This window comes from Homalodisca vitripennis, chromosome 7 (assembly GCF_021130785.1).
Source record: "Homalodisca vitripennis isolate AUS2020 chromosome 7, UT_GWSS_2.1, whole genome shotgun sequence".
Classification (NCBI taxonomy): Eukaryota; Metazoa; Arthropoda; class Insecta; order Hemiptera; family Cicadellidae; genus Homalodisca; species Homalodisca vitripennis.
In genome coordinates, this window is record NC_060213.1 from 100396383 (window position 1) to 100468471 (window position 72089).

General features: G+C 30.8%; 4 protein-coding genes across 4 annotated transcripts; 1 reads left to right on the forward strand and 3 right to left on the reverse strand.

Moving 5' to 3' along the window:
- The first annotated feature begins 8372 nt into the window (after nt 1-8372).
- LOC124366100 (hatching enzyme 1.2-like) lies at nt 8373-16982 on the forward strand. Its single transcript, XM_046822355.1, has 4 exons — nt 8373-8658; nt 10246-10530; nt 15606-15715; nt 16783-16982. Exons 1-4 carry the CDS (start codon nt 8499-8501, stop codon nt 16951-16953), a joined length of 726 nt encoding a protein of 241 aa, XP_046678311.1. The 5' UTR covers nt 8373-8498; the 3' UTR covers nt 16954-16982.
- Nucleotides 16983-37301: 20319 nt separating this feature from the next.
- On the reverse strand, nt 37302-48880 carry LOC124366577 (hatching enzyme 1.2-like). The gene is made up of 4 exons (XM_046823170.1): nt 48618-48880; nt 45590-45880; nt 41180-41292; nt 37302-37514 (listed from the first exon to the last, which is right to left on the reverse strand). The coding sequence occupies exons 1-4, from the start codon at nt 48805-48807 to the stop codon at nt 37347-37349; spliced, it is 762 nt and encodes a 253-aa protein (XP_046679126.1). The 5' UTR covers nt 48808-48880; the 3' UTR covers nt 37302-37346.
- A 3843-nt stretch (nt 48881-52723) lies between these two features.
- Nucleotides 52724-56890, reverse strand: LOC124366102 (hatching enzyme 1.2-like). Its single transcript, XM_046822357.1, has 4 exons — nt 56690-56890; nt 55501-55791; nt 53851-53963; nt 52724-52931 (listed from the first exon to the last, which is right to left on the reverse strand). The coding sequence occupies exons 1-4, from the start codon at nt 56874-56876 to the stop codon at nt 52764-52766; spliced, it is 759 nt and encodes a 252-aa protein (XP_046678313.1). The 5' UTR covers nt 56877-56890; the 3' UTR covers nt 52724-52763.
- Nucleotides 56891-63401: 6511 nt separating this feature from the next.
- Nucleotides 63402-68817, reverse strand: LOC124366101 (zinc metalloproteinase nas-4-like). The gene is made up of 4 exons (XM_046822356.1): nt 68555-68817; nt 66939-67229; nt 64884-64996; nt 63402-63615 (listed from the first exon to the last, which is right to left on the reverse strand). Exons 1-4 carry the CDS (start codon nt 68742-68744, stop codon nt 63448-63450), a joined length of 762 nt encoding a protein of 253 aa, XP_046678312.1. The 5' UTR covers nt 68745-68817; the 3' UTR covers nt 63402-63447.
- Nucleotides 68818-72089: the final 3272 nt, after the last annotated feature.

Sequence of the window (72089 nt, forward strand, 5' to 3'; positions counted from 1 at the left end):
GCAATATTTAGTACAAGTCTAATTATGATATAAGGTTTCTTTGGTTCCGTGAACGTAATAGATAATTCTATATTTATTTTCTTTATTTGCATTATAAGAATGACGTCCTGAGCCTATTACAGCAGCCATGTTGCATTATTTAACTCTCTTTACTTTACAGGATATGGATTCTAAAGTGTCAATGTCCTATAAATTGAAATCATAAGTGACTACACATCTACCTCCAAAATAGACAAAAATATTCAGGATATTTTAGTGGTACGCTTATTCTCTATATTATTCTGGCAATGCTAGTAAGTAAATAGTAAATAAATTTGTACTATAAGTAAATTCTAAATAGTTGCAATCTGAGAGAGGCAAAGAAGATTACAAATGAGAGGTTTCAAAAGCACTATTTTTTATTATTAATATATTTAATTGGCCGAGCAAAAGGTTTGTACCGTATAGATTACGAGACGATGCATAGTCGATTACCTCTCCCCCGCAATTTAGTGCGGTTTTAATTACTAGTAACAGATTTTGATGGATATTTTAAACAGCAATGGGTCTGTAATGAACGTTAGTCTGCATAATGCTGCCTGAAATTTCTAAAGTAATCGCAGTAAGAAGCATTAGTAATGAAACATTAAACAGTAAATTTCAATAATTTAAAAACATCATGTATACGAGTATTATGTTGTTTCTATGAAATGTATGATGCGTTGATGTGTAATATGAAAATATATACTAATAAAAACGTTATCTAACGAAATATAACAAATTATTTATATTTTAATTTTTTTTAGAGGGCAATTTCTTATTATCGCTTTTTCTGCCCATCTTAAAGAGTTAATGGATTTTACGAAATGGATAGGGAGGAGAATCGGTACAGAATCAGGTCGATGGTACTTCTAAAAAGTACAATGGTCACAGGCAGGATTTTAACCTACGCTATCCTTAACTTAGACTCAAAATCCGACACCATAGACCGCTCGAAAATCGGTTCTCTGAATTGAATTAGATCAACCGAAAACAATTACTGGGAATCAATTACTCGCCAAATCTGAAAAAAGTGAAGCATAAGTCTTTATAAACAAACTTCAATAATAATAACACATTACAATCTGGAAGGTAAACGGTTCGTAAAGAATCCCAAACAAGAATACAAATATTGCTATTCCACACCATCCAGTCCAATTACAAGAAAGTATACACGTTAAAACCTACTTACTACAAGATCCAATTTTGGAAAGACAACTGAAAGTATGTTGTTTTAAAATATTGTATGACAAGGCTATCTTCATCATGATCGGTACATGGTTGTTATATTAACCATAAGGTTTCACCAGTAGATATGTCTGTCTCGATATCTTGAGAAGGAATAGACCTATAATAGACATGATACTTTGTACAAAGCATCATTTCTCTACAGACAAAGGCCGAGTTTGGTGGTTGTACATGTAGCTCCATGGGATTTGGCTTAGTGTTATTAATCATTTAAAACTGATTTATGTGTCATCATGAGATTAAAGAAAAATTCGCAGAATAAATCAATGTCGACGGTTTTACATGTGACATAGTAAAATATGTAGCTAGAGATTTGAAATTTTGTGAGACATCACAAGGAAACTGGTTACGTTAAACGATGTGGCTGTTCATGCCTTGTAAAAATGAAAGTGTTTTGTAAAAACATTCTCGTACCAGAAGAAAAGGCTCATAGAAGTTATTAGATAGTCAGAGAAGTAAACACTTTTCAAACGATATTTTACTACTTACAATATCGGAAACACAATTATCTACACTGAAAACCTTATTATTTCCCCCTTTTTTATTTCTAAAAACATTTCTTTTTTAAATGTAATAAATTATAAATGCAATAAAAATTTAAAAATGAAAGTTAAATGAAATATATTGTATACATAGGTGACTTTTAATATTAATTATACTTAAAAGGTGAAACAAATATTGTTTAGGACATTTGACAAAACTTGTATAATAATTATAATCTATTTACTCTTATAGTATACTCGGATTTAAATACGGTAGTTCTACTTATATCCTGTGTAAGACGTGGATCTTGCAACTATTAGTAATTGGCAATTGTTTAAATATCACAAGTTACGTGTACAAAACATTACGTAATTTGGCTTGTGGCCTCGCAGGTTTTGCTGAGTTTGTATGAAAAATCAGTAATCACGTCTTCAGCTACATTACTTACTATATTGATGTTAATGTGTTATATGAATATATTCTGTTTGTTTACTTTGATTTTTTTTCGTGTTTCTCTTTACAGGCAGAGTGATAATCTCCGCTAACTATAATTCAATGAGTCAAATAAACTGTTGGAATTGGTACGTAAGTTTTAGGAAAATGTATTTATTAAACCATACACATTTCGTCTTTGGGTAAAGTAAGTTGTTATAGAATCTGCCATTTCTACATAACTTCTAATAATATTATATATTCGAAAGTGCCTTTGATTGTGTTCTTTTTTCACGTGTAAACTTCTCATCCGATTGCACTTAAAGTTTACATGGACATACTTACGGTTCCTGAGATGAATATAGGTCTTCTTATTTAGAACCTTCCTTCGGGCTACTTCCCACTAGACTTTAAAGCAAAGACTTAATTTAAAGCAATTAATTTAATTGGGCTTTAAAATGTAGTCAACTGTTCTGGGTAGACGTTGTTTATTAGTTTCAATTTTTTTATATCTGTAGCGTGTAGATTTTTAAAAGAGTTACCATAGTTCTCCAAGCCAATTTAGATTTCAGTGATTAAGTAGATACTAATCTATCTTAGAAAATATCCTAAACCATAAAAAGGTCAGAATTTGACTTCGAAAACTCCCTTTGAAGCAGTCCAGAAGTCCAGAACTATCTTGGATGAAAATTCATTGTAGTTTTCTTTTAAATTAATGTACCATTACCAGCTATAAATATTTCAAAATATTAAAAAAACTGTTATTATAAATTTAAAAACTGATATAAAACCAATCTCTGTTTCTTTTATCAGAAGTAGACTTCTTTGAACTGTGATATATATTTTCTTGATCTTGAAAGAAATTAAAATCAACTATGACAAAAAAAATACTAAGAACGAATTCTATTACAATTACAATAATTGTGAACCTTTTGACTTATTTTCTTGATCATGTTAAAAAGGCAAACTCAACATAGGCGTCGGAAATACAATTCACTGGAATCAGCAGTGGTTATACATGTGCATCGCCTACTCAATTGAGTGCAAGAGAGCAATTGTCTTAATTGTTATTCTAATTTGTTGTTAAGTAGTTACAGTCTCGTCATTCGGGCCAGATCTGTTTTATTTGAACTATTATTGATAATTGTTCGTAAAGGTTACAGCTAGCATAAATATTCCTCATTTCTATATCCTTCCTTTGATGGGTTTCAAAAGCTACTATGGCCTGTAAAGGTAAATTTTAATATTATTTACTTGGTATAATATTGTACTACTCGGGGAATCTTTTTCATTGATACTGTTCTAACCATCACACTTCCTATTTCCGCTGCTCTTCTTATCACAGCTATTGTTTATCTAATTAGACACTCCTTATTGAAAATTCTTTGAACGCCAAATAGTATCATTTCTATCCTTATTTTCCATACAATCTCTTGATAAACAGTCAGCAACAGCATTCTTTTTGGATCTCATGTGTTTAATAGTAAATGATAAACATGAAATAGTAGCTGTCCACCTCGATAGCTTTCGCAACTTACAGAAGTTACTCAGTATAGTGCGCTGTAATCAGTGCTTAATGTAAACGGTCTTCTCTCTATGTACGAGTGAAAAGGCTCTTTTAAGTATACAGACAAAGTCCCCTAATCTGCGGTATTGAATTTGTGGAACATAAGCTACAGAACTATTCATTACGTCCACCTCCTGCTTCCTGCAGCCTAAATACTATTACAATTATAAAATTTAGATTAAATTATATTTTTAACATACACCCATTGTAATTCATAGGCTTATTGTTTCTTGACTAGTAGAGCTTACCACAATAGTTCACCTTTTTATTCGTTCTGCTACTCAACATTTTAATCCAACAAAATTGAAACTCCAATTGATAAAGGTAATAGCAAACAAGTTTTTTTCTTACGTGTGTGAATATATGGAATGTATAAAGTAAAGGTAAAGGCTCTCTTATTGTACGAGACGAAGCTGGAGCTAATGAGACCTCTCTGACAGTTAACGTGGGAATCAACGGCTTGAAGGTGACTTCCAAACCAACTCCTTGGCCGGGCGAGTAACCCGCTTTGAAGCACAGGATCGCTCAGTGGTCATACATCCTGGCAGCAGCCACGCTCAGGTTGGTTGACTTGGCTGTGAGGGATGTAGTGGAAGTAAATTGAATATAGTCTCATAGTTTTTTAATTTCGCTCCAGTTCACTTTCCTTTGTATTGAAGCGTCTCGTGTAAAGAAATTCGGCAACGAAGAAGTTCAAATCGAACCTTTACATCGTTTCAAATCAAATCAATTTTTTATTCCAGCGCCGGTAATCAGTTTGCTAATTGTGCGGTCACCCAGTCGAATGCCATAAACTCGTCAGCACTATAAAATGCTTGCGACATTAAAAAGCGTCTTAAACGAGTTTTTAACACCTTAGGCGTTGGGGCATTTCTTAACTGATCTGGCAACTTGTTGATGAACCGAATACCTGCCTGGGAGGGCAAGTGTTCGTAAACCCCCGTCCTGTGTCTTCCAGTTCGGTAGGCATCTCTGCCTCTTGTCTCATACTCGTGTATGTCACGGCCCCGGGTTAATGCACATTTGGACAAACAAAATGAGCTTGTCTCAAGAATGTAGAGATAAGGCAGAGTCAACAGTTGCAACGTTTTGAAGACTTCTTTATCAATATCAGAGACATATATAAATAGGTGAAGTGGCAGTCTCACGATTGAAGCAACCCTCCCTGCCACAGCTACGTTATGTGTAGTCTCATAGTGTTTCTTAGTGGAGATAACAAAAAAATCAATTGAGTCGCCCATTTCCAAAATTTGTTATTTCCGCTGGAGTAAATTTTACAGGATACCTGAAAACTTGTATTTATCTTCCTAAGAGAGATAAAATTATGATGTTTTTGTGTAAACATGTGACTAACATTATGATTTCATTATTATAATACCTGGAAACCACAGATTAATTGTTGTTGTTTTAATAATCACATTAAGTTGGACATAGTGATTTTTGGAACTGCAGTTGGAATGTAACGAGTTTTGAAACTGTCCTCGTAGTACATTTAATAGAACAGTAGGGATTTTTTAATGATGAAAACAACATTTTTACATTTTTGTTTATTATATGATAACTTTACATTACCTTCAAAGAAAAAAAAATCTAAAATTTAACACGAAATATTTTGGTAAATTAATATTAAAAATTAAATTTACACGTGAAGGTCATCATTAACAAGGATTTCATTATTGTCATCTTCACCTTCGGATATGTCATTAATTGTTTTTTGAGTCTGGATCAGAGATTGATAGAACTGTAAGTTCTACATCATATTCCACTGTGAACCAAAATGGGAGGTCAGAAGAGATTTGATGTCCTTTAGTTTAGCTTCTATTAGTTTAACGTCTTTTCAATGACTTCAGGATTAGTTTCCCGCCACGATTTTCCTTTTTTACAAATAGTCCTGGGCAGTCCAATATTAAAATTGTAGTCTACTTCTCCCTGAACAGTGACAGTCGAAGGAGTTCTTTTGAGCATTAACCTTTTACTTGGATGGAATCCAAAGTGCCATGCTCCAGGTTTCTTTACTGTGTCTATTACAGCATTTTTCCAGCGAAGAACTGGCACGTCTTCTCCTAACCTAAACACTGTGGCCACCTCCGCAAACATGCCGATGTATTCTTCTGGATTTAGTATGGTTGCCTTGGATTGAGTTTTCTTTTCCATTCTTCCGAATACTCTGTCAGGTGGTATGTATGAATGCCCTACTATGGGAAATAAAAGAATAACTTGCGTAACAGCAGGTGGTGCATCTTTCTGAAGCCATTTACAAGCCATACCTACTAATGTGATATTCTTATTAATTTGGCCTCCACAACCATCAGTCACTAGTTTTATAGTGCTTACACCATTCAGGTCTGTGCAGCAAAGATGATGACACACTGCCGAAGCAATCTGAATGGAACGTTTGGAGTACTCATGTTTTAGCCAATTATAGCAAAATGTGGTGTTACTGTTCTGCGAGTCATGGGACAACCCCTCACAAATGGTAAAATTGAAGACATACATATGCCTTAAGTAGTAGGATGACTGGTCAGGAAGTTTTGGAGTTATTATATTCTTTGGGCATTCAAAGGTTAATATTGTAATGCATTCAATCTCATTGCGAATATGATCATACAAGGCAGTAGCCTTCATTTTATGCACCTATAATTCAGTTTCTAATTTGGTTTTTTCCTGTTCACTGATAGTTAACTTTACTTTGTGAACGAGACAGTATGAGCAAACATCTGTTGCCGGTAATCCAAAAGCTATATTATATTCTGAAGTAAAAATACTTAGGAAGTATTCGTAATTTATCTGAAGGTTTTCACCAGCCTTATCATTGTATAAGTTATGTAGCTTTGATTTCGAGAGGTCACTCGATAAATACTTTCTTTGGATGTTTTTCCCTCTCATGTATTGTTCTCAACTGATTTTATTGATTCAATAAAGGCTTTTACAGCTTCCTACCGATCTTGAAATCTTTGTAACCTAGTATCACCACCCCTTTTGTCAACAGGTGTAACACCTGTTTCTAGAAATTTCTTACAGAGAATTTGTAATCGATTCTGACTGACTCCCAATGTCACTGTAAAGGTTTTCTTGCAAACTGGAATCCTTGAAATAACCCTACTACGCTGTTACATTTCGCTATATAGGAAATACTTTATTGTTACCTGTTTTTCCTGTAGGCTGTTACGGGATCTCTTACGCTTTGGAGTTTCGACAGTCACAAAATTTAAAATGAATTCGTTCTGCACTTGGCGGTCAGGCTTTAAATAATACTTTTGGTTCATCTTTCTTATGTCCTGCATGCCAAGCTCACCACATCTGAATGAACCTCCATTGTGGTTGCAGGAAGGCATTGTTGGTAACTTCTGGCAGCTATATCTGAAAAAGAAGGAAATTATTAGTTTTAAACTTATTAACATTATTTTATACCTAAGTTTCTAAACAAAACTAGCAAGTTCAGGTTAAAACTTGAAATTTAAAGTTTTACCATTTTTAATTGTCTGAAATAGATAGGGATATATAGTGTAATAATATACTAACCTTATTCTTTTTGCAACTGAATTCTTCCATGATTCCTGGTTTCTTCTCTTTTTTCTTCCTTTGCCAGGTGGTGCTGGTATTATTAATTCCCCTTCAACAATTCCGTCTTCATTTTCCATTATTGTATGTACTACAAAATCCTTGAAAATCAATAATTAAATAAAAATATCTGATTGAAATAGCACGCATACAGTTTGCAACCACCCACAAAATCTCCAGCTAGAATTTTGTTCCCAGTTAGCTGTTCATTTTAACATGCCAGGTCTACCAAAACATGAAAACGTATCTTTACTGCTACTATCACACCATATGATTTATAATCATCTGATGTTTAATTTAATAACATTTATAAAATAACATTTAAATCTACTTATGGACATAACGGATTTTGGAACTGTGCCTTGCAGCAGTCATTTATAACAGTACTGGACATAACGGCCTTTGCTGCTGTACTCACTGATGGATATAACGTATTTTGGAACTGTAGCTGTTGTGGACTTGACGAGTTTTCGAACTGCTGCAGATCTTTACAGATTATTTTAAATGGGAAAAGACGAATTATGCATCTGCTTAAAGCAGCAAAATGGTGGCTAACCTAGTCCTCTATAAGTTGGCACCAAAATCTCCATTTTAATATTTGGTGGACATAACGAGTTTCGAAATGGGCGACTCAATTGTAATAGTCAAAATATTGCAATAATAATGGTCCACTGCATAATACAAGGAAAAATTCTAAAAATGTAATCCACGAAATTGTGAAATTTCGGGAATTTATGCTTTTTAGGAATCGCAATGATTCATTAGAGCGATAATTGGTTCTATTGCGTAAACAATTATGTAATAAATAAATAAAATAAAAAAAACAAATTAAAACATAATTGTAATGATTTGTAACGTTAAATATACTGTACTATTTATATTATTTCAGTTGGAAAACCAATGACTCACATCAGAATATAAAATGGTATTTAATTCCGTTTATTTTATTCATTCTGCTATAGTAAATTTGTCATCTATTAATATGGACAATTAAAAGTATTTAAATGGTGCTTTAAATAGGCAAATAAAATTGTTTACACGTAACAAATTTTTTAAGAAATATTTTGCTGCAACTGTTACGTTATTCATACAGGTAGCTTATACATTGCATGAAGTACGACATATTATCCATTAAACAATAACGATAGCAAGATAAACTTCAAGCATATTCCTGCTACTCTTAACGAGCATGTGTACGTATTATATGATTTTCGTTCTGGGAATTGTTTTGGGTTGTATAACTATGATTGAAAGTAATAATAAGCAGTCTCAGTTTAGGAATAAACGCTCGATGAGTTACGCCACCAAGAATAATGATACAGTGTATTACACGATTGATAGCAAATTCAGTAAGTATATGCTCCTGTAAGTAAGTATGTGCTCATATAAGCAAGTATATGCTTGTATAGATAATGGCGTAATTGTATACAATAGTACATGTTGTTAATGTTGTAATAAAAATGTATATATTAATTCGTATAGAGATTGTCTTCAAATTCCCCTGCACCTAGTAAGTTTATATGAATATATATGGAGTGATTTACTTAGGGGAATGTTTAGATGACCAAGTGAGGTGTTTTTTTATGAACAAATATTTTTTACTCTCTTGCCAAAATGGGATAGCCTATTTGAGGAAAGTTAAAATGTTTAAATAGGAACCCCTAGCAAGTTACACCTCATTTTAGAGGTATAAAAAGAAGAAGAATGCCATAAACTAGAGGTCTCTAATGGTACACTGCCAAATTTGGTGGCCAATTAAAATTTGAATTATTTTATAAAACCACGACAGTTTAAGTTACATTTTTAATTGTTATAAGACAGATAACACATTCAGATAGTGACATTAAGTCACTAGTTATTTTGAGAACTTATGACATCAAAACTAAAGCAAGTTATTACAAGAATCAAAAAACAGTTGACTATGATTGACATAGCATTTATTAGGTTTTGTATTGTTTGACAGAAGCCCATTAGGAAGTCGTGGAAATCCCAATTGCTGGTTTTTGCCATGTCTTCTCTTATTGGTTAGCAGGAAGTATGTAAGACACAATTCAGTCTAGTTGCTATGTCAAAGTAACTACACTAGTTACTATTATTATAAAACAGTTATAATAATAGCTTGGTAGTTTTGTTATTATATATTTTTGTATGCAATGTAGTCTTTCAAAATGTTATTAAGTTTACCTGTATTGTTAGTTGTCGTAAGTACTATTTAAATTATTTTACTGTAGGTGGTTGGTTTTATGACATCTATAGTATTTATTTTCTCTTTCGTTATTTGTTGTTGCATTTGCTAATTTGTTTTAACTGTTACTTTTTTAACATATTTATCAGCTGTGTATATGCCTGTATGCTACTGTTAACTATTTATTTTCATTGTTTTATTTGCCATCTAATTTTCACATTATTGTAAAATGGTCTGTACCTTTGGAATAAATAAAAAAATACATAAAGTACCAGCTATTGGTATTTCTTGGACTTCCTGTTGCTATAGATATCGTAATATATAATAATAAAATAGCGAATAAATATACTAAAACTTTAGGAGAGTAATTTACAATAACGGAAACCAACATTTAGCAGGAATGTGAATGGTATAGAAAGCTTAAGGTTGTATTACACTTTTGTATTATTTGACTTCTGATATTCTGTAGATAGCTGCACTCATCTTGAATTTTGAAAATTATAGAGCTATACCTGATTTGTATGGCCTTTCTTAAGGTTTAACACGTTAACTGCACTGACAATCACTGGCTCTATTCTAACTGTCCTAAAGTCAGTACATTATTCCTACAGGTATTGCAGTGAAGTTAACGACGTACACTGTAGATGGGTTGTATCATAGTTTATAATATGTTATACATAGGAAGAGCTTAAGATTAAATCTTTATGTTAATTTTATGTCGGATTAATTAATTAATTACAATTTTTTTTAGGTACTAGTCAGAAAAATTATATTTTGCAACAAATTGCAAAATTCAACAAGTACTGTGAGATATGGTTCCCAAGCGTGCCTGATAAAATGGTATCAGTTCATTTTACTCCCAATGAGACTTCTTGCTTCACCCATATGAAGGGTAGGACAGGAACGTCCATTGTCAACCTTGCTGACCGCTGCTTCGACCAGGGTTGGGTGATGCACGAGATGGGACATGCACTGGGTTTCCAACACGAACATCAAAGGAGTGATCGAGATTGCTATGTAGAAGTAGATCCATCAGGCAAGTATAAACGAGTTAAATTTAGTATATAAGATTAGCCTATTTCAAGTACTCTCATCGTAGCACTTAACGATAATGACCGCATCATTTTATAGAACATTAACCCCTAAGCCTTAAACAACTCCCCGTTCTAAATGTTTATAACATTTTTTACAAATATGATCTTATGAATGTCTCGGCTAAGTTTTGTGACCAGTTTGATACTTTATTTACCGTGAAATAATTCCCAGCTCCAATGCTTATAATGCCAACTAAAAAATCAAATAGTATTCTGGAGATTTACTTAACATCTTGTACTAAAAAGAGTTTGGTATGTTTAACGTTTTTATAATTTTGGATTATGTATAAATCCTGTAAGAAATCTCTACCACCAAGAACAGGCTATATGAATGGTGAAAGAATACACATGTGTAAAAATATTCGATTTTTTAAATACCTCGACTAAGTTCGTAGGTCCGCTTGGTAAGCCATTCTTTCCATGATGGCGTCCGTTTAAAATGTAAAAAAATTACTCCGTTATTTATTACAATAGATAATAAAACTAAAACTACAACGCTTATAACATTTCCTATACTCTTGCATAAACATATTTGTATAAAGGTTTTAGCTTGATTGAGCACATATAAATAAATAAATGATATTTATGTTTTTACAAAATCTATCTACTTGTGATTAAGGCAAAAGAACCGTTTATATATTAAACCACAAAGAAAAAGGTTTAAAATCGGTAACACCGAAATTTAAATAGTAAATAGAAATTTGAACAATCTGAGTACGTATAATGGTTTAATTCCATTTCTGTATTCATACTTAAACAAAGCTTAGAAGTCCATCTTTCAACAAATGCAAAAACATATTAATTATTATATCATTTTCAATAGATAAATTGAGTTTTACTAGTAAGTTCATAAGACAGCGACAAATGATGTCCTAGGCTTTGTCTATATACAATTGCTAAATTTTATTCAATGTGGAACTTTGAACTGGTTAACGTCTTTCAAGTGTCCTTCTGTGCATGGAGATAGAGGTAACGTCCCCAGACGTTATGACTCTTAAAATATCTATATTCTGGTATTTATTCAATTTATTTTCCATTGAAACTAATTAAGGGCATTCAACTATAATAAACTGTGTTCAACTGTTGTAACTAGAAAATAGCGAAAATGTATTCTTTTGTCGTATTTTAAGCGGGCCATGGGATCGTCAAATATTCGCATCCCCTTTAAGCCTTCTTCCCAATCTGCCTTTTCTTTCATGAGATCATCTAGTTATACTGGTCAACTTACTTTACATTATCCAATATAACAATCAATTTAGCATTGACATAAGGGAGCTTTCACTAAAAAAGCTTTCTAGATCAATGTTGTATGAAATACTTTTTAATCTCAGGTTCCTACTCTTTGGCACTTACGTATTCTGTACCAATGCCAAGAATATCCTTGCCGCATTTGTATACCAATCTGTCCAAAATAAGAATCCGGATCAGTCATTCAAAAGGGTCTATCTGACAATTGACTGAATCGGCACTGTATTTTTGGTCAATCCACAACGTTACCATATATGGTTGGGTAATGATCCCTTCAACAACCAGACTTCTAAGCTTTTTTGTATATCCAATGACATCATTGTATACACTTCATACAACGACTGAGAACAGAATAAAAATTTTTAGCAATAAAGGTTTACCGTTATTAACAAATTCAAATTCATTTCTAATTAGGTTTCTGAGTTCGTGAAGGTTTTGCGGTTTTGAAGCATACCCAGTCCCCTTTTATTTTTAGTATTGTTTTATTTATTTTTTTATCATTATAGATTACTGGTAGTGCTAAGTTATACAAACTTGTCAGCAGAGTCCAATACACAATGTAAAAGGTTATACAATCTAAATAAGTTTCTATGTATTTCAATTATTTTATTTATTGTCTCTGTTTAAAGTCTATGGCACTGGATGGGCTTAAAATAACAATTAAAATAGTGGCTATTAAAGGTATTTACAGCAACCAAAACAAATATAACGTATCGTCAACTATTTAACAAATAATAAATATATATATATATATATATATATATATATATATATATATATATATATATATATATATATATATATATGCAAAATAATAAGAATATCTCATCAAGAACAATAACAGTGAGGACATACCAGACATTAAATAAATGCTAGCTTAATTAGAGTACGAATATACCAATATCACTATAGTTTTCAACAATAGTAACAACAATATGTTAGTTCCTTTTTAGACAAGTCTGTATCATTGTCATCCGCTATCTTGGTTAACAGACCCAATACTTTGCCCCTGCAATAATTATTACTTGATTGTTTGTTAGATTGTGCATTAGTTGTTAGTGAAAGTGTGTTAACCCTTCTTATCAGCAGTTGTATCAAAAGGAATTTTTATAATACGTACTGTTATAAAAATGCCGTCCTGTTCCCGTCGCGTGCTCATCCTCCATGTCCACCAATATGTCAGTAGTACACAGTGTGTCTGTGTAAGTAAAGTGTTTATGCGGGAGTATATAAAGTGCAGTGTTTCGTGGATTAAGTGAAAAGTATTGCCAGTGATATTGTAGTGTATGGGGTGAGTTACCAGCTACATTATTCACTGTTATTACATTTTTTTTAGCTTTCAGCACTTTCTTGGTCCATTAAAATGTTACAAATTTTAAATTTAAATCGTAAACGGTTAATAGAGGTATCATCAATATAATTAGGAATCTTATTATAGAAGTACGGCACGATGTAATTCGGTAGACGCTCTCCAAGAAATGTATTCGATCTAGGCACTGGAAAGGTCTCCTTCACTCCTTGTATTTACTTTTTCGTAAATAATGCGTCTAAGATCGTTTCAGTGTACATTTGTTAATATTGTATCATATGTATATAAACCAATTGGAGAGAGTTTTTGCTTCTTTTTTAGGTCTATCAACTGTAAATTTTCGGTTTTATTTTTTCTTAGTAATATCTTTAAACACATATCTTGAATGTTTTTTTATTTTATTTAAATGTGCCTTATCAGCAGTCCCCCAAACATTTACTCCGTACCTAATAACTGACTCAACCAATGCCTTATATATTGTTATCTTTAATTTTCTATCTATTGAGTTGCCTATTCTATACATTGATATTAAACAAGGCATCAGTTTCTTTTTTAATTTATTAATGTGGTCTTTCCAAATTAACTTATTGTCTACCGAAAGTCCTAAATATTTACATTTTTTGTTAATTTTATAGTCTCACACAGGCACACTATTCCTTCCAAATTCAAATTCATATGTAAACAGTCACATTTTCACCAATTTTTGGAATTTCTATTACTTTTAAATTTTGTATATGAAAGTCCACCATTTTTTCCAATTAATAACGAGTCCTTTATCATGTGCCCACTTTGTTAGTTTATTAAAATCTTATTGGAGGGATTTCTGCGCTAAATTCTGTTTCTTGTGCCCTGACGCCAGGACTATATCATCGGCATATGCCCAAATCTTACATTCTTTTACAATCTCAAACATATAAACTATGAACATTTTCGGAACAAGGTGGCTACCTTGTGGCATTTCAGTAGTAATTCACTGTTACATACATCTACTTTTATTCTGAATTTTCAGTTTTTTTAATGTGACTCAAACCATCTTAGATATATACCACTTATTACTGTTTTATTTAATGCATAAATCAATTTTGAATTATCAATTGCATCAAAAGCCTCAGACAAATCGATAAAAAGTGCTAGAATATGACGACGTTCACCTAATGTATAGTTTGTAAAATTCGTAAATTATTGTAATGCGTGCTATGTGCTGTTTATAATATCCCACAGTGAATCACATAACGTCAGGTCTGGGGAGGCTAATCTATTGTACCACGGAGACCAATCCATTAATTAAATGTGTTGTTTAAAAATTCTCGAACTTGGATACCGAAATGTGCTTGGTGCCTGATGAGCGAATAAATATTGGAAACAGGATTGTTTCTAACCTTGAGAACTACCACTTCTTGCAGCAACCGTAATTAACTTTCTGAATTAACATTTCCTTGAAGAAAATAAGGACAAATCAGTGCAGTACATGAAATACCTCCCCATACCATAACACCAGGAAAATTGAGTTCTGCTTGGATTACGTTATGAGGATGTAAATCAAACCGGTACTAGTAGTTATGTCGATTAACGCGTCCATTTAGTTTCAAAAATGCCTCACCACACTACAAAATTGATAGGAAGAAATCTGGATCAGCCTCTGAGCGGATAGATATTGTCTTACAGAATTCCAATCAACTATCGGAATTGTCCTCGTGAAGTAAAGATGGACGGTATGGCTTAAACTTTAATTGTTTTAAAATTCTATGCACGTTTTTCTTGATATTTCTAGTTCAGCAGATGCCTTACGAGTCGATTTACAGGGACTAGCTACAAAAGCTTCAGTAACTTTCTGCAGGTTTTCCTCGTTGGAAATTGATCGTGGACGACCACATTTCAGGGCATTTACAACGTTTCCTGTGTTTTCAAATTTCTTATTTAACTTCCGCATATACTTTTCGAGTGGGTATCGTGACGCCTGAATATTTACCACTAAATTCTGCAATTATTATGGCAATATTTTTATTATGCTTCCACTACAACTGAAGGATGTAAACTCGTTGTTGGTCTGTAAACATTTTAAAAACACTCACATATGCAAACAGCGTCACTTTACGTTTAAACAGCCAACAATGAACTTACTCCGTGTTGCTGTTAACTGAATATTGTTACCAACCTATCGAAACAAAATATCCCAATTTATGGCAAAAATTGAAATATTCGCCACCCTATGAATAGTATTGCCTGGAAGCTTATGATTAAACTTGGTATATTGTAATAAATTATTTATAGAAGATTTCCATTCATCTGTATTATACCAAAAGGAGACGAAAGAAAAGAAGTAAAGATAATTATCTTACAAGCATTATTATTGAAGATATAACAAAAATATTTTCTATTGTTATTGTTATTGTTTGTTATTGTATTGAATAGGGTTTACTCAAATTTTTCAAGGTCTTATATTTCATATTTTGTTGTCAGTTTCATCAAATAGAAACTATGCTATATTAACTATTGAGACAACATACCCCTACGACTGGACAAGTTTTATGCATTATCGGAGAGGTACCACTTTGAGACTTCGTCCAGAGGTAATTTAACATATAAGATACTCATATTACTAACTGACAAAATATAATATGTTGCAATCAGTTTTCTACTGGATATGTATATTTATTTTAACATATAATCTTGATGAAAGTATTTATCAAATGATTTCACTAGGAATGTTTTGCGGTAAGTAGATGAAGTTTTATGATATTTCTTGATATATTATAAAAGGATGAAATAAATATAACTATTGAAACGATTATTATTTTAGAAAAAGTTTTACTTCATAAACATTTTACTTTCTTAAATAATGAATTCAAATTAAAAAATCTTAACTCCCAGAGCCTTAAAAAAGTAATTTCTTGTCATTAATCTTTCTTCGTAAACAGTAAATTTTAATTTTCAGCCCTTTTTATTTGGGCTTGGTTAGAGAAAATGCTACATTTCCTAGTCTAAACTACTGAAATTCCCCTTGCAGCAACTCAATTAAAATTCCCCTTTCAGTGACAAAATTATTGTTTCAAAGGCAATTATATCCAAGGTTTATAATTTTAGCATAAAAACTAATCCCAAACAAAATCTGTTGAAATAATTTAATAAGGTCGCCAAAAATATTCTTTGTATACGTATTTTACAATTCGGTAACAAATTTGATTTCAGCGCACTGTTGGGTTGATGCACCCTCCCTACCCCACATGAACTTTTGTTATCTAAACAGTGCTCAAAAGGAAACTTCATTTCTACTCCATAGATAAGAATGAGTTCTGTGAGGATGCATGTCCACATGGTGTATAGCTGGGCGTTATTGAAGGCTATCGCTTAGTAGGATGACACAATTTCTCTTTTGTCTGTCAAGGGGATATAACAAATCTTTCTTAATTGATGTCTGTATATCTGATCGCAGGACATCTTGAAAATGAAATGAGATATAAATTTGAAATTTTGCGTGTAACCTCAATGAAGCCTGTCATGCGACACTTTGTGTTGCGTACTGCTACATTGCATTTTACGTTTAGCAAGTGACAGTGCAGTTTAAGTCTCCAGTAACAATTAGGATACGCTATTTGTTTAAAATAATACGTTCTTATTTAATCAGAAAATGTTTCAGTTCTATCAATATCAATTTGATCAACTTGGCACCTACGATGCTCTGAGTCCAATGGACGTTAACAAACTGAACTTCTACTTCTGCCGTCGTGGAAGACACTATTGCCTTATAAATATGGATGTATGTAAGAAGGCGCAAGAGTTTGTTAAATCAAAAAAATGTTCCAAATGAGTGAATAAATTTCAAAATAAAGGAAACAATTGTGACTTATTATTTACCATGACAAATGAAAATGTCGCTAAAACTGTATAATCCTACGCGTAATGATGTATTGGTTATAATTACTTGGAAAGAACGAAAAAATTAAATGCTGGTTTGTTGAAAGATAAGTTTTAGAAGTGAGGGATTTGTTCTGAGTGGAAATTAGACATGCACTTAATAACAACATTTCCTGTAATTACAGTAATTTAGCCAATTTTTCATAAAATAACACTGAAGTTTCAATTTAGTTTTTCAAATATATCGAAGAAATTCTTCCTCATAAAGTTTATTATGTGTAACTGAAAATAATTGCTATATAATCAGATGTGTTTAGTACTTTTTAACCCTTATAATTGCCAACGACTCATTTTTAGTTCCTCTAGGTTTACTCGGTTTAGTGCCAGAAACCTATTTTAAGTTGTTTTCCATCTCCGTTTCAATACGTATTTATCAAATGAGGCTTTGATAAACATTATATTCACGTGTTTCCAATGGTTAAACCTATCCCAAATAGGTATTAAAATTTCTGAGAAACTTCAACAGTTGACTTAAACTACTTACAAAAATTAGTTCCATGGATCCAACCAGAAAGTTCCAAGGAGGGTATACGAACCGTATAGCAGTATCGAAAGAAATATTCTTTTTGTATCATATATTTGAAGTTAAAATTATATAGAGTTACAATTATATATTTTAAAAAGAATGAATATGCTAAAAAATTTACAAAATAATACCATCACTAATTGGTTATATTTTTGTGTTTTATTAATTTAAAATTTTGTATTTGACTTTTTTACAATGCCTTACAAACCTGATTATACTCAATAGAACATAAATTTTGGATTATTATAGTATAAATAGTGCTGAGATTGTTCGTAAAGAAATATTTAAATCTGAACTATTAAATATATAAAATTTTATGAGGGCTATGTGGAAAGTATATTACGTTTTCCCCTGTATGTGTGAGAATATCACATCCATTTTTATGTCAGGGTGTTTCTCAGTTCAATGAATATCCAGCTGTGCTTTTGAGATATTAATGTAGTTAGTTTTTGTTTTGAAATAGCAATTTAAAACGTGTGACGTAATTGTGTATCTCACTTATAATAATATATCAGTAATATCTCACGGTCGGTGAGACAGTTTAGTTGGCTAAATAAATAAATTTAGATGTATCACCAACTCTGTGAGATTTATGGGAACAATGTGATTGCTGAAAATAGAGTGCGCCATTGGTGCATTAGGTTTAAAAATGGCCGAACTAATTTTCATGGTGACGAAAGAGGTACACGGCCGAGCATTGTGACAGATGTTTTCCTCAAAATTCAAGGATTTTGTTACACAAAATCCTTACACGACTCTATGAAATTTTTACTGTTTAGATTTGCTTTCAATATTCTTGAGATGTTTGTAAAAAAATTTTAATCTAGAATATTAACCGCACACTTTTTCTTTAATTTTCTTCGTTCCAACAAATGTTAAATGTAAGCTATCTTTTGTGTTGATTTCTTTGATCTTTTTTTTAACCAATATACTCAAAAAATCTGTTTGGTAAATGTACTTTGAAATCTTTTAGTTCTGAAATGATTTTTAATCCAAATTTATCTTTAGTTCTTTCCAAATTCAAAATTTCTTTTCTTCTTCTCTTCATTCTCATTCATTCAATTTCGTGTATCCTTTAAACTTTAACTTTTTTTTCATCCACATCGTTCAATTCTTTGAAGAACTCCATTTACAAAGAAAAATGTATAAACGGAACAATAACTCGAGAAGGAGCGAATGTTAGCAAACTTCATTATTTCACGAGGTTCATTATTTCTCTTTTCCAACTTTATTATAAAATCATCAGGAATTTCTACAAATTTAAAGACAAACTCAATTCTTATGCATGTAATATTACAGGTAATACTTCGTAATAAATGCGTATTTACACCAACAAATCTTATATATTTTTTAAAAAGTGCATAGACATTTTTTCAATATTATCATCAGGTAATTTAAATTTTGTAATTTTTTCTAAATTCTGTAGCAAATTGTGTTTATTTTTCCACTTCATATTGCAATTCTTTAAGCAGATTATTCAAATGTGTTAGTTTATTTCTTAAGTTTAGGTCTTTCATACAAAATTAAATTACAATCTCTACAGACTAGATATCTTTTATCAATAATTTCTCCTCTATTGTAGCAATTGTAACAGTGGGCATTATACACTTCTTTATTCATTTATACAGAAAAATATTTATAATAAATGTTCGAATTGCGTCTTCAGTATCATATTTTCCATATAAATGTTTATATTTAAACAACTGAGATAAATATAAATGATTTAAATTTATTAAACAACTATTTTGGCTATGATGTGCATGATTATAAAGATTATTGCGGAAGAAATCGGGATTTTTCATCAGCAAAAGAGTATATTTTTTAATTTTTAGGAGGAATGAAGTAGAATGATATGGATTTAGCAAATACTTTTTCTTTAATAAAAAGATATTTAAATAAATAGTGAAACGACACATACACATTTTCCCTTAATAAATGGAGCGGAAAACAATATCATGTGCGTTTTGTAAAAAAATTAAATTCTAGAAAAAAACTATGATCGACACTACAGCTCAAAGATTCATTTGAAGAACAAACTTTTCAAAAATGAAATGAATAATTGAAGGAAATTGGCTAAAGAAAATCAAATTGTCGTCCTCGAAAAGATGTGCAATATAGAAAAATTACGGGAATTAAAGAAATCTTTGTAGGAAAATAAGAAAAATCTAAAACTATTTAATTATGAAAAAATTCAATCAATTCCTGAAAAATTATCTTTTGAAACTAACAATAAAACTAGATCTGAAATGATCGAACAAACCGGCGAAACTATAAAAGAAAACCCTGTACAAATTATTATTGATGTCGAAGTTTTATCCTCTTTACATGGTCTATTTAAGCAATACATTTAAAAAAAATTCAAGTGACAATTTCATGTCAGTTTAAAAATATATATTAATTTTGCGGCCAGAAATTAAAAGTGTAATTGAAAAGTTTCAAGAAGATGTTACAAATATCAAAGGTCATTTATGTTTAGAATGTGAATACGAACGAACGAGTGAATGGTGAAATTCAAACTTGTCCTATGTATTGTACTATAAGATCAGATTTAATTTTTATCGTAAACAACTTTACTACAAAAATACGAGTATTACAAAAAAATAAATACGATTTCTGCTTTATTTACTCAATCAGGTGTGCAATTGAAAAACCTAAAAAGAATTCTGAAAGAACAAAGCAATACGAACAATTTTTGAATGTTGAAATATATTCGGGTTTTGAATATCCAATGTTTTTAAAAAAAATATACAAGTATTTGAGAAACGAAGCTGCAATTCTAAGTACTAGTTCTCAGTTATCTAAACACAGAGAAAGGAAATATTTGTGTGGATGTTTAAGTTATTTCTAGAAATCGGTAGATTTAACAGATCATTTAGAAATTTGTAAAAAAACATGAAGTTTGTAAACCTATCATGCCATCTCCAGGTCAAACAACATCATTTATTAACAACCAAAAGAAGTTTAATCACCCGTACGTTATTTATATGGATTTTAAAAGTATATCAGAAACAATTCCGACATGTAAGAATATTCCACAAAGATCGAATACAATTATGATTCTGAAGCATATTCCTTATGGTTTTGCTCTATATTTAGTGTGTAATGTAACCTATCGCATGTATAGACCTATATGTTATTGAGCAAAAAATGAAGATCTGTCCAATGTTCCGACAATATTCTTTGAAGAACTCAATAAATTATCGATATACACAGCTAAGAAATATAATTTAAAGAACAAAAAAACCCTTGAAATTGACAGAAAAAGAGGAGATTATGTATCAAAATTCAAATTTTGTGTCATATTTGTGATCAAATTTATTATCAAGATCCGGAAAAAAGTCGTAGGTTTTATGCCAGATGATCGGTACGATGATACATGCAACAAATGTAGAGATCAGTGTCATTTAACCAGAAATTTTAGAGGTGCAGTTCATAGAATTTGTTATTTTTATTTGAAATTTCCTTAAAATATTCCAGTGTCAAATTACGACACTCATTTGTACATAAAAGAATTGGCTAAACAATATGGAAATGTTTATTTGATTGCAAACACAGAAGAGAAATACATAAATTATTCAGTAAATTCTGGATATGGATATGAGTTTGATGATGATAAACTTAGGAAATTTATCAAGTTTTCATTTGTAGATACATTTAGATTCATGGCTTCTTCTATTGAAAAGTTAGCTAAAAAAACTCAAGAAAGAAGACTTCAACATACAAATCATTTTATGCAGGATGGAACAATATTGAATGAAATTCTAGAAAGACAGTCAAATGATGAAGAAAGAATCTTTCAAATTCTATCAGCGAAAGGCACATTTCCTTATGAATTTATTGATAGTTTTCAAAAACTTTATTACACAGAAGAATTGAAAATTGAAGATTTTTATTCACTCTTGACAGATGAGAGCATATTAAAGAAAGGTTATCAACATAACTTAATGGTTTTGTACAAATTAAAAGAAAGATCTTTAGGAAATTACTTTGATTTATATAACATGCAAGATGTTCTATAGCTTGCTGATATATTTGAAAATTTCAGAAAGTTTGCATTAATTGTTTTAAACTTGATCCAGCACATTATTTAACAACTCCAAGTCTCGCTTGGGATGCAATGTTGAAATTAACCAAAAAAAACTACAATTAATTAGCGATTATGATATGTATTTAATGATTAAAAATGTATCAGACGTGACAGTTCTCAATGTATTAAACGATCTTTTAAAGCAAGTAATAAATATGTTGTTTCATAAAGCCAGAAATGTATTTATTCTATGTAGATGCTAATATCATTTATAGATGGACTCTGTCGCAAAATTTACCGTATAGTGATATAAAGTGGATGGATCCAAAAACATATACAAAAGAAGAATGGCAAGACGAGTCTTATGCTATATTCTTAAAGTTGATTTAGGATATCCAACGAATCTATATGAAATTCATAAAGATTTATCTCTTGCTGCAGAACATTTTACAAGTAACTAACTATGCACAAGTTTACTGGATAAAACTGAATATGTTGTTCATTTGAGAAAATTAAAATACTATCTAGAACTGGCAAAGGTGTTAAAAATGTGAATAAAGTTATTGCATTTGATCGGAGGCCTTTTATGAAAGAATATATTGATTTTAATACAAATATGAGAAGCAAAGCTGGAAGTTACATTGACAAGGATTTTCCCATGTTAATAAACAACTCTGTATTCGGAAAAAGTATGGAAAAAGTATGTGTGAAATAGATGTGATATTAAACTAGGAAATAAAGATTTTTCTATTAAGAAAGAAAGAAAACAAATTTGAAATACTTCAAAATAATTTATACAAATTATATTGTGAGTCATATGTACAGACGAAAATTTAAATTTAACCAACCAATCTACATAGGGTTTCATTTCTTGACCTTTCAAATTTTATTACGATAAACTTAAGGAATGTGATCCAGATTTGAGTCTATGTTACATGGATACAGACCGTTATTTTGTTGAAATTACCAAAAATCCTTATAAAATTAATAAATAAAATATAGATAAGTTTTATAAAAGTGATTATCCAAAAGACCATGACTGTTTCACTAATAAAAATTAAAAAGTAATTGGAAAATTTAAAACGAATTAAATTGAGAAATATTAGAAGTATTTTGTGGATTGAGATCATAGATGTACTCATACAAATATTTACACAAAAATCCGATTAGATATAAATTAATTAAGTGAAATTTTGTAAAAAAAACCATAAATATCGATAATTTAAAGAATTGCTTATTCTAATATCAGGTACAATTTAGAGGGTTGACATGCATTAGAATCTATAATCACAAATTGTACACATTTACCATAAATAAGTTAGCATTGAATACCAGAGATGATAAGAGAATTGTTTCAGAAAATAAGATCAAAACAGTACAGTATGGATATAAAAATGAAGTACAATGTGATATATTAAATGTGTTACTTACTGTCATAAATGTAAGAAAAACACTATAAAAATATAGATTCTAAGACTGTTCAAACTCAAAACGGATTGCACAGAATTGCAGCAAAATGTAAGACAAATAAGAGAAAATGTATAAAGAATCCTAATGAAAAACAAGTGATTGTTAAAAAAATTTTAGAGTAAAGAGAGGATAGTGATTGAAGCTAGAGAAATTAAAATTATGATTATAAAGAAGATTATAAAGTAAGAACAATTTTGAAAAGAGAAAAATTATATCTCTCGGAATTGATTATTTATGGGCAGCAGATTTGGTTATAATGTATTAATTATTAGGATCAAAATGAAGGATTTAAGTATATGTTAAATGTTATTGATACTTTCTCAAAATATGCTTGGTCAAAAGCGATTAAAAAGGAAAACGGCAAGGATGTTTCAAAATCTTTCGAAGATATAGTAAAAGATGCGATAAAAATCGATCACAAACCTCCAAATTTAATACACACAGATAAAGGATTATAGTTTAAAAACAAAGGATTTAACATAATTTTAAGAAAATATAATATTAAGATTTATATGATTAATGTTATAACATTGAAATCAACTATTGTTGAAAGATATAACAGAACTTAAAATGAGAGAATTCTTTTTGAGATTAATAAAAACTTTAGATGAATCGATATTTTTACAAAAATAATCAAACATTATAATAATACTGTTCAAAGTACTATGAATATGAAATCAAAAGATGTGGATAAGGATGCAGAAAAAGAGTTATTAGACACAATTTTCAAGTATATTCCACCTGAAATTCACAATAAAACTAAGTTTGAAATTAATGAATATGTTAGAATTGTTAGTAAAAACCAATCATTTTCTAGCAAATATAAGAACAATTGGTCAAGAGAAATATTCGTAATTATCAAATTAATAATACAAATCCACTTACTTCTACGAGTAGTATAAAAGATTTAAATAATGAGGAAATACCTCAGTTTTTATGAAAATAAATTCCAAAAGTCAAAACAGTAATTTTTTCTATATAAATAGAGACTCAAAACAATTGAACAGTGTCAATAATTCAAATATTCGGAAGGTTTTTAAAAAAATAAGAGTACCAAAGATGGATTATACCGTTATTGTAAGGATTTTCGTAATAAATATGAAAGAAAATTATACGATAAAATAGAAAAATTAACTTTAAAAGATAAAAAATTTTACATTTGTAACGAAATTATGAAAATTTCACAAATGGATTTCTAGTAAAGATAAAGACAGACTTTTTGTAAGGATTGTGCTAGAATAATTTACCGAGAAAGTAAAAAAAGAAACTTATTGTGAACGTGGAAGAATTCTTCAGTGGTTGCCTAGTTATGCAAAATATTTCCAAACAAAATATCATAATAAATTAAAGAGTTTAGTAAAATTTATTAACCTATTATCGTGTAATTTAGATATTGCAGAAATAAGACGAGATTCTGTCATATTTTTATAAAATGATTTCCGTTCTAGAGAATATTCAAAGATTCTTTCATTTGATTATAAAGATTTATACTATTTGCATCATTATGTCTTAATAACATTTCCATTTTTGACTAATCAATTTCAAGTTCTTTCAATCTTTTTTTATTTCTCTTTTTTGGTATCTGTTAACGTAATGTGACACGTTTTAATTAAGACTAATACATGGTGTTTTCGTTTATCAAAATCTTTACAAACAAGGTCTGGTTTCCGTAGTTCAATTTTTACAGTATGATTTGCAATTATTTCCGTTTTTATTTCATCTTTAATCTGTAGCTGTTTTAGCTCATCTTTCAATTGTTTATTTTCGTTGTTGAAATAATATTCACAAATATTTGCACAAACATCCAACGAAATTCCATTATTTTAGCTAGATCTAATTTGTAGTTAATATAAAAATGAAGCTTCATGAAAAATCTTATATCTGTACGTTAGTCATTAATTTAGATACTAAATAAACAGGCACACACGTAGAAAGGAATTGTTCTAGCCCCTGATAGGCTTCGATGAAGCTCAGCCAACGAATGATTTCCTCAACATCTTCAAAACTGTTAAGAATATTTTTTTTTTTATTTCATGCGATGGTAATTAAATTTTTACAAACTTTTTTGGGTCATAAAAACTAACAACTCTGACTTCAACAGATAGTGAAGTTATAACTAGTAGAAAACAGCAAAAGTTAAACTTTAGATGTTGGAGACCAATAAGACCAAGCTTTTTAAACATAATGACATACAAAGGTTAGTATTATTAGACGAATTGGAATTAACACGTATCTAGAAGATGATGTATTCACTAATTACTGAGAATTACTAATTTAGCACATTAGAACCCTTTAGATCGTCTGTTAGCTATGGGAGATCGGTTCGATAGCGTTGACTTTTAAACTTTCATGTTCCGGTTTATACAGGGTGTAAATAAAGTCCTGCACAGGTATAATATTTTCTGAACGATAACAGATAAATCAACAAGATTTGGTACATCAACACTACACCTAAAAATCTACTTTATGAAGGAACTATCAGTTTTCTGTAATATCACGGGGACGTCCCGCAAGGAGTCAGAAGAAAATCTTAAATAGGAGCATAGGACAATATGCACATTATTTTAAAGGGCTTATCTAGCAGAGTTTAATGCCGCAAACCGCACTCAAAAAGATTGATCCAGTACAAAATAGCGGCTGTTCAAAGGTTTTATTTTAAAAAGATGTTTTTTTACCAAATGTTTTCAGAGTAAATGTTCGAATTGTTCACCTCCGGTTATTTGACAGTTGGAAAGACGCTCATAAAAACAGAATTTAGCAGGGCAACTTGAGGAATCGTCTGACATTCTAGAAGTATTCTTTGTCTCAGTTAATTTAAATATTGAGGCTTTGTTTTGTAGACGTTGTCCTTAAGGTAACCCCAAACAAAATAGTCTAATGGAGACAGATCTGGTGAACGCGCTGGCCATTTTACATTCCCCCACCTTCTGATCCACCGTTGCCAAAAAACAGTGTTTAAATAGGCTCTTACGTCGATGCCGTAGTGTGGGGGTGCTCCGTCCTGTTGAAACCAGATATTCTGGAAATGTTCTCCAGAAACACTTCCTGTTTCCATAAAGCGTTGAACAGTTCTCCCTACAGTTGTTCTAGAAATTGGCTGCGTCTCTTGAAAGTAGTCATTGAATAAATTACATGCTTCCTCGTGTGATCGTCTGTTGTTTCCCCAACCAACCATCATAAGAAGTGTTATACGTTCACGTTCGTCATGCGACATAGTGTAGTTGAAGAACTACAAGCAATACGAAAAACTCTTTTTTACTATAGGATGCTTCCTATATTATTTAATCATTTATAGGAATCTTTATATTTTTTATTAAGAAAATTGTGAATTAATATAGTAATTGAATTGTAAGATTGTGAGCCTTCCAGCAGTGCTGAATTTCTTGTCAATTCGGGTTCGAGGAATGCTAGAAGCTTCCTTTTGTATGTAGGTATTGAGCACAGGTTACATGTCTGGGTTGGATAGGTACCATTCAAACTCAGACATTGTGTTGCTCAATTTTGATTGGCCAATGTTAGCTTGATTAGATGGTGGGAGGGGACTTCTAGATCCTTTCGGTGGCTTCAACCACGTTTTCAGGAGATTTCTTTGCTGTGTGCTCAGAGAGTGTAGACGTATTAAGGTTTTAGCCTACTCTTGCCGTTTTGATTTTTCGGGGAAGAAGGTTTGAGTTTGTTGAGTTGTAAGATTAAAATTTATTTTCAAAATTTAAAGTCTCAAGTTTGAAATTAATTAATCTATAATAGTCATTTTAGTTACTTGGAGAAGTCTTCAGCAGATGTGCGAGGGGTACTGTGAAAGTTAGAATTTAATATTGAAATAGAAAATTACTTGATGATCTTTTCCTGTTCAATTTGGTTTAATCAGGAATAATCTACTGCAACAAGAAAATTTATTTAATCTTCTGAGATTATATATATATTTTAACAAGTTCCTAAATTTAACATTCAAAGCCAAGCGGATAATTCTAGATAATTTCAATAATTTGTAAAATAGGAAATTTACAGAAAATAAGTAGTTTGAAATTGATACAATTTTGACTTTAACTGGTTGGACATTGTCTTTGTTCATAAATTAAATATTAATATTATCTTAATTTGTTTGATTTTTATTTTGAGAAGAAGTCTTATTTTATTATTTGTTTTATTTTATATTAGAAGAAGATTATTTTATTTTGAAGTTTAATGAAGATTTTTATTTTGAGTTTGTGTTGAAACATTAGCACTGAGAACTTGAAGGACACAATTATTGAATGATTGATTGATTGTTAGTTTTAAGACTGGACTTGTGAACCTTTGATGGGTTAAAAACATGAAATAATTGAGAATAATTCTAAGTAAAAAAGATAGCTTGGCGTTGCTGGTATTATTGATTTTAAATTTTATTAAAATTACTATTATTTTATACTGAGTTTAATTATTGAATTCCATTGGAACTTGTGCATTCTTAAAATAAAGGGTTATTAGTTTCAGAACACAATTAATCGCTCTTATACTAAAACAAAAATAGTTGTGATTTGTTTATAGAAGATAACCTTACTATAGACACGTTACATAATTGGCAACTCTGCTAGGTATAATTTGAGCGATTGATGTAAAGAAGTTTAGAACAGTGATTGGTGTTTGTGTGAACTTTTAAGGAAGATTAAATTAATTGATAATTTATTTTTAATAAAAAATAATTCTGTTAGGAATAAACTGTAATATTAAAGTGACTTTTGTGAATCAGTACTGAACTTTAATTAGTGAACGATGTCGCTGAAGGTGGGACCTACTTAGTAAAGACGAACTGTTGTTTGAAATTAAATTTAGGGGTGTTTATCCTAAACCAGTCTGTGGCAGTAAAGTCAAAAAAAAAAGATTATGACAACTTATTAAATTAGAGCTAGTATTCAATGTGGAACATCTTAGAGGGATATCAATATATAATGATTGTTATGGAAGATATGAAAATATTCGCTTTGTTCCTTCCACTGCGGGAAATGACATCAGGTAATGTTTTAAGAGCCTTAGAAAATGGTATTTTAATAATTTCTCATTACCTGAATGTATAGTGAGTGACAACGCTACTTGTTTCACTAGTGAAGAATACAAGGGTTATTTTTATAAAAGGGGAGTGTCGCTCAAGACTATAATTCCGTATTCACCTCAAGGGAATAAGAGTGAAAGATACTTGAGAAATTTAAATCAAGTATTAATTGGTTATTATTCTGAAAATAAAAGAGGATGGGCTAAAGATTTGGGAAAAATTCAGTTATCACTAAATTGTACATTTAATGAAAGTGTGAAATCGACCCCGTTTGAACTGATGTTTAATTATAAACCAAATAATAGTTTAAGTTTGAGGTGGAATCTGAAGGGACTTAATAGATAATGAATTAAGGGGAAAGAATAAAAATAAATTAATCAGTGCAGTCAAAAATTTGAAGCAACAATGTTTGAAAAATCAGAAACTAAGTAAATATGGTAACAATGTTAGATTTAAGAAGGGTGATATTGTGTATTGTAAAGTTAATTTTCAGAGAAAGAAGTTGGATGCCATTTACGAAGGACCCTACAAAGTTATTGCCATAATTTCAGATGTCAGTTTTGTGGTGCAAGATCTGAGAGATGCAAATATATATAAGCGAGTTCACAGCATGAACATGAAGCTGGTAAAACAATGATGGTAAAATGAATATAGGTGTAGAAAGTGTATGGTGTAAATTTCAGGGTAGGACATGGGACTGTGAGTCTTTAATACATGAAACTTGTACTATTAATGAATATGTGATAATGTGAGATTTTATAAACAAACCAATTAGTTATAGATATTACTAATGTTTTATGAAATCGACATACATGTTACCATATGAGTGATAGTACAATGAGACATGTGTGCGGTAGGGTTGGACATGGACTATGAGTGTTTAATACATGAAAAACTTGTACGATTAATGAGTATGTAATAATTGTGAGATTTTTATAAACAAACCAATTAGTTATAGATATTACTAATGTTTTATGAAATCTACCTACATGTTACTATATGAGTGAAAGTACAATGAGACATGTGTTTAGTTTCACGCATACAGACACACTATATATATTTTGGTGAATGTGAATCCTACCCTACCTATTGTAATAACAAATTTGGATGGAAAAATAATCTGTATTTGTTGTGAAAAATCCCAGGTTGTGGTCTATAACATGAAATTTTCCAACAACCCTGAGTAAATGTTTACACAGTGAGAGTGAGAAAGAACAACATGATATTACCTCATTATAAGCACTAAACTAAGATTAAAATAATTAGTGAAAAAGGATACAGCTTATATATAATTGTTACCTGGATTGGTTATCCATAATAAACTTAACAAGTAACTAGCACTGAGTAAAATTAAAATAAAAAGAATTTAACTTGTATTAATTTGCACCACAATGATTACCAAAATTTTTAAAGAAAGAACATTATTTTAACAGAACTGCACTGCACAGTTAAAGATGAGAAGAGATGATCTCGTAGAAAGCTCCTTATGGTAAAAAATTTGTGCTGTGGATTGATGAAGTTGTTCACTGATGAAATGAATTTTACTTTAAAATAACTTAAACGTTTTGGGGGTATACAAAGAATTCTACTGGGTGAATAAAAAGGGGACATTTGATTATTTAACCTTTACAGATATACTTTTAAAGGGTTCTAAATAATGTTACATATTGGCTGAGAACGAGACAAAACCAATACCAGGGAACGAAGTCATTGGTGGTGTGTACGAAGGTGCAGGAGAAGCGAGCTGGCCAGGAGCTGTATAACTGTCTCGGAAGCGACTGTCGATTATCAGTGGGCATCGCAAACAAAGGACCGAGATAAGATTGTTAATGCTCTCGATCAATAACCAGGACCGTTATCTACAGACTTTCCATTTCTAAATTCATCGAAATAGTTAGTTTTAGAATACTTACTTAACATTTAAATAAATGAATTATGTAAAAATAGGGGTCTTTGTATTTACATAAATTTATTTCAAAATTATCAATTGTTGTATGTACTGACTAATATTTTATTGATTGTTAAAACTAAACTTGTAATAATTAAATAATTACTTTCAAAGATCTTTTAAAATTTTGATTTAATGATAATAAATATAAAACATCATTGTATTTGCATCATTTGTATATTAGATCATTGTATTTGCTTAAATTAATTTCAAAATTAATGAATTGTTTATGTACTGATTAATGTTTATTGATTGTTAAAGTAAACTTGTTATAATTAAATAATTAGTTTTAAGGATCTTTAAAACTTTTGACTTAATGATAATAAATTAAAAATAGGTTATTATACTTTATGTACTTTTAAGGTACAAAACAAACTTAGAGAATTAAGGTTTTAAAATTCAAAAAACTTGTAACAACAAATAATAATTCAGTACTCTTATTGATGTTAAGAAGATTGTATAGATAGTTGAGATTCATTAATCACTCTTGTTTATTTACGTTTTAAACTTTGTTTGTAAACATATGTTCTTCAGTTTTGGACTTAATCAAAGATTAAAAGTAAATATTTGATTTATATAATACATAACTGAATCTGTTAGGTGTTAAGATTATAGTCATTCTAAAATATTGATTTTTTTATGTAGTGTAATTAAATTAACACAATGAATTATGGTTTTTCAATTGAAGAATGTTTAGAGAAGTAACTTAATGTTTTAAACTGTAACCTTAATTGATGATGTACTAATTTAAATATTCTGAGCTTAAATTGAATTTAACTTGTTTTGATTGTAGATAATTAGGTAAACAAATGTAGGTAATTGTAAAGTAAACATATTGTAGTGAGTAATTAGGTTTTAATCTGCCTTGTTTAATGGATATTTAAGGTTGAACTTTGTAAGGTGAATGTTGTATAAAATAATTTTTGATTTCTGGTAAAGGTAGGTGAGGTCTAAAGCCTCTTGCTAATTGATGTTAGTAGTTTGTCCTTATTATTTTTAAAGCCCTTGCTAATTGATGTTAGTAGTTTGTCCTCATTATTAATAAAGCCCCTTGCTATATTTGATGTTAGTAGTTTGTCCTTATTATTACTAGAAGCCTTGCTTCTAGCATTGAAGGTAGGGAGGATATAGGATGCTTCCTATATTATTTAATCATTTATAGGAATCTTTATATTTTTATTAAGAAAATTGTGAATTAATATAGTAATTGAATTGTAAGATTGTGAGCTTCCAGCAGTGCTGAATTTCTTGTCAATTCGGGTTCGAGGAATGCTAGAAGCTTCCTTTTGTATGTAGGTATTGAGCACAGGTTACATGTCTGGGTTGGATAGGTACCATTCAACTCAGACATTGTGTTGCTCAATTTTGATTGGCCAATGTTAGCTTGATTAGATGGTGGAGGGACTTCTAGATCCTTTCGGTGGCTTCAACCACGTTTTCAGGAGATTCTTTGCTGTGTGCTCAGAGAGTGTAGACGTATTAAGGTTTAGCTACTCTTGCCGTTTTGATTTTTCGGGAAGAAGGTTGAGTTTGTTGAGTTTGTAAGATTAAAAATTTATTTTCAAAATTTAAAGTCTCAAGTTTGAATTAATTAATCTATAATAGTCATTTTAGTTACTTGGAGAAGTCTTCAGCAGATGTGCGAGGTACTGTGAAAGTTAGAATTTAATATTGAAATAGAAAAATTACTTGATGATCTTTTTCCTGTTCAATTTGGTTTAATCAGGAATAATCTACTGCAAAAGAAAATTTATTTAATCTTCTGAGATTATATATATATTTTTAACAAGTTCCTAAATTTAACATTCAAAGCCAAGCGGATAATTCTAGATAATTCAATAATTTGTAAATAGGGAAAATTTACAGAAAAATAAGTAGTTTGAAATTGATACAATTTTGACTTTAAACTGGTTGGACATTGTCTTTGTTCATAAAATTAAATATTAATATTATCTTAATTTGTTTGATTTTTATTTTGAGAAGAAGTCTTATTTTATTATTTGTTTTATTTTATATTAGAAGAAGATTATTTTATTTTGAAGTTTAATGAAGATTTTTATTTTGAGTTTGTGTTGAAACATTAGCACTGAGAACTTGAAGGACACAATTATTGAATGATTGATTGATTGTTAGTTTTAAGACTGGACTTGTGAACCTTTGATGGGTTAAAAACATGAAATAATTGAGAATAAATTCTAAGTAAAAAAGATAGCTTGGCGTTGCTGTTATTATTGATTTTAAATTTTATTAAAATTACTATTATTTTATACTGAGTTTAATTATTGTGAATTCCATTGGAACTTGTGCATTCTTAAAATAAAGGGTTATTAGTTCAGAACACAATTAATCGCTCTTATACTAAAACAAAAATAGTTGTGATTTGTTTATAGAAGATAACCTTACTATAGACACGTTACATTTACTAAAGTGCACTGATAGAAAGGTTGGACAGCACTACTAAAACAAGAAAACTAGAATAGCCTACTATGAATAGACTGGCTAATAGGAAAGTCCAAACTGCGACCCAAAGATAAGAGCTTTCTAATTGTTACTGTTATCAGGTTTTCCCCGTTATCAATATATTTGGACCAAATTTGTAACCCTTGAGGATAACTAACGTCATAATTCACTTCTGTGCAACTGACAAGCATAATGTAGTATTTAGCTGCAATATTCGTTTGGTTGCAGTTTTGCTTTACTGGGGTTATGGCTACTAATAAAATGAAACCAAGTAAAACCTTTGAACAGCCGCCATTTTGTACTGGATCAATCCTTTTGAGTGCGGTTTGCGGCATTAAACATTGCTAGATAAGCCCTTTAAAATTATGTGCATATTGACCTATGCTCCTATTTAAGATTTTCTTCTGACTCCTTGCGGGACGTCCCCAAGATATTACAGAAAACTGATAGTTCCTTCAAAAAGTAGATTTTTAGGTGTAGTGGTGATGTACCAAATCTTGTTGATTTATCTGTTATCGTTCAGAAAATATTATACCTGTGCAGGACTTTATGTACACCCTGTATATTAAAAACGAAATTACTTTTTACTCCTCACTATAGTTGCAATACACGATGCAAGGAACATTTTAATTAGGATGTTTTAAGTGAGCTCTTTAATAATTAACTTTGAATCATAATTATATAATTAAAATATTGTTATTTCTAATTCACAGAATTGACCCCTAGTATCCGGAATACAAACCCGTCTGAAGAAATCCCAAACAAGTTGGTGGAAGAGAAGCTCAAGACAAAATGTTTTGCATCATTTCAAAATCAGAAACTCCTAGACTACAAAAACAAATGACAAGAACAAAAATAAACATTTTATTTATATATAAAAAACCACTAGCAGTTACCCGCACCTTCGCACGAAATTTCGTAGGTTTGCGCCTATATGAGCGCTTCTGATCCGAGTGGATTATATTTCCTACGCCAATGCTGAGTTTGCTTTGTTGCCACGATCAAGAAAATACATCAAAAAGTTTATATTTATGCCTTTTTGATTTACTTCGCTCTTTTTTTGTTCCATACTTGATTTGCCTTGTTTCCTGATCAATAAATTATATATAAAAGTAAACTAAGATGGGTTTTATATCAGTTTTTAAATTTATAATAAAAGTTAGATCTCTTTTTTGTTTTTTATTTGTAGTACTTTTATTTGTTGAAAATGTACAGTTAAAAGTACATTAATAATGACAATGACGCCTTTCTTTCTTTATAGGCTAAAAAATATTTTTAGTATCTAAAAATGTACTCTATGTAATCTAAGTAATGTACTAATGTAAGCACAGTCCAGTGAACTTACATCTAGCATAGTTCTTGTCAACTGCTTCAAAGGGTCGAAGTCAAATTCTGACCATTTTGCGTTTTAGGAAATTTTTAAAATAGATGGGTACTTACATAATCGGTGATATCTAAAACGGCTTGTAAACTCAATCTCTCTAAAACTCGTTATAAATTCAAACAAATTAAAAATACAAAACAATGTTCACACAGATTATTTGATTACATTTTAAAGGCTCAGTTAATATTTCCCAACTTAAGAGACTAATATGCCGTTTTTGGTTATTTTAATTGCCGCGGAGCCTAGCCCAGAGGAACTTTCGAAATAAGAATAGGAATTCATCCCTGGGACCGCAAGATTATCTATGTAAAATTTCAGTACAATGTGTTGAATAGTTTATATAAATAATATTATTAAAATTGCTGTGATGTCAATGTCAATATTGAATACATCAAATCTTTAACTAAAGTGATTACTACTAAAATATTACTACTAATATCAAAAAAATATGTTAAAAAATTTGATGAGTGTAACTTAGGATAATTCCAAATACTTTATGATAAAGTGTTTACGATTTATGAAATGTTAGTCTTAAATTTTGAGTTTAGTTATTTAGATAACTTTATGTTCCTTAAATTAATCCACTACGGAGAATGCCCCATAATAAACATTTGTTCAGGTTCCTTTTGGTTGATTTGTCATTGGTATCTAATTTATATGCTCGCTCCCGCTTGAGACTGCAGGTTTCTAAATCAATTTAGTCTGTGTTACTGAAGTTTGGGGATTTTATTATATCCTGAGTAGTGTTAATCCCATCCCTCATATGATGTAAATTAAAACTTTCAACTCAATATTGTTTCTAAAATATTTAAACAAGGCAAGCGGAAATTCTAATTATTTAAAGGCAGGCACACATGGCTCTCTCAACTGTATTTCTTAATGCATCGTATGGACTTTTTTGCAAGTCAAACAGTTTCTGGATCCCATTTTCAATACAGTATTTCCAAACATTAATACCATATGATAAGTGAAGACATATATTTTCAACCAGTTAGGCAAAATTCTAGATGAAGAGGTGTTTGTTTTATCAGATGAATATTTTAGTACACTAAGATATTTTGACCCGGTCCCAAGGCAAGGCGGGGTACTGAGTTTTCTATAAATAAAGTATTTATGTTTGGAAGGGTTAATTCAATGTGAAATCACGTATGAGGCACAAAGTAGCTGAATTAAATTGAATTAACCCTCCCTACTACACATGCATTACACTGATAATTGTATTGCGTGGTCTTGTACACAAGATATTTCTGTTGAATTTGACAAAAAGGATTAATTAGCAATTCTAGAGCACTGCATTATGATTTAAAACTAATTGCATATAAATCTATATAATACTTTTATCTAAATACTTAACATGAATTACATCAGGACTTTTTAGCTGAGATACCAAATAATATTTAAATATTAATATAGTCAACTCAACCGTTATAATCCCGATTTTTAATGTAAAAATGTATTGTTAAGTTGCTTGACTTTAGCCCTAATTGGAATAAGGACAGGAGATAAAGAGCAAAAACAATTTATGACATACATTATCACGTATTTAGAACCTTTGCAGTGTAAACAGGTAGTAACAATAAATTTGTTAATAATTTATTTCAACCTTAATGTGAAGCATATATATATATATATATCTAAATACTTATACAGCCGCATGTGAAACTATCTCACTCACTCACTGATATATATATATATAGATACAAATTCTAACATAGTTATAGAAGTGCCGAAATTTGGCACGAAAGTTTTTTCGCAATACGACCCACAGGAAAGTTCTTAAAATCGGATATTTTTAGGTTTAAACCCTTCAAAAAAATTCGCGCATTTTTTTCTCTTTACAGGGCCTTTTTTGTAAGCCAGATAGCGAGCAAACCGTTGGAGCTAATGGAGCAATAGTTGGTCAGAAATGGAGTGAACTACAAAAAAGGTCCAGTGACATTTTTTCATAACTGTAATGACTAAGTGAGAAAACGGTGGAATATTTGACATTCCAGAGACGTTTCGCTTAAAGTAATGTTTGGAGCCCGATAGCGGTGAACGGTTGGTCGTAGCTAAAATCTAATTGACCCATAAAATTAGCAAATTCCGTGATCTACAGAAAAGGTTCGGTGACTTTTCACCATACCTCTATCAGTTTCGCCGCAAAACGTAATTATGTGCAAATTTTGTTGTAATTTTCATGTGAGAATTTAGATTCCGATCCTGATAGTGGCGAAACCATTTGTCGTTGCTCAAAACATATTGCATACAGAATTTAGGAAATGAAGTGGTCTACAAAAAAAGGACTGGTACTTTTTGCCCTATCCACAATAGATCGGCCGCAAAACGTATGTATATAACAATATTTTGTGATTTTTACGTGAAAATTTTGTTTCTGGGATATGTAACGGCCGAAACAGTTAATCGTAGCCAAAATATTTAACTTTTATTAAATAGACGGTTATGAGATCTACAAAGTTCTGGCAGCGTTTTGTCGTAAATCCTTCCCTAAGTCACTCTCAATGGCTAAATCTTTTTCGTAATTAGCAATTGTTTGTTTTTAATTTATATTTAACTATACTTTGTATACATCGAGCTTGTAATACTACGTAAACTAGTGTCTTATACGTTTTGCTGTATTGATATATCATATATGGTCGATACATTTTCCCTACAAAAGAACCAGGTAATATTTAACCCCCGATAACATTAGGCCCCTCCCGGGAATTTTCTGGTATGACCAGATAAACTCCTGAATAAATAAAACTCTCTAATCAACTTAATAATATGATAAGGATTACTGATTGCAATTAAGTACTCTTCAGGTAATAAAATAGCTTGTCTCATAATGGCTTGTGGGGCAAATTTACTTAGTATACATAGTCAAATCCACTTCCTAGTATGGTAAAAATTAAAACTTTTGAACAGTTGTAGTTTAGACGATGAAATTTACAGAAAATATCTGAAATTTTGTCAGTTTTCGTTTTTAATCACTCTAAAAAATTCAAAAATGCTGCCCAGTGCAATCTTCCTCCAAAGCTCTGTACTGGCTAAACCAAAAGACGTAGTTCAAATCCAACAGCACAATCGTCTAAATTTCCGAAAAGAAATGTCCACTTCAGTACCTTTTTCTCGTAGCTCTAACGGCTTAGCCACAAAACAGCCTTAAAGTCAAAACTTGGATAAATGCGTTTAACGCAATACAATAGGTCTACTTTAAACTCCCAGATCCCTAATCTAATGCTTGCACTTAAACTGTACCCGAATTCCACTTATTCCCGAATTTAAAAATAACTCCCATTAGGGGCCATCGAGCCGAAGGCGAGTATATATATATATAGGAAGCACAATACTGAATAAATTATAATTTGCAATAGAGAAATTCTCTGATCTAATTGTGAATAATAAGACATTCAAATTTACTGGTAATATAGTTTCCTTTATTATCGGAACATTTTACTCGTTAATAAAAACAGTTACTGGTTTCTACAAAATCCTTTTGTTTCCTACACTCATCAGGATATGTAGTACAATAATGTGGGCCTCCACAGTAGTAGTGTTTCAGTTTTATAACGTCCATTTTGCTGAGTTGTTCGTATTGCCCAAGTTGATCTTGCTGGTGATCATAAAACTGAAACATTATCAAGTACTACTACTACAAAAATAAAGGGTGATTAAAATCTAACTTCCTCTTAATTATTTTATAAATAAATTATCTGGAGGTTTAGTAATCTTATTCTGAAACAAGACCTTCACCTTGGAAGCTGCTTTGGAAATGTTAAAGGCTAGCATTGAGGTAAAACTCCTACCGTAAGTTTGTTTTAAATGCCGTTTTCTGTCCATTTTTGGGAAATTATCTAAACGTCTAATAGATTTTCATCGTACACTTATATATAAGTTCCCACCGACTGTAACTACTGTACTTATATCATTACGGTAATTTGAGTTGTGTCAGTAAAAACAATTTCTATTTTTTGAATAGTGGACAAATTTGTTCTATGCCTAGGTAAAGTTTTTATTGCCAACTTTAAAACTTTCTTTATAGTGTTCTCAATTGTTTAGACCATAAATTATGTGTTATGTAGCTTTTCAATAATAGGAAATGTCCCTTACTAATATTCATTTCCATTTCTTGTAAATTATGAACAGTTTTAAATTTATTTTAATTCATTGAATAATTTTTGTTTATATTTCATCATTTAAAGTTTCATTTGAGTCGTAGGAAATTTAATGTTTAAAATGCATATTATAAGAAGACTATTTCAGTGCCCGTTGACTAATCTATAAGAAGGATAACGTTTATATTATAAATATTTTTTATTGATAGCTTCTTCAGAAAAATCCCGCTTTTTAGTAGTGAGAGGGTAAACTTAAATGTAGGCTTGCTTTTCACAAAGTAGACCCTTGATGTTAAAAGGTTCGTGTGTTTTTTTTTAGCTTTATAATAATATCCCATGCTGCGTGTTTAAGTGAGATATTAACACGTTTATGAGCCTGAAAATGGTGATTAAGATTGATTACATACATATATACTTGTGCGTGCGTGCGTGTGTGTGTGTGTGTGTGTGTGTGTGTGTGTGTGTGTGTGTGTGTGTGTGTGTGTGTGTGTGTGTGTGTGTGTGTGTGTGTGTGTGTGTGTGTGTGTGTGTGTGTGTGTGTGTGTGTGTGTGTGTGTGTGTGTGTGTGTGTGAATATATATATATATATATATATATATCTATATATATACTAATTACAATATAAGAACCAAAATTTACATCAAGCTTTTGCTCATATAAAACTATTATTTTATGTATTTCACCATGATATCCTGCATATGGGAGACGTCCCGCTAGGGGTTGGTGAAAATTCTTAAATAGAAGCATAGATCGAGTCATACACCAAATAAAAGCTCTTTTAATTAGAAACATTTTGGCGATCATCTGACGTAAAACAGTTGACGCATTACAAAATGGCGGACACTCACAGATTATAAAATACTGAATTTTTCAAATGCAAACATTCTGGTTGTTAGAGAAAACTGAGACACTTAATCTTTTATTTTACTTCTTTTACTTCAAATCACTTACCAAAACAGTTATAACAAATGTTCAAAGTGTTTGCCTTCAGTTTGGTGACAATGTCCCAATCGATTGTAGAACGCTGATATCGCATTGTTTATCTGGAAATTCCTTATCAGCAGGTAAGGTTATTACCTTCCTTATCTGGAAGGTAATCAGCTGGAGCAAACAAGACCAAAAAGACAATAATGAAATTGCCAGCTGACAGATACAGTTGTTTTATCAACTCAGTCACTTAGAAGTCTTCAAGCCCTAATTTTGCAAGTAGTTTCAGTAGTGCTAGTTTATTTTGCTATGGCGCTTTCCGAGGGAGAAAGAATAACTTTATTAATGATGCGCGGGTTTGGTGACCATATTAGATCATGTGATGAGGTAAGGCATCTGATTAATGATACTTTTCCCAATAGACCTCCAATTTCAAAATCTACTGTGGGAAGGACAATACAGCGGTTTGAACAGACAGGAAACATTGCAGATCTCCCTAGATCCGGAAGGCCCAAGACCGCGACCAATGAGGACAAAGCTTTAGACGTTTTACAGTGTTTTGTTGAGAACCCACATGAATCGATTGTCTCAATAGCACAACAACAAGGAATTAGTCGATATTCAGTCTCAGATATTTTAAAAACTAATAGTTACAAAGGATATAAAGCTAAATTGGTGCAGGAACTAAGCGAAGACGACTTTGATCGTAGAATCGAGTTTTGCTTGTTATGATGAATAAAATCAATGAAAACTTGGGATTTTTAGCAAACATTGTATTTACTGATGAGTCAACATTTTGCTTGAATGGAACAGTAAACCGCCACAACTGCCGCTATTGGAGCGATACAAACCCACATTGGATGATACAAACACATACTCAGCATCCAGAAAAGTTAAATGTTTGGGCCGGTATTGTGGGGCGGCATGTGGTAGGGCCATTCTTTGTAGAGGAAAATTTAAACTCTGCAGTGTATTTAGCATTACTCCAAAACCAGATACTTCCTGAAATTCAACGTATTTTCCGGTGATAATTCTGAAAATATCTGGTTTCAGCAAGATGGAGCCCCTCCACATTAGGGCGTACATGTAAGACATTTTTAGACAATGCATTTCCACATAAGTGGATTGGTAGAAGGGGAACAATAGAATGGCCTGCCCGTTCTCCAGATTTGTCCACTTTAGACTACTTCTTTTGGGGCTACCTCAAAGAAAAAGTGTTTTAAAAACAAAACCTCAAAATTTGGATGAGTTGAGAAACCGTATTGTAAGAGAAGCTCAGGGTGTTCCTGTCCAAGCTTTAAACAATGCGATATCAGCGTTCTACAATCGATTGGGATATTGTCAGCAAACTGAAGGCAAACACTTTGAACATTTGTTATAACTGTTTTGGTAAGTGATTTGAAGTAAAAGAAGTAAAATAAAAGATTAAGTGTCTCAGTTTTCTCTAACAACCAGAATGTTTGCATTTGAAAAATTCTGTATTTTATAATCTTTGAGTGTCCGCAATTTTGTAATGCGTCAACTGTTTTACGTCAGATTTTCGCCAAAATGTTTATAATTAAAAGAGCTTTAATTTGATGTACGACTCGACCTATGCTTCTATTTAAGGATTTTCACCAACCTCTAGCGGGACGTCCCCCATAAGCAGGATATCATGGTGAAATACATAAAATAATAGTTTTATATGAGCAAAAGCTTGATGTAAATTTTGGTTCTTATATTGTAATTAGTTCAAAAGTTATTAGACCGTCCCGGGACTTTTCAGCACCCCTGTATATATATATATAACGAATACACGCAAATTAAAATACGAACGATAAAAATAAATAAATAAATAAAAATAACGTACTTTATATTATTTATTTGTTTTTCTTAATATTTTCTCTATTACCCTGTACAACACGCTCTTGAACCTTAAGTAAGAGAATCATAGAACGATATTTTTAATGTTTCTCCTGGTATATAGCTATATTCTACTGAGACACGCGATTTTATGTAAACTATTGCGTCAAACTGTAACAACAATATGCGATGAAATGTTTTATTTGCGATTTATATTTCACTCAATATACGATATAAAAACACATTAAAACGAATAATAAACCACTTATGATAATATTTAAAGTTAATTTTCTTATGCATTCAAAAGGAGAAGCTTCTCACAATAATTTAACGGTTATTAACTTAAAGCACCTTTAATTAAATAAATACATAGCTAATGATAATTACAGTACCTTATCACTTCACTTACCTCTCTACGAAGCTTAAAATCGGTACCTTTCCGATAATGCATATAACTTGTCCAGTCGTAGGGAAATGATGTGTCAATAAATGGACTTTTTAAATAGGCTATATCCATTGCAACTGCCAACATAAGGTAAAACATAAGAACTTTAACGAAAGTTAATAAATTTAACGTGACATAATTAAAACTGTGATAAATATTTAAATTCCTGGATATTTGCAAACATTTCATGTACACTGAGTTAACTTCTTATGTTAATTTCGTATAAATGTCTTAGGATAAATGTTTTATTACATTCAGTTATGCAATTAATTTCAATGAAATATCGGAAAAATTTCTTAACGTCTCATGCAAATTTAACATATTAATAAGCATCCCCCCAAAAATTAAAAAATTAGCCCATAAAACACTAGTCTTACTAAGTATACCAGTTTATCGAACTAATAATATAAATTATGAATTTGTAAATAAAAACGATACAACTGATATGACGCACCCGACAGATCGTAGCAAAAACATTTCGGTTAATGCATCGAGGGACTAATTAACCTTTGATTTTTAATAGCAAGAGCAATAGGGATATTCTTCAAAACAAGAAGAATTTATGTAAGAAGTCTCAAATCTGTAAGGCACAGACAGACAAACCTATGATATTTTGACCCCTAAGACAGTACAATTTTTCTTAAAAAAGCTAAACCTATATATCAAGTTTTAAGCACACAGATTCTAAAACCTTTGACCTTGTGATCCTAAATCAGTGTTTTCCTTGCAACAAGAGGAACCTCTTTACAAATATTCAAGACTCTAGCGCCATTCTAAGTTTAGGAATCTACCATGTGTGAAGATTTTTGGGTGACCATGTGTTGTTAAAGTTGTTTAAATACATTTAAATGAGAGATTAAGAGAGATACCACTCTTTGTTCGAAGTTTATTTTTGATGATTTTGATGAAACAGGATTATTCCGGACGTTTTCCATCGTTCAGCGAAACATACAATCAGTAACACTACGTTTCGAGATCTGCAATCTGACCTCTTCTTCAGGTAAATAACTACCGTTACACATAATTACAAACTAGGTTAAAATACAACTTTATGCATAAATTTAATGTTGAAAACCTATAGGGTTAACTCTAAAAACTCCTTCTCATAGTAGTTAAGCCTGTAAATTTTGTCTTCTACTTGGACATCATTACATAAAGACAGATTGCATTTCATCATCGTGAAAATAATATGCCTCAGTCCTCTATAATAATACTGAATGTAAAAACACTGAATTAAAAACCCTTATCGGTATAGAATTCAACAACATTCTTGAAAGCATCCAAAATAGAAGTAAAAAGGTTTATGAAACAGACAAGTAAAAGAAAATCATACAACTTTAAAAATTAGGCCCGAACAATTTGATTTGCCTAAAGACGGCAAGGTGAATACGGATGCAAATAATAAAAATGTAAACAACCTCTCTTCAAAAATCATCAATGAAGCGGAAATATCAGTTTTATCTAAGGTTTAAACTTTTGCTGTGGCACAAAAATCGGTAAAGGCACTAGATTTCGTAACTGGAATCGAGTCGGCTGTTTCACAGTTAGCTGAGGTACAGGGTGACCGGTTTCGTTGTGAGGCCAGTGTTTTGCTCAGAGAATTCCTCCCACAAAGCCCAATTTGACATGAGAGGAGAAATAGGCCATGTCGATCTTGGGAAAGACGACACGGTCAAAATCCTACCAGCCGATAAAGGAATCGCTACTGTTGTACTTGACTCAGTAGCGTATAAAGAAAAGATTGCGGGAAGTTTAATATATACAGATTTAAATAAAGACCCGACTGATTAATTTGAATTAAAGTAGCTTACGAAAACACAAAGCACATTTTTCAGATAAATTTATATCTAAATTAACTATTCACCATTCCAAAATCCCCCATATGTATGGCCTTCCCATAATCCACGAAACCTACCATCCTTCTCCTGCCTATCATTAGTGATTCACCTTGCAGGGCATTGTCTAAAGTCCTCTTGGACATTTTAACGCCATTGGTGGGAAAAACTTACTCTTTTATAATAAAATTCCAGGGATTTTGTAGAGAGGTCAAAATCCCTGAAGTTGACTGAAACTGGCAAACTAGTAAGTTTTGACGTTGAAAGTCTATTTACAAAAGCACCAGTTCTAGAAACTCTCGGAATCATTGAATAACGTCTCAAATAAGACCAAACATTAAACGAAAGAACTAAACTTCCCGTGCCAGTAATTATGGAACTGTTAGAACTATGCACTCAATGCAATTATTTTGAGTTAGAGGGTCTCCACTGTTTCCTATTTTCTCCAATATCTTTATGGAGCAATTTGAGCAAAATGCTTGGGCCTCAGCTCGGTTCAAACCGAAGATTTGGCAGAGGTATGTGGATGATACCTATGTTATTTTTCCTTTGTTAAGAAGACACTGGATTGAATAAGTTTTGAATCATATTAACAGTATTTCTCCTTCCATCCGCCTCACAATGGAAGTGAAAGTCAAAAACAAGCTTCCTTTTTTGGATGCGTGTGTATTAAAAGATAGGTATGTCCTTAAGACAACTATTTTTCGCAAGAAAACACACACAGGATAGCATATAAATTATCAATTAAAACGTCAAAAATATTTCAAAGAAGGAGTGTCCTACTTATTATTTGATAGAACAAAGAGCTTATGCTCAGGTAAAGATGGACTAAAAGAGGAATTTAAGGAAGTTGAACCGGATCTTAGACGCAATAGATACCCTCAATTAATAATAAATAAGTGCAAACGAACCAAAAGAATCATTTCAGAGTCAGAAAAACATAATAGTGATAAATTTGCGTTTATGTCAATCCCTTATGTGCCGGGATTATCGAAGAAAATTAGAAGAGTAAGTAGATAGTACAACATTAGAACCGCGATTAAAACACGTAATACTTTTAGACAAAGTTTTCTAAAAGCAAAAACCATTAAATGGCACACAGGATTCCAAAAACTGAGTTTACAGTATAAAATGTAGTTGGAATAGCGAATAAATAAGAGACCAAAAGACCATTAAAATTAAGCATAAAAAAAACACAAAGAAAACACAAGAAAGGGTCTCACAGAGAAGTCAAAAATTGCACACCATTGGTCCGAAGACCATCATATGAATTGGGATGAAACCAACATAATACATCGGGAACCACATTTCTTTAAAAGGAAATTAATATAGGCAACAGACATTAAATTGGCAGACCACCAATCACAAAAATCATCAGTCGAGATTAGGCAGCTTTGGTTGCCAATTCTAAAAAATAACTAAAAAGAAAACCAAAAGTATCAAACATATTAGATATTTGTAATAAACCAATGCAGACTCACAGTATAGTTTAAAACGTTCATCTAGCATGAACCAATAATTTAAAAAAGGGCCCATTTCTGTTCCCCTTCCTTTTTTATTGCCGCCATTTTGTTTCTGCCTGCCATTGGCCTCTGGTACTTTGTAGGTGTTTGATCAACGAATGCAGACGTATACGGCCTGTATTCTGTAGTTCTGTGTTAACAATAAGTGTTGTGTTTAGTTTTGTATTAAGCGCATGTTTTAGAGTTAGTGAAGTCGACACACAAATGATGGTTGTGATTCCTGACTTATGCGTGTCACAACGCTCTGGTATGATATTGTTTATTTTAACCTAGTTTATAATTATTTGTTAAGTTAGCTATTTACCTAAAGAAGAGATCAGATTGCAAATCGCGAAACGTAGTGTTACTGATTTTTTGTTTCACTGAACGATAACAAATGTCCGGAAAATCCTGTTTCCTTCCGAGATCTGGATTCATATGTCAACGTATTTTAATTTTATTTGATAAAATATACTGCAGAGTTTAAAATTGGAATAGTGTGCTTTAAAATCCAACCTGGGCCTGAATAAAAAAAATCAACAATTATTGAGACACTCGACAATTCATAGGAAGAAAACTATAGATTTTATGGTCTTAAATGCAAAGATAAGTCTGTCGGTCCTTTTGATCTCCTTTGTAATACATCTTGATATAAAGTCCCTAGAGACTTAAAACCTACTGCAGAGGCTCCTCTTGGTCCATGGAAGATCTGAGTTGATTTGGGATCAAAATTTCAAAGGTCAAGGCATCCATCGTTTAGGTGGCCTACGCGATCTCTTGATGAAAAGGTCCTAGAGACTTAAAACTTGGTACGTAGGATCTACTTGCTCCAGAGAGGAACTGCAAAATATTCTTACAGTTATGTGGGAGATGGGCCTTTAAAACCAATCTCAGAATCCAGAAGTAAAATTAAATTATTATACATCAAAATGTTCGTTTCTCATGTACTGAACTACTTCGGTGTAACCCATTTATAATATTTTTTAGTGTTTAAAATACAGAAACAGAGTTCAGGATTAAATTTTGTTTATACTTACGAGATGGATCTATTTCCAAGTAACAATTTCGATCTTCCCTTTTTTGTTCATGTTCAAAACCCATCACATGACCCATCTCATGCATCACCCAACCTTCATCGAAGCAGCGCTCACTGAGGTTGACTTCGGAGGCGTTGAAAGAAGAGTGCTGGGAGGTGAAGCACTCTGATTTGTAATTCGGAAGAAACTTGGCCGATAATGGTTTCCCAGGCACACTCGGCAACCATTGCACGCAACTCAGCTTATTGAATCTATTAATTTTGTCCAAAATATAATTTTTCTGACTAGAGCCTAAAAAAAGAAAACTTTAATAACTAAAACAATAAACCAATTATTCCAAACTCTAAGTTGTTTATTAACTGTGTTTCCAAAAAGAAACATCTTCATTCATAACCCAACGACTAAAAATAAAGTCTTCCCATAGAGACATAATCTACAATAGCAACATAGACGGGCCTGTGTGAACTGTACGCTTTATAAAACCCTCTACTGTTGGTGTATGTCACTCTATATTATCCTTCATTCACTTTAAATATGACGAGCCATAATATAAAATTAACCTATTTAGGGCATCTCTCTTCCACACCTTCACGGTTCATAACCAATTTCGGAATTATAGTGAGTTTCTTTACACCCGAGTCAAATCCAATTAATTAATTGTTTCAACTATTGAAAAAGTTGGGTATTAACTTTTTCATTGCAATCATTCAATCAAAGAATACTTAAGCTTCTTTTAAAGGATCTTTCAATTGCAATATATAAATGTTTTTCAGGATAAACTACAGGTACAACAGTAATTAAAGAATGAGTCGACATATAAAGTGTGACTAATTTTAGGCTTTCAGGACTAAAAACAAATTTTTCAGCCCTTCTCGTAATTTTCAACATGTGTCTCCATTTAAATGGAGCGTTAAAATTGCAATTATGTACAGCCCTATATTATTTTCAGAGTAAACTATCAACATTTTACACATGCAAAATTTTAGAACACATTTTTATATAAATCTGTATAATATATACGTGTTGGTATAAGCATTATATATTTACTCATATGAGCATAAGCTTAATGGTTTGAATATATACTCATTACTCGCTGATATGAGGATTTATGTATTTACTTATTTGTACACGGTAATACACCTTTTTTAGGATTTAATTAATAATAGAGAATGGCTGATTAACATGCTGATACAATGATATAACAACAAATACTAATACTACAATATATCAAATAATTTCAAATATAGCAAAATAATACTATGTACTGTAAAATCATTGACATAAGGCAATTTTAATAACAAGCACTTTCATAATAACAATAAATTAAATTTAAAAATTAGATAATACAATAACAAACAATAAACTAACATGGTAGACAACTTAACAGTAACAAATTATAGAATTTTGAAAACAATAACTAGGTCTATAATATTTACTAGAATAATAATAACATAAAAATATACATACTAATAACAACATAATATATTTATATGAACCAAGATTCAGAGGACAACAAACTACTCAATCATAACTACAGTAGCTAATCTGTTTTTGAAGGCAGCAAGAGAGGAACCGAAAAAATCTACTTCAGGACATACGGCATTACCAGTTCTCATTAGTCTAGGTATAGTACTGTGGTAGTGGTAATTGTTAGGATGGTGATGCTTGCAGAAAAGCTGACAGTGTCTGGACCCACGAGGAACATGAAGATTAACCTGGCGAAGAACCTCTGGACAGTCGATGAGACCATCCAAAAATTTTTGCAAGAATACCATGTCCATCAATATTCTTCGGGATGCAAGGGTGGGTAGTTGAAGACTGCGTTGAATTTCTTGCACATCATGCAATCCCTGTATCGGAATTCAAGTTTGATTCTGACCATCCTGAGGAACCGCCTCTGACCAGACCACCGTAGAGAACTTCAAGATAGGCCGTACAAGTGCAACATAAGGAGCTTTAAATGATTTTATGGAGAAGTTCTGCCGACAGGTGCGACTGATGAGCCCAAGTATTTATTTTTATTACTTCAACGGCAGCACCATTTCAACAAGTAAGTTTCAATTGTACATGCATAACAAGTGACCAAAGAAACTAATTAGTAGACTAAAACAAAAACAGAATATGCAACCAGTAAACAAAACAATACATACATAATATGAAACAAATAGATATGAATTGTAGGATGCATGACAAGAAAGTATAAATAGATAACAAGTAATGTGTAACAATAAATAGATAAATGTATAACAATAACAAAGAAAGATGCTTAACAAGAACGATGCAAAACAACAAATGAACTATTACGTAGGTAACAGTTTTGACAAATAAGTTAACTGTGATAATAAAATAAAAGACTCAACAAGAAATAATGACACCAAGATCAATGCATGACAAGAGATAAACTATGACGTGTCAATGTAACTAATATAAAGGGCAACTGTGAAAAAGTATCTAATAATTAATACTGCTTAACAAAACAAAAACAATGCATAAAAAAAAGAAAAAACTGTTGTTAAATAAATAACTAAAAAAGCTATAAAAACTAATTATATCAACATCCTAATGTGAGATGTGAGTATTCTTGCAGATTTGCTTGCAATGGTAATGATGTGCTCACTGAAGTCGAGGGTAGAAGTCAAAATAATACCAAGGTCATGAGCAATAGCGACCCTTCGAAGAATAACATATAATCAAACTGGCGAAGGTGTCTTGTTCTTGCATAGGAAATGACCATACATTTGTCTACCTTTAAATCCATGGCATTAGCTCGACACCGGTCCTGGATACTCTCCAGGTCCCTTTGACGCTCGATTTGCTGATCAGTAGAAGAGATTTCTCCAAATATCCTTGACATCATCCACGAAGACCAAATATGAGCTCTCCAACAAACTACCGATGTTATTAATAAATAAGCAGAACAGGAAGAGTTAGGATGTGTTTATTATACGAGCATATCACTAATATGAATATATACATGAATATGTACTTACTGATTCATCAAGCATTTACTGATATAACATATACTTACTGAACCGACTATCAATCGTATAATATACAGTTGCATTGTTCATGTATCTAAAATCCATAGATCGTTTATTTCTAAATCGTGGTTGCTTGTTCTCAATGCGTCTTGAACCGGTAGCCTGACCATACTCAGTCATAGCTGAACCGGTCAGAGCAACAATCCCCAAAACAAAAACCCAATAATGTGTAATCATGTTCAGTCAGCGTGGAAACCTCAGAGTAGAATTGATCGTTATATGATTAAAGTTTGATTTTGCCTCCTTCTGTATGGGTGGTTTGTCGTACTTAATAAAATTTATTAGCCATAGATAATAAACGCAGCTTCGATAAAGTTTTGATAAATTTCTATTGTATTATATGCACGAGTTCGTCTGAACCAGCATTTCATCAATGAAGTGACTCCAAAAGATGAAATGTTTAATGCAGCAGATTTAAAAAATTAAGCTACATTAAGAATCTTTTTAAGTAACTCATTTGATGATTTGGAGTACAATATAATTGCGATGTGGTTTATGACTAGAATCGGAAAAGAATTACAAAATGGACACCTAATTTTAGGGTTGAATTTCACTAGCATAAGACGAAGCATATTATAAAAGCATAATATAACACACACATATATATTTGTGTATTATATATATATATATAATATGTTGGGGTTCCTGGCTCATTTTTGGAGGCAAACCGAAAATCAACGTAAAATCCTGTTCAATGTACAATAAATGAATCTGATAAATCACACACTAAATCTGAAAGAAAAAATAGCCGTTTCACTGTTCATTGTTGGCTTTTAATTTCGTCAGCTGTTTTAATGAAAAATCTAACAAATTTACGACAATTAACTGAATTGTTTACGGAAATGGGCAAAAGAAAATGAAACTGTCGATCAGGAAAAGATGTATAATATAGAAAAATTAAGGGAATTAAAGAAACTTTTGAAGGAAAATAATACAAATCTGGAACTATTTAAAAATTCATACAATTGCGGATATATTATCCATTCAAACTAACGGTAAAACTAGATCTGAAATGATTAATGAAATAAAAGAAACTATTAATAACACAGAAACACCTACTGAAAACACCATTAATGTTAAAATTTTATCCTCTTTACAAGGTTATTTCCAGCAAACCATTAAACAAATTTAAACGACTATTTCATGTCAATTTACAAATATCTATGAATTATGTGACCAGAAAAGCTTAATGAGAAAATTTCAACATCAGGGGTGGCTACAGGAATTTAATTTTGGGTGGGCCCATGTATATATATATATATATATATATACCGGGTAAGTTTTTTAAAGTCATCCAATACCTAACTTTTTAATTATACGACTTAGCACCACACTTTAAATTTGGAACTTGCTCAATTTTAAGTTTTACTCAAGAATACACTTTTACATTGTTTAAGATGGCCACCATTTATCAATATGGCGGCCAACTTTAAAATCTGTTATGGAACACCCTGTATTTTATGTTATTTTTAGATTATACACTTACAAATAAGACATTTTTGCTTTTGGATCATGTGCATCGCATCTGCACCACCAACTGATAAATTTTCGTTGATGGTAGTTGTGCATGATGAACAAGCAGAGTCATCGAAAGCCCGGTTGCCGGATGCAACAGCCTGTTGCAAACATTCTAGATCAAGTTGAGGTTTGTTTTTTGTTTTTTTTTTTTTTTTTGTAATTTCAGACTCCATAAAGGTCCCACGAGTACGGAGGAAGTAAAAAGTCCGCCCAGTCAAAACCCCGCATGACCAGGGCGCTTGGGGGGCGCCCAAATCCCAAGGGCTCCGTTCGCGACGCACATGCATCCCTTAGACCAATTGGTCTGCTTGTTCTAATGTTCTGAGGTAAATTGGGTTTGAATTTGTATGTACTTGCCGAATAGGTTTGACTGAATATGTATTTTCAAAAGTTTCATTGTGATTTAGACCATGAATGACGACAGTTTTCTTTAAATCTTGGTGTTTATAATAGAATCGGTGTCCTGTCATTCTTGTCCTCAAGGTATTTGTTGCTGAGCCAATATAATCTGCTGGACATGTTTTACATTAAATTTGGTAAATTACATTTTTATTCACAAGACAAGTTGCCAAAGATAGGATATCCCTTGCTTGTTTTGCTACTAGTGAGTTTTGAAGAGTTTGGTAACATATTACAAATCAAACGTCTTGGTCTATGACACGGATGTGATCCTTGTTGTTTTTGTATTGCTTTTTCATTGTTGTTTGTCATTGGTAATTTAGGTTTGACCAATAAATCTTTAAGAATAGGAGGCCTTTTAAAGATTACTCTAGGAGTCGTTTAAAAAATATTAAATTTTTAAAACAATAATTTATATTTGAAATATTAAATATAAATTATTAGTTGAACTATAATTTTGTAAGGTATTAAGTGCTATTTTAAGAAAATTGTTAATTTTTTGAAGCCCTGGATGGTATTGAACTATTAATTTTGGATCACTGATTTCAAATTTAGAATATAGAGTGTTCTTCTTTACATTAAGTTTATCTTTGAGTAATTTTCTTGGATAACCTCTTCTTAAGAATGCATTCATTGTATCCTCAATGTATTTTTCCAAGTCAGTTGTGTTACTACACAATTTTTGAGCTCTGCAAGCTAAACTTTTTGTTATATTCCTCTTGATGTGGACTTGATGACAGCTGTCGTAGTTTACATAATCCATATTATTCGTTTGTTTTACGTTTATTTTGTTTTATAAATGGTCATTTTCATTAAATACTTCCATATCTAAAAATTTGACTGATGTTGAAGACGTTTCAAATATCAGTTTAAATTTGCTAAAATGGTTTAAATTTTTTAAAAAGTTTATTAAATTATGCTTCCCATGTGTCCAAATAAAAACATGTCATCAATAAAACGTTTTCAAAATATAGGCTTGTAATTTTGACTGTTGAGAAAATCTGTTTTTAGTTTTCCCATGAAAAGATTGGCATATGACGAAGCCATACGAGTTCCAATGGCTGTGCCTTTTTGTTGTAAATAAAATGTATCTTGAAAACGGAAGCAATTCATTATAAGCACAAAATGAATTAATTTTGAAATAAATGAAGTACTAGGTTTTGTGTAAACTTGTCTTTGATTAAGATAGTATGTTACAGCTTCAATTCCTTCATCGTGTTCTAAATGTTTGTATAAAGAAGTGACATCAACAGTGACCAATATTGCATCGTTAGGAAGAGGTTGGGGTATATCTTTAAGTTTAACTAAAAAGTCATCCAAATTTCGTATGAATGATGATAGATTTTGGACAAAGACCTGTAGCTGGTGATCCACATATGCAGAAATCCTTTCTTAAGGTGATGAACAAGAAGATACTATTGGACGCCCTAATAATTTTCTGGTGCAATTTGGGAAGAATATAAAAGACTGGTGTACTTGGATGTTGTGGTATCATTAAAGCTATTGAACTTTTGGAATGTTGGAATAGAACTGATCTGTTAAGTTTTTGTCCAGTTTTTTATATGTATCTTCATTACTTAACAGTTTGTTTATTTCTGGCACATAATCGACTGTATTCATTATTACCGTAGTATTTCCTTTATCTGTGGGAACAATAATTAGGTTTTTGTTTTTTATTAGATTTTATGGCTTTTATTTCTTTGTCATTAATATTAGTGGTTTCGAAAGAAATTCAGGAAAATTCGGAACAGCTATATAAGACATGGAAATATTAAGAAATTGTTGAAGAGGATGATCCGAACTTAGATTCGGTGTATCCCAACTAGATTTAGATTTAAACTTAATTAGTGACTCATTAATAATTCTGTTATCAATGCATGGCAATTTGGAAGGATTGCTTGAAAATAATAGTGTTTTGTCCTAACTTTATTAGCAAATTCCAATGTATCCGAAACTAGTTTCATATGACAAAATATTGGCGTGGGAGCTAAATTAAGTCCTTTTCATATCACATCGACTTCATCATCATTCAAGACATATTTTGATAAATTACAAAATTTGGGATACTTTCGCTTTTTTTGAAAGTATATGTTTATCAAGGGAAGGAATAATGTTGAACTGTGCAATAGGGGCATATTCTGGTCTAATTATGAATAATAAGACATTACAACCCCACTGGTAATATAGTTTCCTTTATTATGGGAACATTGAACTGGTTAAAAGGAACAGTAATTTTTTTCTACAAAATCCTTTCGTCTCTTACATTCATCAGGATATGTAGTACAATAATGTGGGCCTCCACAGTAGTAGTATTTCAGTTTTATAACGTCCATTTTGCTGAGTTGTTCGTATTGCCCAAGTTGATCTTGCTGGTGATCATAAAACTGAAACATTATCAATTACTACTACTACAAAAATACAGGTTGATTAAAAGCTAACTTCCTCTTAATTATTTATCAAACCACCATCTGAAGATTTAGTAATCTTATTCTGAAGTAAGACCCTCACCTTGGAGGCTGCTTTCCAAATGTTTAAAGCTAGCATTCAGGGTAAAGATACAACCAATTTTACATTTCCATTGTCTGCCCATTTTTTTTGTAATTATCAAAACTTCTAATATATTTTCATCGTGCACTTATGCAAAAGGCCCCACCGACTGTAACTACTGTACTTATACATTACTGTAATTTTAATTGTGTCAGTAAAAACAATTTCTATTTTTCGTATAGTCGAACAGATTTGTTCTATGCTTAGGTACAGTTTTTAGTGTGATTTTACAGTTGTAGCCAAAGTACTGTAACAACCATTACGTCATGTTATACGTCACATAGTAACGAATACTCGCAAATTAAAACACAAACGATAAAAATAAATAAAAATAACGTACTTCATATTATTTATTTGTTTTTCTTACTATTTTCTCCATTATCCTGTACAACACGCTCTTAAACCTTAAGTAAGAGAAACATAGAACGATATTTTTAATGCTTCTCCTGGTATATAGCTATATTCTACTGAGACACGCGATTTTATGTAAACTATTGAGAGCAGTCAAACTGTAACAACAATATGCGATGAAATGTTTTATTTGCGATTTATATTTCACTCAATATACGATATAAAAACACATTAAAACGAATAATAAACCACTTATGATAATATTTAAAATTAATTTTCTTGTGCATTCAAAAGGAGAAGCTTCTCACATTATTTTAAAGGTTATTAACTTTAAGCACCTTTAATTAAATAAATACGTAATATGTACAGCTAATGATAATTACAGTACCTTATCACTTCACTTACCTCTCTACGAAGCTTAAAATCGGTACCTTTCCGATAATGCATGTAACTTGTCCAGTCGTAGGGAAATGATCTGTCAATATATGGACTTATTTCGTAGTCTCCGGTCTTTGCAACTGCCAACATAAGGTAAATATTAGATCTTAAACGAAAGTTAATAAATTTAACCTGCCATAATTAAAATTGTGATAAATATTTAAATTCTTGGTCATGTGTAAACATTTTATGTACACTGAGTTGACTTCTCATGGTTAATTTCGTATAGATGTCTTACAATAAATGTTTTATTACATTCAATTATGCAATTAATTTCAATGAAATATCGGAAATATTTCTTAACATCCCATGCAAATTTAACATATTAAAAAGGATCCCCCAAAATAAAAGAATTAGCCCATAAAACATTAGTCTTACTAAGTATACCAGTTTACGATACAACTGAGTATTAAAGCACCCGACAGATCGTAGCAAACAATTCAAAAAAATAAATTATACGAAGAGCAATCGGACCTTTGATTTTTGATAGCAAGAGCAATAGGGATATTCTTTGGAACAAGAGAAATTTATGTACCAAGTTTCAAATCTGTAAGCCTTTTCTATCAATATTTATCGCACAGAAAGACAAACATTTGATTTTTTGACCCCTAAGACAAAAAAAGTTTTTTTCAGTTTACACAGTTAAGTAGTTTTTAGTTTAGGACAGTTTTTTTTTTCTTTAAAAAACGAAACCTATATATCAAGTTCAAATCACATAAATCGAAAAACCTTTGACTTTTTGACCCTAAATCAGTGTTTTCCTTGCAACAAGAGGAACCTCTTTACAAATATTCAAGTCTCTAGCGCCATTCATCAAGAGTTATAGCACAAACGCACAGACAGCAACACACTATTACGAAGGTCTTGTCAGCTTCTTAAAACAGCTGTAGAGTACTTCCTCATAATAATCAGTGCTAAGTTTTGGATTCTACTCTGTGTGGAAAGTTTTGGTGACATGTGCTGTTAAAGTTAATGGAAATACATGTAAATGAGAGAATAAGAGAGATACTATAATATGGATTTATATTTCGACTTATTTTAAATTTATTTGATATATATTGTAAAGTTTAAAAGTGGAATAGTGAGCTATAAAACAAAAACTGGAACTGAATAAATATAATTCTACTATTATTGAGACACACGACAACTCGTAGGAAGAAAACTATAGATTTTGTGGTCTAAAATCCAAAGATAAATCTGTCCGTCTTTTTGATCCCCTATGTATAAATCTTTATATAAGGTCCCAAAATATTTAAAACTTACTGCAGAGGACCCTCTTGGTCCATGGAAGATCGTAGTTGATTTGGGATCAAAATTTCAAAGGTCAAGGCATCCACCGTTTAGGTGCCATACGTGATAACTCTTTGGTCCTAGAGACTTAAAACTTGTTATTTAGAATCTGCTTGCCCCAGAGAGGAACTATAAAATATTCTTACATTTATGTGGGAGATGGGCCTTTAAAACCAATCTCAGTATCCAGAAGTAGAATTACATTATTATACCCCAAAAGGTTCGTTTCTCATGTACTGAACCACTTACTTAAAACCCATTTTTAAATCTTTTTTAATTATTTCAATACAGAAACAGAATGTAGTATAAAATTTCTTTTATACTTACGTGATGGATCTATTTCCAAATAACAATTTCGATCTCTCCTTTTTTGCTCGTGTTGGAAACCCAGCGCATGACCCATCTCGTGCATCACCCAACCATCATCGAAGCAGTGCTCACTGAGGTTGATTTCGGAGGCATTGTAAGTAGAGTGTTGGTAGGTGAAGCACCCTGAATTATAATTCGGAAGAAACTTCGCCGATAATGGTTTCCCAGGCACACTCGGCAACCATTGCACACAACTCAGCTTATTGAATCTATTAATTTTGTCCATTATATAATTTTTCTGACTAGAACCTAAAAAAAAATCGTTAATAACTAAACCAATTATTCCAAACTAAGTTGTTTATTAACTGTGTTTCCAAAATGAAACATCGTTATTCTTAACCCAACGACTAAAACTAAAGTCTTCCTAAAGGAGACATAATCTACAATACCAACATAGACTGTGTAGACTGTGTGAACTGTACGCTTTATAAAATTCTCTACTGTTGGTGTATGTCACTCGTTATTGTCCTTCATTCATTTTAAATATGACGGCCGTAATATAAAATTAACCTATTTAGGGCATCTCTCTTCCACACCTTCACGGTTCATAAACAATTTAGGATTTATAGTGAATTTTTTTGCACACGAGTAAAATCCATTGAATTAATTGTTTCAATTATTGTAAAAGTTGGGTACGGTATTAACTTTGTCATTGCAATCATTCAATCAAAGAATACTTAAGCTTCTTTTAAAGGATCTTTCAATTGCATTATATAAATATTTTTCAGGATAAACTACAGGTACAACACTAATTAAGGAATGAGTGGACATAAGAAGTGTGACTATTTTTGGGCTTTCAGGATGTAAAACAAAATTTTCATCCCTTATCGTTATTTTGGACATCTCTCTTCATTTAAATTAAGCGTGTAAATTGTAATTGCGCCCTACATTATTTTAAGATTAAACTAACAACCATTTCACACATACCAGTTGTTACTACACATTTTTATATAACTCTATATAATATATACGTGTTTATATAAGCATTATATATTTACTCACATGAGCATAAGCTTAATGGTTCGAATATACAATCACTGATATGAGGCTGTATTTACTTATAGGACCATATCACAAATATGAATATATACATGAATATATACCTACTCACTGACTCATCAAGCATTTACTGATATACCATACTTACTGAACCGACTATCAATCGTATAATATACAGTTGCATTATTAATGAACCTCTTATCCATCGATCGTTTATTTCTAAATCGTGGTTGCCTGTTCTCAATGCGTCTTGTACCGGTAGCCTGACCATACTCAGTCATAGCTGAACCACTCAGAGCAACAATCCCCAAAACTACCCAATAATATGTAATCATGTTCAGTCAGAGTGTGTAGAATTGATCGTTATATGAATAAAGTTTGATTTTTCCTCCTTCTGCATGGATGATTTGTAGTACTTCAATCAATTTATTAGCTATGGATAATAAACGCAAAGCTACAATACACTTTTATAAATTTCTATTGTAAAATCATATCCACGTGTTCGACTGAACCACTATTTCATCAACGAAGTTGATCTTAAAGGTGAAATGTTTAATGCAGCAGATAAGATTAGGCTACATTAAGAACCTTTATAAATAATTCATTTGATGATCTAGAGTACAATATAATAGCGATGTGGTATATGAATAGAATCTGAAAAGAATGACAGAATGGACACCTAGTTTATATAATAAAATGTTTTATGCTTGTGAAATTCAACCCAAATTTATATATAATATAAATATATATATAATAGTGTCTTTTCAAGAATCTTTCGTTGTTAGATTACACTTTATTTCGAACTCACTCGAACTTTTTTATGTTCTCTTGTTTAATTTGTTTCATGTTGCCATAAGAAAAGATCGAATGCACTGTATTATCTCGCAATCAATATTTATTAATATCACTCTATCAGCATGCTTGAAATGGACTCTAGTATTACATTCCGAACATTCGTCAGTAATTTTGTTTCCATAATATTTTATCTAATTTTTATATTTCACGATATTCCCAATTCATTCAATATTTTTGTAATTATCACATTTATTTCTGAACCTTGATTTTTATTTAAATTATATAAACGACCAAAATTTTATCCATTATCTGAAAGTTTATCTTGTGATCATCTTTAAAATTTACTTAAATCTTGATAAGATTTCGTAAAAAATCATCTACTATATCTCTTTTATTATCTTTTATTTCTATCTTATAATTTTTCACAGACTTCTGTTGTAAAATCCATGTTATTTATGATCCTCATATTTTTTAGTTATTCAAATATTTCAACATGATCATCTAATTAATTTTTATAATTATATAAAATAGTACATTTCTTTACTAATACTGCTAATTATTCTTCCTTTAAAATCTACTGTATATTCTCCTATACCTCTAGGTCTAAACTGCGTTGAAGATGGTAATTTGGTAATCAATATTCTTCTTCTGTTTCATGTATTAAAAATCTGCAGCTTTTCAACAACTGGAACAAAATTTATGATACTTTTGTATTGAACATTTTCAATTGTATCTTCAGAATTCGTAATAGTAGAAGTTACACGTTAAATAACTTTTGAATAACTTCCTGTGTCTTCAAATCTAGTTTATTCTTTAAATTCTTTGATTAATGTTTCTTCAATTTCATCAAGTTTTTTATTCCTCAGAAATTACGTTCACGATTTACTCAAGAAACTTTTTGAAACGTAAAACTTAAAAACTTTAACGTAACATATTAAATATAAAAAAAATTAAAAACAAAACCTTGAAAGGTTTAACTAAAGCTACTAAACGATAATTCCTAATGTAGATCGTGTATAAATAACTATATCAAATACTTTATTAAATAATATTGCTAGACTAAAGGACATTATTTATATTAGAAAATGTATTCATATATTAATCATTTTTAGGTTTTAGATTTTAGATTTACAACCAACAATAATATTATTGGTTGAACTCTATTTTTCCTTAAAAGGTTTGTAGTTTTATTTAAGCACTTTGTTTTAAACATTTCGACATTTAAGAAGAAATATATTTAAAACAAAAATAGTTTGATTTAACTTATGAATATTTTAGCTAACGTTTTTATTTAAAACCACCAATTTATTTAGAAGAAAATTCAAACTGTGTCATCGGATTTAGAAAATTTTATTCTGATTATTTTTAATGATTGTTATTAAAGATACAGCTATTAGTTGCATTAGTAATATTAAAATATTTTATGAAATTGATAAGGCATGTTATACTTTTAATAAACTAAAACATTTTATTTCAAATATTTACACAATCAGTTGAATCTAAAAACTGGATTGAATTGAATTTGTAATGAAAATATTACTCTTTATTCTCTCTTATATTGGATTTATTTCTAAATGTAAAATAAAATAAAATCACAAAAATTTCTGTGAATGTATAAAACAATTATGGTTCTTTAAATAGTACCACACAAATTCATTTTTCATTATGTTTAGTAAAGCTGGTCTTTATTTTAAAACATTTTCTGATAAAATGGAGTCAGATGTAGATTATTTCAATAATGAAATGAAAGTCAATTATAAAAATATGTTGATATTTGCAGATAAAAGTAATGAATTTTGATCTAAAGATAAAAATTTAGCACAATTTTTAGAATATATAAATACCATAAAAACAACTATAAACGATGTTGCTGATTATGATAGTACAATCTTTCATTTTTATTTGAATAAAGGGGGGTTTGAGGACCAGCCTATGAATAGTCCAAAAGTTACTATATTTATTAATAAATCGAGTATACATTCTTTAACGTATATTACAATGAAATTAAATAATTAAAATATGTAATCGAAAATAAAAATTAAATCACTGTAAACCAAAATTTAAAATTTAAAGTAACAGTTTATACATTAAAAATTGATATTTAAAAAACTGAATTGATAAAATAAGATTTTATTTGTACAGGCTTTGATGAAAGGCAGCTACACACGTTCAAGAACACAGAAAAATAAAGTTAAAATTAAATTAAAATGATTAGAAGATATATAATATATATTTTGAATTTGAAATGTGAGAGAGAATTGAAGATCCTAATTCATTAAACCTTATAACTAAATAGAGGAATATTTAAAATTAGAAGCCATAAGAAATCATTTTAAATAAGCAAATTAGATTATGTACAATTTTTAAAAGCTATAATTATATATAAAATTTTGAAGAAAACTTCAAAATATATTTAAATTAAAAATATGTTTCAATATGACGATTTATGTTTAAATTTCTTTGAGGATTAGACCAATATTCAATATTTATATTGAATATTTCGCCCACTTTTACAATGAGTTTCTTGAAAATGTTTTTTAACAATCAATATAATACGTATCTCCACAATATATTTTTATCTTTACTTTAATGATAATTATAAGTCTAAAATGTCTCTTATTTATTTACAAATATAACATGCTGTTTCATCTAAAGGACATTTATCAATTTTAGCATATAACTCTCTTTCATATTTATGATAACAATCCTTACAATACTAATATAATCTATAGAAAATAATATATATATATATATAGAATATAATTTATTTTGTCTTTTATCTATGGAAAACTTTTAAACACACATAGTTTTACCGTTTGCAACTCCTATTCATAAAATTTTCAGATTTCTTCATTATTTAAATCTTTTACATTATATGTCATGCTATTATTATGTTATATGAATTAAAAAGATTTATCTACACCAATTATTCTTATATTTATTCTTCATTAACAATTCTAACATGATCATTAATTTTAAATTAAGTTTTTTGCGAATTTCAGGTGAGTATAATTTTAAAATATTTATATTTCTTTTTCTCCATCTTTATCCACGTATTTTGAGTATATTTTGATTGCGCTGTGAACAGTATCATTATAATCGTTTTAAAATTTTTTTAGGGATATCAATCCGTTTCAAAATGTTGTTCATCTTAAAAAGAAATTTAATTCTCAGTTATATTATATACTTCTGCAATACTAGATTGTTCTTCATTTTCAGTGTGATAAATTTTTATGTTGTATTTTATCAAAACTTCATTATATTCTTTATTTCTTACCTTTAATGGTTTATCCGTTTGTAAAAGATTTTGAGGTATATGATCAATTTTACTGCATGGTTTATTATGTCTTCAAACAATTTTTAAACATCTTTTCCGTTTTATGAATTACTCCTGACATAAATATATTGAAAAATGTATCTATAACACTTACCATATATTTAACTTAATTCAGATCTTTACAGTGTGATGTTATTATTAAATATTCAGCTCATAAATCATCGATTTCTATCGTTATAATTGTTTTTAATAATGGATTTCTTACTATTGCATGAATTTCCCTAACTTCAACCTCAATTTCTTATATATTTGATAATTATTTTCCTAATAAATACTGGTTTAATTTTTTTTAACTTAATTTTATTTTTTACATGCAACAACTAGTGGAAAAACAAGAGAAAGTTCAAATTAGACAAAACGTTAATATATGCTTAGCTGAAGGTTGGCTTTGTTAGAAAAATTGCAATTATTATGTATCTACAAGTATAAGGAAGGTCTAGTTTTAGGGAAACTTAAAACAGACACAAAATTTGAGATAACCACGTCGAGGACAATGGCCGAATCTACGTCAGTTTTCATTAATTTGAACTATATATTTAAGTTTTATAAGCAATTTTTAGAGATGTTACGTAAGAATTTAGAATCTGTTAATGTTTCGTACTTTATGGTAGTTATGACTTATTTTAAAACCCATGGAGAATTTTTTTGTATGTGGCTCAATTTTAAGCGGTAATTTTAATTTGTGTACACTTTTTAAAATATATTTGCCATACAGATTACAAGTTAAATATTGTTTTATTGAGTAATAACTGTTATTTTCGCTGCCATTCCAAGTTGAAGAATCTTGTAAATGGTCGGCAATGTTGTGAAGCACTGCGAAGCTATAACTACTGAAGGTAATTTATCCAAAGCCATACGAATTTGATTTCGAAACCCTTTCTTTGGCATGTAACGTAATGTATATATGTGCAATCCATGGAGGCTTATGAAGTAGGAAAGTCAAAACAATGTGACCATTCAACTATTGTTTCTTCAATTTTTCCTTCCAAATTAATTTACTCCTCCATAAATTGAAGGAATTGATAGTTTCCTAACCACCCATTGTGACCATTAGGCCTTCAAAACTTTTTTTTTCCAGCACAATAGAACCCTTGTGTGGTGGCTGGGAGGTAATAGAGTTACAGAAAGCATTTTCCATTAGATAGATTTTACTATCTTTCATGTTCTGCATTATATATTAAATGCGAAATCGATTTTAATCCTCACAATTGTAGTAATACAACACAAATGTAATATTTTAATTAGGAAATTCAAACTAAACCCTTTAATAACTTCCTTTTTATTTTATAGCTGCAACTATTTAATCAATTCTATATAATTGATCAAACATTAAATCTTCAAAAAACCTGTTCAGACGCCATGCTTTAGTTAATATATCAATGCATGCGCTTAGGATTAATATTAGCTTTAGGATTGGCGTCAGATCCCAAGGATAAGATTTAATGATCGAATTGTAAGGTTTTGACTTCTAATTGATTATCGTTTTGTGAATTTTATTATCGCATTTGAAATTGACACAGTCACAGATTTAACGCCTAGTATCCGGAGTCCACGTCCGTCTGAAGAAATCCAAACAAGTTGGTAACGAAGAAGCTCTTTTGCTTTTTGCATCGGTTTAATATCAGAAACACCTAGACTACAAAATAAAATGACAATAACAAACATTTTATTGATATTTAACTACATTGTTTTGTACCTATATCAATCAAGAATTCAGCCAAATTTAAACTTAACGTATTTACTAATAACATCTTAGTATTGAAAAAAAAAATAAAGTAATTTAAATAGGAGTAGCCATAGACAAATTCAAATGTTTGAAGTCAAAAATTTTTAATGTATAAAATGTTATTTTTATATAATTTAGAATCTAGTTATTTAAATAATGTTATGTTCCACAAGTTCATTCACTGAGGAGAATGGCCTGGACAACAATCTTTTTCAGACAATTTTTAAATATGTATATGGTCAACTGGAACGCCATAACCCTGAATTTTAATTTAAAACTGTATATTTAAGTTAGTAAGTTCCATTGACTTTGGCTGTAACTGGAATAATGAGATTTATTCAGATATACAAAACAGAAGACAAATAGCAAAATCTATTTGAAACATACACTGCCCACACTATATATAGATATGATATTCGTGTGTGTCTGTGTATGTATGTGTGTGCTTCTTAATAAAAACATATATATATATATATATATATATATATATATATATATATATATATATATATATATATATATATATTTGTATATACATCAATGAAAAACAAACAGCAAAAACAATTCGATACATACACTGTCTCATATTTACAAGTATACCGTTGCACTATATATGTAGATATAATATACGTGTGTGTATGTAGACACTAAATATATACAGGTATATCATAAATTTGTAAATAATTTATTTCAACTTTAAAGGAGCGTACGTGTGTGTGGAAATGTGTGTGTGTGTGTGTGTGTGTGTGTGTGTGTGTGTGTGTGTGTGTGTGTGTGTGTGTGTGGTGTGTGTGTGTGTGTGTGTGTGTGTGTGTGTGTGTGTGTGTGTGTGTGTGTGTGTGTGTGTGTGTGTGTGTGTGTGTGTGTGTGTAATGATCTATATTTCACCACAACTATACAACAAGCGATGCGTATCTAGAGAGGCACCATACACAAGAAATCATACATTATATTAGGGTCATTCTCTGTTGTTATTGGTAACAATAATACATGACACTGTAGTTCCAATATAGTCCTTTATTATGTAAAGGTAAAGAAATTGTACTCGTTAAAAGGAACAGTACATGGTTCTTACAAAATCCTTTCGTCTCTTACATTCATCAGGATATGTAGTACAATAATGTGGGCCCCCACAGTAGTAGTATTTCAGTTTTATAACGTCCATTTTGCTGAGTTGTTCGTATTGCCCGAGTTGATCTTGCTGGTGATCATAAAACTGAAACATTATCAAGTGCTATTACTACAAAAATACAGGTTGATTAAAATCTAACTTCCTCTTTATTATTTATCAATACACCATCTTAAGATTTAGTAATCTTATTCTGAAGTAAGATCCTCACCTTGAAGGCTGCTTTCAAAACTTATAAAGCTAGCATTCAGGGTAAAGGTGCAACCAATTTTACAAAACCATTTTCTGCATATTTTTTGGTAATTATCTAATCGACTAGTAGATTTTCATCGTACAGTTATATAAAAGTTCCCACCAACTGTATATCATTACTGCAATATGAGTACAATTTCTATGATTTGATTAGTCGGCCAAATGTGTTATATCCCTTGGTAAAGTTTGTATTTCCAATTTGAAAATACGTCTTTCAACTGTCTTTACGGATTAATTGTGTTCTTAAGGGGGTTTAATTAACGCTAGGATTTACCTTAACTTTCTTTATAGTGTCCTTGTGTTAAGGCTATGTGTATCTATATGTTATGTAGCTTTCCAATAGTAGAAAGTGTCTCTTACCAGTATTAATTTATATTTCTTGTCATTCAATTTTTTTTCCGTTTAATTTTATGTATGAACTTTGTGTTTACGCTTCATTATTTTAAAATAAGCCGTATGAAATTAAATGTTTAAAATTCATATTATAAAGTTGTAGGGTACTTCGTTGTCACTTGAATAATCTATAATAAAGATAGCGATTAACAAAGATAACATTGGAAACATCCTTTTATTGATAGATTCTTCAGAAAAGTCCTCGCTTTTTAGTATTGAAACGGATACTTTCAAAATTAAGGAGCACGTTAAACCAACAAGATAAAAATAAATAATAATATATAAATATAAAATTTAAGATATAAATATATAGGATAAAAATATTTTTTTGCAATTTTCTATAATATCTTGAATAACCTGCTCTTAAATCTTAAATAACACAAATATAGAGCGATGGTCGGAATACTTTTCCTACAATATAACTATAATCTACTTATTTTGTCTACACTATTTCGAACAGTCAAACTATAACAACAATAAATGATGAAATATTTTAGTTACTATTTAAAGTAACTATACGCTTTTTTAAATAAAACCTTAACAGAATAATAAAATGCTTTATTAATATTTTAATTTATATATATTTCATGAAGTCAAGGGACGAAGCTTCCCCTAATATTTTACAGGTTATTAACTATGAGCACCTTTAATTAAATAAAACATAATATGCACAGCTAGTTATAATTGTAGGATCTTATAACTTTACTTACCTCTCTACGAAGCTTAAAAGTGGGACCTTTCTTGTAATGCATAAAACTTGTCCAGTCGTAGGGAAATGAAGTGTCAATATATGGACTTATTTCGTAGTCTCCTTTCTTTGCAACTGCAAACAAAATGTAAGGCAAAATCTTAAACTAAGGTCTTTAAATTACCCTGTTAAGCAAAGTTTGAGAAATAGTTAAATTCATATTGATATTCAAACATTTTTTTATATTGAGTTACCATCTGAGGGAAAATTTTTCTATAAAGGACCTATGAGAAACTTGTTATTAAATTCAATAATTTAATTAATTACAATGAGAAATTTAAGAGATTTTGTAACTGCCCATGGTAAGTTTAACGTAATTATTAAAAACAATTCCTCTATTTTTTATAAACTGCTTTCTTTAAATTCACATATTGGCTGATGACGAACAAGTATGATTGAATATCCCAGTTTATTAACTGATGTGTTAAATTATATGTTTTATTACTATAGAAGATACAATGGAGTATTGAAGCACTCGACAGATCGTGGTGAATAGAATTTCTGTTAATCCACAGAAAAACTGATTAACCTTTAATTTTTTACTCTAAAATCAATTGGGTTATTTTTTTAAACAACAGGTTATTTTTTTATGTACCAAGTTTGAAATCTGTACGCCTTTCTATCAAGGGTAATTACTCAGACAAACATACACACATACAGACCTTTGATCTTTTGACCCCTACATATATACAGTTCTTCCTAAACACATAGGAACCTGTTCACCAAGTTTAAACCTTTAGCCAAAAATTAGTGCACAGAGAGGTAAACAGACGTACGGAATACCTTTTGACATTTTGACCCCAAAATCAGTGTTCGCTTCCACCAACAGGAATCTACGTACCAAGATTCAAAATCTAGCGTTTTTCTATCAAACTTTATGGCTCATATGGACGCACACAACAACACAATTATAAAAATCCCCTGTCGGTTTCTTAATAACAGCTGTACTGCGATAAACAATTTTTTTCCAGCTTTCTACAAATAAGATACAATTGACCATAAGAAAGACCGATCGGAAGTTCCAGGGATGAGTTGGTCCAGCTACATTGGAATTGTTATTTCAACATCAATCTACTATCTATAATAATAATCATGTCATTTACTTTGAAAAAACAATATAAAAATTTCATCGCAATCGTCCTAAATCTAACCTAACCATTCTTCCTAAAGGTTACAAACTGAAACATGCATTACATCATTACTCTCACTTACACTTACACTTCTCTCGTACAGTTTACAGGTCCTGCAATTTGTGAATTTTTGTGCTTTTATAATAAATAAGAATAAGAAATGGTCCAGCGATTTATCATAAACAGAGTAAATTGCCTTGAACATAAAATATTTTTGAACTGAGCTCTTCAGGGAGACTGTTTATTAGTCTGACACCAACTTGAGAAGGAGAATTTCTGAAATCATTTGCTATGTGTAACTGAATTCGAAAGTTGTCCCTACCTCTGGTTCCATGACCGTGAGCATTCCCGCCTCGAACTAAAGCGCACCTTGATATGGAGTAAAAGATCGTCTCGAAAATATAGAAACAGAGCAAGTCAGTAATCCCAGCTCGATAAAAGCAATTCTGCATGACTCTCTAGCATTTAAACCCAAATTCACACTCACCATTCTTTTATGGAGTCTGGAGACCCGTTCCAACTTGTATTTTGAACAGCTACCCTAGAGACTAATTCCATATCCTAAATGAGGATAGATTAGTCCAAAATAGACAACCTACAATACTCCGATGGAGCTTCACTGTGCCAAGTTGTGAAGAAACATTGTACCTGATTGAAAAGTAAGCACATGCGTGACCTGATACTTATTTTATTTTCTTACAGTTGGCTGGTCATCCAAGCTCAATCTGAGTCTTCAGAAACAGAATTAATATTTTATGTTAATTCTCATTTACTCAAACTTCAAAGTATCTCATGTAGTGAACCAATTCGGTGTAACCCATTTAAAACATTTTTTTAGAGTTTCAATACAGAAACAGAATGTATGATAAAATTTCTTTTATACTTACGTGATGGATCTATTTCCAAATAACAATTTCGATCTCTCCTTTTTTGCTCGTGTTGGAAACCCAGCGCATGGCCCATCTCGTGCGTTACCGAACCAAATTCGAAGCAGTGCTCACTGAGGTTGATTTCGGAGGCGTTCTGAGTGCCCCGTTGGTAGGTGAAGCACCCTGGATTACCAGTCGTAACAAACTCAACCGATAGGGGTTTCCCAGGCACACTCGGCAACCATTGCACGCAACTCAGCTTATTGAATCTGTTAATCTTGTCCAAAATATAATTTTTCTGACTAGAGCCTAAAAAATAAAAACTTTAGTAACTAAAACAATAAACCGTTTATACCAAACACTAAATTGTGTATTAATTGTTTTTTTTTTTTTCAAAATGAGACATACTCATTCATAACCCTACGACTGATAATAAAGTCTTCTTTTCCAATATATAATCTTTCTGACTAGTGCCTAAAAAATAACAACGTTAAAATCAAAAACACTAATCCGTTGTTGGCTGAGTGTCAGTAAAGTCTATCACTCCATATGTTGAAAATAATACTTGACATTACTAGTCTCGAAAATAAATTTTTGCGTAGAGAGATTGCACCTACTATTAGAAAGTGTTATCGAGCTCCGCAAAAATCTTTAAAGTATCTAAAAAGCAAGAAAGCGCGTTGAGCTATAATAATTATATCTCTAAATGAAACATACCCATATTTCTAAAACTATAAATAAGGTCGTAAAAGCACATTAGGTATAACAATGTTCTTTTAGGACAACAATGATGGCCGCCAGCTCTTAACAACTGTTTATAGGATCTTTCAAAAGGAGGTATAATCTGAAAGGCAACATTGACGGCTGCTATGTATTATTTTTAATTCCCTGTATGTGCTCTTTATAAAACCATCTCTTGTTATATATAGCATCTTATTTGTCTTTCACCCACTGTAAACATGATGAGACTTTGATCACTTTAGTGCACACCTTATTATTTCGTTTGCCAGGTTTTTATTTATAGTAAGCGTCTTTAAGTACGAGTAATATCCAGCGAATGGTACTTTAAATTCGTCACCTGTTTCAAATATTGTAAAATTTGAGTACTTTTACAATATTTAAAAAAAGTGAGTACTTTAGCTCCTTTAAAAAGTATCTTTGAATTGCAGTATATAAATATTTTTATCATGTTAAACCACAAGTGCAACAATAAATAAGGAATAGGTTGACATAAGAAGTTTTACTATTTTTGGGCTTTCAGGCACTAAAGCAAAGTGTAGTTCAGCCCTTCTCGTCATTTTTAATATCTCTCTCCATTTAAATGAAGCGTTTACATTGCAATTATGTGCAGCTCTTTATTAATCTTTGAGGGAAATGACAACAATTCATACATTCACACTTTTGATTTAAATATAAATCTATATATAATTATTTCCTGTTTTTATATGAGCAGAATATACTTATTGATACTAATATAACATTGTGGAGCATACTTGCTGATGTGAGAATGTATTTAGAGGAATGAGCATATACTTACTGATACTATCATACTTACTAATATAAACATAAAACTCACTAGCATGATCATATACTTACTAACTTATCAATCATTTACCGATATAACATATACTTACTGAACTGACTACTAATGGTATAATATACAGTTGCATTATTAATGAATCTCTTATCCATAGATCGTTTATTTCTAAATCGTGGTTGCCTGTTCTCAATGCGTCTTGAACCGGTAGCCTGACCATACTCAGTCATAGCTGAACCACTCAGAGCAACAATCCCCAAAACTAAAACCCAATAATATGTAATCATATTCAGTCAGAGAGGGCACCTCAGAGTAGAATTGATCGTTATATGATTAAAGTTTGATTATACGATTTGTCTCATTCTACACAGATGATTTGTTGTACTTCATCCAATTTATTAGCTATTGATAATATACGCAGTTACAATAGTCTTTATAAAATTCTATTGAATAATCATACCCATGGGTTCGTCTTAACTCTCATTTCACCACTTTAGTTGCTTCGAAAGGTGAAATTTTTAATGTAGCAGATTTAAAAAAACTAAGCATCATTAAGAACCTTTATACATAATTCATTTGGTGTTTTGGCTTTGAAATATAATTGCGATGTGGTTTACTCGTAGAATCGGAGTAATTATGCTGTTCATTTAAATATCACGAATCGGTAATCATTTAAATTATCATTCAAAATTACAATAACAGATCTACAAAAAATATAACAGAAACTCTTTTAAAAAACTAATACAAATTATATTGAAAATGCGTAAATACTCTTTTTATTATTTTTCAAATGATGATAATTATGTTGAAATGGAAAAAATGGCAATTATGAGGTTAAATGCCGTCCTGGCATATCACGAATTTGACGTTATCAACGTATCCTGCTCACCGTACTGAACCAATATATATATATATATATATATATATATATATATATATATATATATATATATATATATATATATATAGTTTTAGGGGGTGCAAATGACAAATAACATGGTTTTAGGGGTGTATTCATAACTAGTTGAGTTTCTAATGCTTTAACATTCTGTTGTGTGCTATGTTTTGATAATCCGTTTATTTAAATATTATCTGCGGCCGGGACTGATAGCGTATGAGTTATCTGAGCGCTCCTGGGCAGAAGTCAGTGCTTCACGAGGTATCGTGTACTGTAGTTCGGATCGAGAAACTGCGTGACAGTCATGGACCAACCATTCACTAGTTCGACGAACCGAACTGAATTGTGTGTGTAGAAATGTTTTGTCGGGTATATTAAGAGTTTACGTTTTGACCGAAACGAGATTATTTCCTTTTTAATAGAACATGGAATTTTTAATAATGAGTTTGTTCATCGTACGGTCGCGTATTGTTTTCAAACCGGGAGACTTTGACGTTTCGATGCGATTGAAAAATTCAGAAAAGTAGTAAAAAAAATAAATGTAATGTTTTTAAATGTTTTTTAATGTGTTCCTTTTTTGAAAGAACACGCTTGGACATAGAGATATATTTTGGTTTGGTGACGTTACTGCATTTAAAGCCGCCGAGACAACGCTATATTTCATTGGAGTTTGGCGTGTCTACACATTCTGTGGTGAACTGGTATTCTTTCTGCCGCGAAGTGTATTTCCATCACATTTCAACGACGTCGAAGAAAATTGGGGGTCCTCTGACAGTCGTTGAAATTGATGAGGCCAAATTTGGAAGGAGAAAATACAATCGCGGCAGAAGAACTCAGGGACAGTGAGTTTTTGGGGAAATCGAAAGGCAGAACAGAGTTCCCTTCCTTGTTTCCGTTGAACAACGCGACAGGGACACCGAGCTTGACGTAATTAAAGAATGGGTTCTGCCAGTTACGACAATTGTTAGTGCCTGTTGGAAGGCCTACAACTCTCTCGATGACGATGGATTCAGGCACTTCTGCGTGAATCATTTAATTAATTTTGTTGACCCTGATACCGCTGTACATACAAACACCATTGAGAGACACTGGCGAGAATTCAGGGCGAACATCCCTCGTTATGGTGTCCGGGGTGACCATTTTGTCGGATACCTGGCAGAATTCATTTTCAAGGCCAAATATCCTCACCCACATACCAGGCTCCACAACTGTTTTGTTGCTGCCGCTCAGCTCTATCCGCCAACACACTAATGGTAATTGATCTCTGTTAATGTCCATTTATATATTTATATTATAGATTTTCATGATTTATTAAGATTTTTACACTTTAATTGCCTTTGCATTACATTTCAACTTATATTTCTGATCAACTCCTCTTGAATTTGATATTTTACTGATACTAGGTATTATCTCAAGGGATGTTTTCCTTTCGTTGACGTTGATCATCGTGGGTACCGCAGCCTGCACTGATGGCCGGAGACATTCGTCTCAACTCGACAACTAATTAATTTGTAGCTCGAAATTAGGAAAATCATTGTTCATTTGGATCAAAATTCTGCTCATTTCAGAGTTATTTTTCAGTTACGTTTGCAAAGATGCATCCGATGACGTCATCACGAGGTTGAATCACTGTCACAAAAGGTCACGTGACACCCAACGTGGATGTACCACATGGAAAGATTGCTCCGCGCGTGAACAGTTGTTATATTCTCATGTTGTATATTGTAGAACTTCGTTATTTCTCATTTCCACAACGTTAAACCTTATATTGTTTTGTTCTGTAGGACGATTCCAATAAGTTAATAACGCGAAACTCGTATTTTATCGCTCCTGCCGTTACTTTCACAATTACCATTATTTTATATGCAATGCAAATATTAAATTAATGAAAAAGCTTCAAGGTAATTTTTATCATTCTTTAAAATTAATCATAGTTTTTATAATAAACATTAAATGTTAATTGTCATTTTATTCATTTCTTTAAGCATCTAAAACATTTAAAAACTATTTGGTAATTTCATTTTAAAATCTTATATCTCCCCAGTAATTTGTAATTCTAGTTTAATTTTGATTTTAAATCATGTATATATATATATATATATATATATATATATATATATATATATATATATATATATAATAAGAAATATAATATAAGAAAATAATATAAATATAATATATATATATATATATATATATATATATATATATATATATTATTTTTCTTATTTTCCTCATTCATTTAGTTATTTATATTCTCTATATCTAAACTCATCTGCTTGGTTTAACTCTTCAAATTCCAGTTATTAAGAAATAAATTTCAGTAAAAACATATTTTACATATTTTTAAACCATACAGGAAAACCCAGAGATCTCAATTTTTCTTAATATCAAAGAAACTTATAACAAATCACAAAACTCTTTGAAGTTCCTTCGTTTAACAAAACTATTACAATACATGTATTAAAAGTTTTAAAAAATATTGAAATTTGCCTACTTTATTTTGAATTTTCGAATGAAGGTTTAAAAATACAGAATATTTTTTTTACGCAGTCTCCGATTCTTCTATATAAATGTATCATAAATTTATATAAGACTTCAGGTTTAAATCGTAATAAAATATAGTATCAAAATAATAAAAAAATTACAAGCAATATCATTTCATAATGAATATGCGTATTTTTTCAAACAAAAGTTATATATTCTATAAATATCATCAAATTCATCAATATTT

What these genes read in the sequence shown, in the direction of transcription:
- LOC124366100 (XM_046822355.1), top strand. Translation starts at nt 8,499, where the DNA reads ATGTGTACGTATTATATGATTTTCGTTCTGGGAATTGTTTTGGGTTGT. An exon ending in CACGATTGATAGCAAATTCA is followed by an intron (nt 8,659 to 10,245) that starts GTAAGTATATGC and finishes AATTTTTTTTAG; the next exon opens with GTACTAGTCAGAAAAATTAT. An exon ending in CTTTGAGACTTCGTCCAGAG is followed by an intron (nt 15,716 to 16,782) that starts GTAATTTAACAT and finishes AAAATGTTTCAG; the next exon opens with TTCTATCAATATCAATTTGA.
- LOC124366577 (XM_046823170.1), bottom strand. Translation starts at nt 48,807, where the DNA reads ATGATTACACATTATTGGGTTTTTGTTTTGGGGATTGTTGCTCTGACC. An exon ending in TACGATTGATAGTCGGTTCA is followed by an intron (nt 45,881 to 48,617) that starts GTAAGTATATGT and finishes TTCTTTTTTTAG; the next exon opens with GCTCTAGTCAGAAAAATTAT. An exon ending in CTTGGAAATAGATCCATCTC is followed by an intron (nt 41,293 to 45,589) that starts GTAAGTATAAAC and finishes TTATGTTGGCAG; the next exon opens with TTGCAATGGATATAGCCTAT.
- LOC124366102 (XM_046822357.1), bottom strand. Translation starts at nt 56,876, where the DNA reads ATGATTACATATTATTGGGTAGTTTTGGGGATTGTTGCTCTGAGTGGT. An exon ending in TTTGGAAATAGATCCATCAC is followed by an intron (nt 53,964 to 55,500) that starts GTAAGTATAAAA and finishes TTATGTTGGCAG; the next exon opens with TTGCAAAGACCGGAGACTAC. An exon ending in ATTTTAAGCTTCGTAGAGAG is followed by an intron (nt 52,932 to 53,850) that starts GTAAGTGAAGTG and finishes ATAATGTTTCAG; the next exon opens with TTTTATGATCACCAGCAAGA.
- LOC124366101 (XM_046822356.1), bottom strand. Translation starts at nt 68,744, where the DNA reads ATGATTACATATTATTGGGTTTTAGTTTTGGGGATTGTTGCTCTGAGT. An exon ending in TACCATTAGTAGTCAGTTCA is followed by an intron (nt 67,230 to 68,554) that starts GTAAGTATATGT and finishes TTTATTTTTTAG; the next exon opens with GCTCTAGTCAGAAAAATTAT. An exon ending in CTTTTAAGCTTCGTAGAGAG is followed by an intron (nt 63,616 to 64,883) that starts GTAAGTAAAGTT and finishes ATAATGTTTCAG; the next exon opens with TTTTATGATCACCAGCAAGA.